The 72089-nt window shown below is 31.9% G+C and overlaps 3 protein-coding genes, 1 long non-coding RNA gene and 1 other non-coding gene across 5 annotated transcripts; 2 read left to right on the top strand and 3 right to left on the bottom strand.

Moving 5' to 3' along the window:
* The first annotated feature begins 11483 nt into the window (after positions 1 to 11483).
* Positions 11484 to 13370, top strand: LOC108469610 (expansin-A4). Its single transcript, XM_017770540.2, has 3 exons — positions 11484 to 11988; positions 12070 to 12388; positions 12723 to 13370. Exons 1-3 carry the CDS (start codon positions 11835 to 11837, stop codon positions 13030 to 13032), a joined length of 783 nt encoding a protein of 260 aa, XP_017626029.1. The 5' UTR covers positions 11484 to 11834; the 3' UTR covers positions 13033 to 13370.
* Positions 13371 to 16356: 2986 nt separating this feature from the next.
* On the bottom strand, positions 16357 to 16860 carry LOC128295445 (uncharacterized). Its single transcript, XM_053031024.1, has one exon. It carries the CDS (start codon positions 16858 to 16860, stop codon positions 16357 to 16359), a length of 504 nt encoding a protein of 167 aa, XP_052886984.1.
* Positions 16861 to 29929: 13069 nt separating this feature from the next.
* Positions 29930 to 30036, bottom strand: LOC128296126 (small nucleolar RNA R71). Its single transcript, XR_008286675.1, has one exon. It is a non-coding gene; the product is annotated as a small nucleolar RNA R71 (small nucleolar RNA).
* A 14831-nt stretch (positions 30037 to 44867) lies between these two features.
* On the top strand, positions 44868 to 45248 carry LOC108468424 (flowering-promoting factor 1-like). Its single transcript, XM_017769308.1, has one exon. The coding sequence runs from the start codon at positions 44868 to 44870 to the stop codon at positions 45246 to 45248; it is 381 nt and encodes a 126-aa protein (XP_017624797.1).
* An 8747-nt stretch (positions 45249 to 53995) lies between these two features.
* LOC128295076 (uncharacterized) lies at positions 53996 to 55408 on the bottom strand. The gene is made up of 2 exons (XR_008285378.1): positions 55122 to 55408; positions 53996 to 54669 (listed from the first exon to the last, which is right to left on the bottom strand). It is a non-coding gene; the product is annotated as an uncharacterized LOC128295076 (long non-coding RNA).
* Between the last annotated feature and the right edge of the window lie 16681 nt (positions 55409 to 72089).

Below are 72089 nucleotides of genomic sequence, written 5' to 3' on the forward strand. Positions count from 1 at the left end.
AGGTGAACTCTGCCAAGGGTAAATAATGTTTCCAACTTCCTATGAACTCCAAAACACAACTTCGCAACATGTCTTCTAACACTTGTATCACTATTTCAGATTGGCCGTCTGTTTGAGGATGATAAATAATTCTGATATAACACCTTATACCCGGCCTAGATGTTAAGACCAAGTCTAGAGGCTACATCAAAACGTTTAAGAAAAAAACCAACTTTAAAGTAATTTAAAGTTTGTTATTTACAAACACCAAACCAGTCAAACCAACATGAAACTTACAAACCGAAATCCAAAATAAAACATATGTTAATTCAAATATAAAAAAATAGTAGAATATCTAATAAAGAGAGAATATCTAATAAAAAAAGATGACTGAGCTCCCGACACACCGAGCCTCCTAAATCTGTATGTTATCTGCAATGCAGTTAACAAATACAATGAGCTTATAACTCGACGTGTGTAACCAATATGTAGATAAGACAACACTGGTTTTCGGTACACACCTAGTACAACAAATATGTAGGCATGACAACAAGTAAAATGAGTTTATAATGGTCGGTGGTGTCAACAACCATGGTTTTCGACGTTTAAAAATCATAGAATATCGGGTTTTCGGTACACACTTAGTACAGTTTTGGCATAAAAACAACAGAGATGACCCCGTAACCTAAAAGCAACCAATAATTTTCTAGTTACACAATTTAATTGAACTTACAAGACTAATTAAATAATCAACCGAAACATGTCGAAAACTTTGACTCAAACTCCCAACTCAAAAACAACTGTTACCTTCGCACGATACGATAATTCACAAGATTAAGGCATTTAGGGAACATTTTTCTTTGAGACCTTTTCCTAGTGAACACCAATTAAACATTTAGACGACGAAATCAAGCAATTTGCTTAGAAAACTAAGTTTGACAAAAAATAAACAACAACGAACGTTAGTAGAAATTTAACACCAGAACTTACAGAATTGACTTCTAATAAAAGAACAACAGAAAATGAAACTTTCTCGAACACAACAGCAAAATTTAACAAGTAGAATTTGAGGAACTAAGTGGGGAAAATTGAAAAGAAGAAAAAGAAAAGGAAAGGGAATGAGGGAGGGAGGAGGAAGAAGAAATGTACGTTAACATAAAAAAATAAAAATAAAAGATTTATTTCAAAAGCAAAACTAACTGATTCCACAAAGTAACAAAAACATATCTCCGCTTCACTTACGCAAAGACTCGAACCCCTGACCACCAACATATAACCAGAGTGCAACGCCATCGATGCAAAGACTTATTAATAACAAAAGTTAACAAATAAATAGACAAAATTTTAGGGCGTTACAACTGAATTGAAGCTTTGAACCTAAAGCATCTTGCAACTTTTCCAAAATCTCAAAGTAAATTGAGGATCCCAGTCGAAAGTAATAGAAACTGGCACGCCATGCAATCAAACTATCTCATTGATATAAATTTCTGCAAGCCTCTGCAAAGTAGTTTGTGCGAACTCATTTAGTCACGAAGTTATTCCACTATAGTATCGTGACTAAGCTCTTCCCAATGGCATACCATTACAAAAGCAACTTAATTAATGCTCGTCCAATGACCTTGTCATAAGGTTGTTACCCTCATAAGGTATCCTTAATCTCTTTGAGATAATATTTTTTTTCTCCAATATGATTCTATTTTATCTCATAGTAACCATTACATCTTCCTTCATGAAAAGTCAGTTACTATCAAATAGTAATCAATTCAATCATTACAAAAACAAACGACCCTTGGCTATGTTTACTTTTCATCAACCATGTAATTCCAATGAAAGGATATCATTTACCCATGTCTCGAGTTATGAATTCCACTATTGTAAATGACGCTACATACTGTAGAAGTTGTACACCCAATGCACCAGCTTTCAGTTCCTTATCTATTCGAACTTAGACTTTTACTTACATCAAAGTGTATGAGTCATGTATCCATAGTTTGTCATCCATTCAGGATTTAGGTATGCCACACTATGAATATCACAAGTGAATAAATCCATAAAAGGATTCATAATCTATTCTTCTTTTATCCAATTCGATGTACTGCCAGTCCATTCAGTCATATTTATGTCTTTATCTTCTGGGAGTCATCCGCTTCGATGCCCAAGACAAAGTATCTCCCCAATTGGACTTGATAGACGACATATTAGTCTTTCAATCAGTTTGTTCATTTCTGATTAGTCTAAGAACATGTTTAAGGTTCGTTTACTAATACAAGTTATCTTTTCGTATCATGACTCGACCATGTGATACCACTTAGTATTAGTTTAAATATTAAACAACCAATGAGCAACATTTGCTTCCATTTTGCTTTACGTGCAAAAGCTATTACAAATTATATTAATGTAATTATGAATAATTTTATTGACCAATATGTTCAAAAAATTAGAAGTGTACTTAAACGAAAATACTACGCTTAGGACACTAGATCTAACATCGAGCTCTTAAAATTTAATTTTGAGGCTTCTGCATCAAGTAGATTGAATTGCCATCATTTGTTGTGTTGTGAAATTGTATAATGAATATCACTTGTTGTACTTTGAAATTTTATGGTGAATTCATCTTTTAGGTAAGACTCTATAAACGTAGATTGTTGAACTGAATTATATAACTAATTTTGGAACTTCTTTATGGTTTATTCTTTACTTATCTTAACTAAAACTAACGAGAGGGAATTGAATTCCTATCAAGATAAAAAATAAAAATAAAAGGAGAGAAGAAAAAGGAAAATATAATTATTGAAGAGACATGGGAGGAACAAAGAAATTAAAGATGAAAAATAATATGATACCATATTTGCTTCTTTGAGAAACATTTTTAAAGCTTTTATTATTTATTCCCATGGAGATAGCGTAAAGCTGAAACTATGGCGTCAAGGCATGCAAGGTTCCATCACACATGAATGCATGATTTTGTGTGGGCCAAAAGGAAAATGGTCCCTATATCCAACCAACGCTTTTGAGTGTTTGACAAAGACAAGGCGGGACTCTCGATCATCCCTTGCTTTCATGATAGCTTTAGAGACATTACTTATTGCACAATGCCAATCATCATTATTAATTGGTTTCAATGGTTTAAATATTTATAATCAAACTAGCAATACAATGAATGTTCACTTAAGTTGCCAAGTAGACCCACTAAGATTCTGGCGAATTAGTATATATTATGCTATTTTTCTATCTTCCTTGGTACAATTGGTTTGAATTTCAGCTCAATTAATTATGGGCCAAATATTCATTCAAATGAATTATTTGAAACTATGGGGTTGTGAGCATATGAATATGAAAGAAGATTGACATTGAAGGTAGGTAAGGTGGTGAATTTCCAAAAAGAAGAAAGATTCCATGCAACTATATATATATTGCATGTGAGGTTGCAGTGACTAGTTTTTGTGGCAATAGCCAAAAATTTTAACAGGAATGGAAATCAGATCTTGTCCCCTTCAATCATTTGATAACCGTCGTGGATACAAAGATAGCACCATTTTTTATCATTGCCCATCTCCACATCCTTTGGTTCCCCCAAAGTCTTCTTCTCCATGCTAAAAGAAATGGCATTTTATTAGTTTCCCTTATTTTTACAACTAAATCAATTTTAAATCTCCGACATGTTTGGCGCATGAATCTATGTTACAACACATCAAAATGGTTCATAATTAGACAACAAACAAATCCATTTTTTTAAGCTATATGAGTTATCCACTAAGCTGACAAAGCTGTCGGACACTCACGCCTGACCTCTACTCAAATTGGCTTTAAAAAGAAAGCCAAAAAGTGCACAACTTTGGTCCAGAAAATCAGTCTCTGAGGTCGGCTTTTGAAACCCAACCCTCAACATTTGTGTAATGCGGTCTTTAGCCTCATCGATGACCCTATTCGTATTAGTTTAGTTGGTTGTAATATTCAATAAATTTATAATTTAAATAGTAAAGGGGGTTACATCAGGTGCTGTCATGGTCGTTAAAATTAGACAAAAGAGATGATGCTCAAGGGTTTAATTTTACATGGGAAGATCACATGCCATGAAGGGACCAGATAAAGATAGGTATGGTGTGGAAGCAACATTGCTAACGGTTATGTTATCCTTCTTCTCATCCACATGCAAGCTAAGCTGCTAAATTTTATATTTAAAAAAAAAAGAAAATCGAATGTAAAATTTTCGAAATTAAAACAAGTTTTTTTATGGTGCATGGTAAAACCATGCACGTAAATTAATAGTGTTATGAAGAGTGAAAGGAGACCTACCAACTCATCCCCCTTGATTGTAGCACCTAACTTTCCATGTAACTTAACGGCCTTTCCCATCTTCCTCCACATCATCATCTTTCTCACAAAGCATGTGGAATAATTATCCTCTTCAAATGCCCTTTTCAGTAAGGAATTTCAAACTGCATTCCATGTGACCGTACATTATATATATAATATTATATTGGCTAAGATAAACACCAATCTTCTTTCTAATCCAAACCCTACATCCAACACCACACATCTTGAACGAGGCTTGAAAAAAGTACCCATTAATTCGTATCCATGTAGTATTCCTAAGGACAAAAATTCAAGACATTGAAGAGTATAAATGGTTGGAAGTTTTTTTACATTTTCAAGTGGAAAACAATGGGATTTTTTTTATGTACTTTATGCTTTATATATATATAAACAATTGCAAATATTTGCTAAGCCCAAGAAATTAACAAATTATAACTACAAATATATTCCAAGTATATATTTCTTCCAAATTTCCCAATTGAAATGTTTTTCTTTTTGCAAATAGGTTTAATTATGATACTAGTCCCTCTATTATGTTGAAGTTTGATATTTAACCTCTCTACTTTAATTTTGTATAATTTGTTCCTTTTAATTTTATAATATTATTAGATGGTGCAATTGATAAAACCAGTACTTATTATCGCTAATGGGATGATGTGAATTTTTTTTTTTGTTATTCAGTTACACGATTAGGGCCAAGTGGAAAGTAAATAATAAATTTATATGAATTTTGGTACAATGATAATTCAAACTCAGACTATTCTTGAGGTAGATAAACACCCTGCCAATAGACCACAATTTAGGGTTGAATAAATTTATATGTTAATTGAATGTTTATGAGTGTGATTGAGTATATATTGAATCGAGAGAGAATTCATGCTGTAGACATCCAACTTTAATGGAGAAACACAAGGAAGAATGCAACATAACAAATTATAGATTTAATCAATATATGCATGCATGAAACTAATGCAAATGCATCCCAATTGATGACTACCCCTAGACCATGGTTATTATATATCTAAGGTCCTTTTTTTTATAATTAAGATAAGATTTAACACTAAGATATTTAAATTTATAACTATAGTATACATTAATTGATAAAGCTGGTAGAATGAAGAAAATTCAAAGTGAAAAAGGGAAATAAAAATCATTCCCACCTAAAAACTTTATTATTTTCCCGCTAAATAAAAAATGGTAACTGGAGTGACCACTTATTCTTCTTCTCACTCTCAACTTATGGTTCGACACTTTAATGCTATTTCCACTTAAAATAATAAATACATGTATATAATTACAAAAGCTAAACAACAACATTTAACAAGTTAAGCCTATCTTACAATGGAGATAAGAAGATTAAGAAAATGGATTGCTTTAAAATATTGGTAATTGCCAATTAAGACAAATGAAATAAGTTGTCCAGCAATGACAGTGTAGAAAATATTTTTTTTACATACGTGGACAAATATGATTGACCCACGTTGGGAGTGCAGATTAAAATAACTGTAGAATAAATTTTTTATGTTTTTGTGGCAAGCACGTGACATGGTTAGAGATTAAAATAGGAAGATTGATGGGGAATTTCAGAAATGAGAAATGGAAACCTCACGGCCCCCCCTAAAGGGTGCATATCACGCGTCACCCACTTTTCTCCCAATTCCCTCTCCGCTTCAATTTTACACACCACCTTTCATTCTTAAAGGTATAAATCTTAAAAATCATAGACGAATCTTAATTCGATAGGTAATTTAATATATAAATATGAAAATTTAATTGTAATTTAAATATATATATAAAATTTTAATTTTGATTCAATTATGTATATTTAAAGAAATAAATATATTAATTTATTTTTATATTGAATAAATATAATTATACATATATGTTATATATAAATATAAAATTATGTTATATTAATAATTGTGTTAATAATTTATGAAAATTAGATCAAATTAAATTTTATATATAAAATTACAGAAAATCAAACTTTATATATAAAATTACACATTAGACTAAAGTTTATATATAATTTGAGATTCATGTCATTTTAAGTTTTAATGATAAATTATGTGATGATCTAATTTTTTTTATTGAACAAAAGAATTTCAGCATTAGTGTATTGAAAATGAAAATGATTATTGAATTTTTTTATTTTAAAAATATCACATTTCAGTTTAGTTTATTGGAATATTTATTATTAAATAAATATTTTGCATATTTTATAGTTTTTATTTTCTAATAAAATTAAATAAATTTCATATATTTAGCTAATTATTATTAAGTGGTTGTTTGACCTAAATAGAAAAAATGAAAATTATGATCTCTTAAAACATATATAAGAAACCAAGTTTCAATTAATGTTATTTCTAAAACACTATTTGATATGGTGAAAGGTTGGAAATTAAGTTTAAGATATTTACATGTTTTGTTTGTCCAGCTAAAGTTAGAGTTTATAACCCACAAGAAAATGAACTAGATCCTATAATCATATTTTCATATTTTACTGAATATACGCAAAGACACTCCAGTAAGATTGTTGAATAAATAAATGCTAACTTCTTTTATAATGATGTGGTTAATGGGAATGATTCCCTCAAAGATCAAAGTGGGAGAAAGCATAAGGAATTGGTCTCTAAGATAAATTAAGTAAACAATTGGTTGTTCTTCCAAGGAGGATGACCATTGGGAAACTAATTGTAGACGTGTCTCATGTTGAGATTGCTTCAGTGGATCATAATGAACAACAATTAGTTGAATTTTCGTAAGAGGAACAATCGTTGTGCAACAATCTCTACAAGAGGTTATTGATGTTGGTTTCAAAAGATCTTCCAGAGTGAAATGGTAAGTAATTCCTATTGATTATGTAGTGTAGTTAATGAGTCTAACTACAATATAAGTGTTGAAGATGACCACGATATGTTTTCAAAAGTAATGAAAGGTAATAAATCTAAATTTTGCTCTGATACTATGAATTATGAGATGAAATTCGTATCAAGTAATTAAGTTTGAGACATTGTCGAGTTGCTTAAAAGAAAGAAATCTATTGATTGTTGTGATTTTTTTAATACCAAAAGATATTCATCAAACTTGTAACTAAAGGGTTCACTTAGAAAGAAAATGGTTGATTATGTTTCTAAAAAGGACTCCCTTCGTATCATTGTGGCATCAATTGTTCATTCTAAATTAGATTTACATCGAATGGATGTTAAAATGATCTTTCTCAATTGGGATTTGGAAAAGGAAGTTTAACAACTTAATGAATTAATATCAAAGTATCAGCCTATAAGAATTTGGTTTGCATTGTTAAAAGGATTAAATGTGTTTAGATAAATATCAACTTAAGCTAATAGCTCTCCTCAATCTCATTATTCTTTCAAAAGAAACTATAGGCAAACTTTCATGAAAAGAAAAATACAAAACATAATGGTTCATTCAATGAAAGTTGGGACAATTATATATTGAAATTATGCATGAATCTTTTTCATCGAAGTTCTTAAACATTTTTCTAGAATGAGTGATAATTAAAGATGTGTTTGGTTGGATAAATTTTACATTACGACTCATAATGTTATGTTTTGGAGTAAGATTTTGTTGTTTGGATTCTCAACATTCCGCTCACGCATTAATCTTAGATTCTTAAATAGTGTCAAGATGTTGTAATATAAAACATAAGTATGGCCAATTTTTTAGGTTATCTTAGATGACGAAAATAATATTAAATTTTGGACCGATTGATCCTTTCTATTTATTATTTTAATCAATTTAGGTTTTTCCTAAAATAAAATCTAAGACTAACTGAAAACAAATATATCTTTTTTTCTTAATAGTGAAATAATATATACTTTAAAATTATAATTATTATATTTATTCTAATAAATTATTTATTAGTAAATTGATTATGGTTATAATTATAATTATGATGGTTGATACAATCACTTTTCATGAATGATTATAATTATAATTTATAAATTTACTTCAACATTATATACTTATTAATATGTATAAATTATAATAAAAAGTAAGGAATGTAATAATTTATCATAATTTTATAGAAATTGAGACTAAAAAATAATAAACGAATTAAGCTTATTAAAAAAAACTTCTATAACAAGGATAAGTTAGTGAAATGTGTTTCTAAGTAATCTTGCAATTTGGTTAGTTGAATTTTGCAGTACAACCTGTAATGCTATATATATTCCGGAATAAGATTATATTATTTGAATTCTCAACATGTAACATCCCTCACTCGATCCGAGTAAGAGATGTTATATTTAAGCACATAATCATCTTTTAAAATCACATTCATACATTTGCTTTATAACCTTTCTATTATACATTTATAGTTCATATTTATACTACCAAACCTAAGTACAAGCCATCTCTAAAATCCAAAATCTATATGAATACCAAAAAGAACTTGGTCTTGTAGCTTGAATTAGTGATGTGATCCAAGTTGAAGTAACAATCCTCGTAAAGAAGTAGTCCATAGACCCTCAATTTATTTTCTTTCACCTACACATTTAAACAAACACGTTAAACTATTTGAATAGCTTAGTAAGTTGTAATAGCCCAATTTTCAGTGGTGTTAGAAACAATGATCTCGGATCACTAAGTTTGACACCACTAAAAATTGGGCTGTTACAGTAAGTATTTTACTGAATTCAATCTTACCATTATATATATTTAATAACATTTATTCACACAGTTTCTTTCACTAATATACTTAATCTTTTAATTCAATTCCAAAACATAAAATCATTTAAATTAACTTTATAACTTATAGTTTTTACTTTAACACATATAGTCATTAATCAACTTTCACATTCACATATTAAAATCTTTTCTCATATCACAAACATAATATAAACACTTAATTCACATATTTTATTTAACACTTAATTCACATGTATTCTTGAAACACGTATATCAATAACACTTTTACTTTCAAATATCACTTTTGGAGTTCTTAGTGAGTGTCAGAGGAGTTCAATAATTTTGATACGTTGCAGAGATCCCGGCCAAACACAAACTCTCGGCCTATAATATAACTTTGATAACAGGAACTCTAGAAAAAGTATATGCGAGCTCTAGTAAACACATCACATAATCCAATACTTTTCTCCTAATTCCCTCCAAAGCCCCACATCACCAACTCGATTCTCATCAGAACCCTCAACCCTTCTCATCTCCAAAATCATTTCATTATGTTCACATATCAATTTCATATAACTTACTTGAAATATCACACGTATATCACTTTGTATTATATGACTTATTCATTTTGAATCACATTAACACATTCACTACATTTTTGTTTCACATATCCACTTTATTCGTAATTCATAAAAATACAAACATAACATATATTCACAACACTTTTTTAGATTTCAATTCACTATCATTAAAAACTTTACTTTCTTATAACACTTCACTTAAATGTTTTATTTTACTACTTTAACACACTTAGTATTTTTGAACATTTTACAATTTAATCTCTAAATTCATGAAAATTCAATATTTACTTTTATAACACTTAATATCACTTTTTAGTTCATTTAAACATTTAATCACAATATTTATTTCACATATCAAATTTTAAAATCTTTACAATTTAGTCCTCTCTATAGCAATTTCACTATTCTACATCTATTCACTTATCAATCAATGACAAATAAATAACTTTTCACTCTTTATAATTTAATCCTTAGTTACATAAAATTTACTAATCACTAAATTATCACTTTATCATTTCTTACATTACTAACATACCATTAATTAAATATTCACTACTAAATTCAATATACATATTCAATAATCTTAATCATATCTAACTTAATTATTTCATATTCAAATTTAAATACTCAAACATTCAAATTAAAATAAACTAACTTGAATTCACTTAAGTACTTAACTATTTCTTCACTCGAACTCAACCTTTCTCTTCACTTTTCTATGATTTCCTTTACTCTCTCCTTCAACTAATTGATTTCCGTAGTAGAAAATGATCTCATAACACTTTAGGATATGAAATTCAATTTAATCCCTATCCTAATTTTCCAACTCCACATATCAATACATATCCTTATCACATTCATAAAAAAAATATTTATTCAATTTCACATCCTTTTCAAAAATGACCAATTTGCCCTTTTAGTCTTTCATCTTTAAAAAATTTACAATTTAGCACTTACTAAATTTCATTATTCATACTTTCACTCTAGATACTTAATTCACTTTTAAAATACTTATCCTTTCTCAAAGACTAAAATTTTGGGGTATTACGCAACACTTCAACTATCTCATAATCTTACATTACCAAATAGTGTCAGGATACCGTAATAAATGGTGTAATCTATTTATAATATGTTCCTTCGGTTAACTTAGATTATGGACATAATCTTAAATTTTGGACTATTTTTAATTTAAAATTTTATATAATTATAATGTTTGGTATCAATTCTTGAAGGGTTGAAGGGTTTTTCTTAACGAATATAATAATTTTGCAAATAGTGATTATAGAATTATAGTTTTAGATACCTAATTCAATAAAAAAATTAAGTACCTACCTTAAAAAAAAGTATAATTTATGGGATTATTATATATATAAACAAAATTGACCCCAACAAGCATGATTTTTAAATAAAACGGAATTACTTTTTCAAAACAAAGTTTATATTGTAAATTTACAAATCTTAAAGATATGACATGATAACTTAGATTTGTTACTCTCTCCTATAACCTCAACTATTTCTTTATCCTATTTTTAATTGTAAAATCAAATCAAAGAATGATGCTTTCAGATGTAGAGACATCGGAGATACATGGTGAGCTTTAATTTTATGAAAATTAAGATTAAAAAAACAAATAAATTTTATAATCGAATATCTCAAATAAAATAAGATTACGTGTTACCCATAATCTCACAAATTTATTCAACTAAATGGTGTTTGTAAGGGGAGGAATGCATGAAAGAAGATGGAGTAAACATGCAGGTTGATTAGATTAGAAGGAAAAAGAAACAAAAGACATTGGCGTGGGGGAGTAGGGCGCGAGTGGCTCGAGATTTGGGTATTTGTGGGCTCCACTTACAGTTAAACTCGAGCGGTTTATATGGCCCGATGATTACGGGATTTAATGGGCGTTGGATGCCTTTGCTTTGGTTAGTGTGTTATAGTTGGCTTACATCATTTAACCTTCTTTTCTATGATAGCTTATTCTCATTCTCATACACACACCCCTCTTTCCTCCAGTCTTCTCTACACCTCATCATTTATATTATAAATTGAAAACACTTATTCTATTGCATATATTTAGTGATATTAAATCCCGATATTTCTCTTTATCCTTGAAAAAAAAAATTAAAAAAAAAAAAAACCAAATCCAAATTCCCCCCCTTTAAGTACCCCTCTGCCGTCTCCCTCACTCTCACCACAACCCCCACTCTTGCTCTCTCTTCTCTTCCCTTCTTTTCTACAGATTTTCAGTAACTTTATAAGAGTTTTAATTATAGTGTTGAAGTTATTGGAGGAAGGGCAAAAATGGCAGTGGCGAGTGCAGTAGCATGCATTTTTCTGTTTATCTCCTCCACAATGTGGATGGGTGAAGCTAGAATTCCAGGAGTTTATTCTGGTGGCGCATGGCAAAACGCCCATGCTACCTTCTATGGTGGTTCTGATGCTTCGGGCACCATGGGTTTGTACTTTCCCCTCATTCTCTTAATTTCACATTTCAGACTCAACAAAACACTCAAACCCACCAACACTGACTTTGCAGGAGGAGCTTGTGGGTATGGAAACTTGTACAGCCAAGGATATGGAGTTAACACGGCGGCATTGAGCACTGCGTTGTTCAACAATGGGTTCAGCTGCGGTGCTTGCTTTGAGATCAAGTGTGCTAGTGATCCACAGTGGTGCCATTCAGGGAGCCCATCCATATTCATCACTGCAACCAACTTTTGCCCACCAAACTACGCTCTTCCAAGCGACAATGGGGGCTGGTGTAACCCTCCTCGTCCTCACTTTGACCTCGCCATGCCCATGTTCCTTAAGATTGCTGAGTACCGTGCCGGTATTGTTCCCGTTTCCTACCGCCGGTATGCCACTATGTTTCCTTACCACTTTTTTTTTTCTTTTTTTTCTAATATTAGTTTGGTAATGATGTTTCCTGTTTAATTTATTTAATTGTCAGTAACATAAAATGCTACCAAATTTAATTTAGAAAGTGTGTTTTCTTTCTTTACATATTGGAGAAACAGGGATTCAAAGACAAAAAAAGTATGGATTTTGTTTTCAAAATCTTTTTAAGAGTTAAAACTATTATTATATGTATTTTTAGAAGAAATTTTTTTTTTAATCAATGTTATAATGAGATCCGCTCAAGATTAAAAAGAGTTAAAAAGGGGGGTGGCTTTGATTTAAATTACACAGGGTGCCATGCCGGAAAAGAGGAGGGATAAGGTTCACAATCAATGGATTTCGATATTTCAACTTAGTGTTGATTTCTAACGTGGCGGGTTCAGGGAATATCGTGAAGGCTAGTGTGAAAGGATCAAGGACAGGGTGGATGAGCATGAGTCGAAATTGGGGTCAGAATTGGCAGTCAAACGTTGTGCTGGTTGGTCAGTCACTCTCATTTAGGGTCACAGGCAGTGACAGACGCACTTCCACCTCTTGGAACATTGTCCCTGCCCATTGGCAATTTGGTCAAACATTCACGGGCAAAAATTTCAGAGTTTGATTTCTCAAATAAAAAGAAAAAAGAAAATTATTAGCCCCATAAGTTAGGAAAAGCCATTTCCAGTTTTACCCTTGATGGTCCAACTTTTGTTTTGTTAGGGTGATGTCTCTTTTTGACAAATTGGGTACTTGGGGTGTTTTCTTTATTTTACATTTTGGTTCTGATTTTGGGGTTAATCGGTTTGCATAGTGGGGTGGGGGAAGGACTGAGGCGGCTGCCACAAAATTGTAGCCCGCAGCCTAAATATTAAACTTTTAAATGTTATTAGCTATACTTGGGGAAAGTGTATTGTTTTTAACTTCCAACTCAAATATATACTTTTATATTTGGTTTATTAATTTCATATTCTTACGAATATGATCTTTTCATTTAAGTAATTAAGGGATTTAATTTAAGCATGACTTTTTGGTTGTTTAATTTTATAAAAGAAATTATTTTAATTCTTCATTTCAGCTTATATTGTTTGTTAAATTATTTAAAATAAATAAAAATTTTAATTTTGTTAATTTTGTTGACGTAGTATACACATGGATGGCTATATGTATATCACGTTAGTACTTGATTATTTTCTTAAAATTTAAAAGTATTTTTTATAATTTTAATTTTCAAAAACAATTTGTATATTTTAAATTTTTAAATTTTAAAAATTAATTAATTACTCATCTAGTATCCATATGGCAATTCATGCATACTTTACATCAGTAAAGTTATCAAATATTATTTTTTTTCTATTCATTTTACATCAAGTATCCTATGCTATCCCAGATTTTTATTTTCTTTTTGAACATTTGCATTTGTATGTGTCTATATATATATATAAAGAAGGGGTAGGTAAGGTACTGATGTTGTTCTCTCTTTCCAAATCTTGCCATTTTATAGGGGAAATTTCCGTTATCCTGTATGTTTCAAAACGCCTTATACCATTACCATACTTTTTGCATCAACATCTACAAAAAGTTGATAGTTTGAAATTTACATATAGTTGAGAAGGATTTCAATGAAAACAAACATGTAAATCATGAAAGAAGAAGAAGAAGTAGGGTCCAATGCATTTTACCAAATTAACTTTGAGCACATGGGAGGTGGGTCAATTTAGCCTTAATGCTCTAAACACATATGGGTAGGGTTGTTTCTCTCTTCGTTAGCTGGTTTTGACTCTGGGGGAGAATCCAAAGATTTAACCGGGGGCTTTGGATACCTTTGTGCTCAACTTTTTTCTACTGTTTCTAGACTTGCTTCCACTATGTGGGCTTCCTATAATCATGATGGTAACATGGGAATTCACTACCCTTCTAGAGGTGAGCAAAATCCGTTTAAAATATTTGATAAAATTTTTAAAATTTAAATTAAATAGTTTGAGTTATTCAAGTTAATTGAGTTATTCGAATTAACTCGAATAAAAAAATTAATTTTTTCGGTTTAACTCGAATACGAATTACACAATTTGAGTTATTTGAAAATTAGAATAAGAAAAGACAAAACTACGTCGTTTTAATAAATGTTTACCCATCAACCTTACTTACGTAGTTAAATAATCTTGTACTTTGCCTGTTATTTAAATAATCAGTCAATGTAAATGCAATATTAAGTATAAATAATATGATTAGTGAACTTGACTCGAAATTTTTTGACTCGATTCGAAAAAATTTCAATTTGAGTTGAGTTGCTAAAATATGATTTATCAACTCGACTAACTCAAAATTTTTTTACTCGATTTGACTCGACTAGATCAAATGCTCACCCCTACTCCCTCAATACAAAACCTACTATCTATCCTATTGGTTTATGTTGTAATTTTAACAAGAGAAATGTTGGTTAGAGCAAACTACATTCAATTTCATCAAGTTTTTAAAAAATATTTCAAATTATTTATGATTTTCAATTTGATTTGATTTTTTATTTTAACAATTTTAAAATTTGAATTTTTAGATTTATTTTCACAAAATAAACATTATTATATGGATTTTGAACATTATTTAATAAAGTTTCAAATAAATTTTCATAAATATTCTTTTAGAAAATCAAGTAAAAGATAGAAAAAAAAATTATATAAATTTTATAAGTGATTTTATAAATTTAAATATAATATATATATTTTTACATAATAAAAAATTTAAAACTAATTGTACTTTAAATAAAAAGTAGAGTCTATTTCAATTTAAATAAATTGCGATTTTGAACTTATATTTCAAAAACCTTTAACATCGATATTTGAATCATTCCTCAATCGAGTCTTATTCAAAATTTGCGCTCAAAGAACAATTTAAAGGTGAAATCATGACCCTTTTACTATGCTTAAATTTAAGATTTAATTATGTACTCTAATTTGATAAAAATTATGTTAATGTGATTAGTTAATACTATTAATTATTTCTAATTAAAATTTTGACATGACCCCCTCTCTCTTTTTTAAAGCAAAATCTTTAACTCATCATGTTGATATGAGTATTTGGTAATAAATATTTCCACAGAAAGAGTTGATGGTGTCAATTATTTAAACTGAGATTATAAAAATTGCGAAAGGAGAATTTCATTTCCATTTGATAAGAAATGTGGGCATGCTGTCGGAGATTTTGGAAGACCAACGCACCCCGATCCTAAACCAGTAATGGGTATGCCAGATTTGGGTAGGATAGCAGTAGCCCCCAAGGCCTGAAAAAAATTCATAAACAGCCCATACATGACAGAATGTTAGAGACCTTAAAAGCCCATCAACTATCACAAATTTACTTTTTTTCCCACTAAACTTATTATGCTTTTTCAATAACTATCACTATATACACATTTAATTAATATTAGTTTTAATATTACATGCGTTCTATATGATTTTACATGTTTAATTTTGAATCAAATTTAAATAAATTTTTTAATTACTGTTATCTATAACTAATAATAATAAGTTTTTTAAATTTTTAAATAATATGCAAATTCGGAAAGGTATACTATAATATTAATTTGAAAAAAAACTAACATGAAAAAGTTTTTTTCTTTTTTGAATAAATCGACTGAATATTATATTAAAAGAACTTAGCCAAACAATAAAATATCCACAAAGTCGGCTTAATACCCACTAAAGCAGACCTAAAAACCTAAATGGGAATCAGGCCACACACATGCTAGCCCAAAGTCTAAAACAAAAGCAAATAGATAAAATAAACCTATTCAAATAAAAAAAATAAAAAAAAAACCTATTCAAAATTTAATCGACAAATAGCTGGCCTCCATAAAGTCATTTCATTTCCCATCACAGACTCAACCTTAATGGTAGTAGATCTCCACAGATCTTTTAGTCTTCTGCTACATATTCAAATCACTCCTTTACTTTCAGTCTGGATGCCTTGGACGCTTCCTCTCCATAGCGCAACGGACGGATCTGGGAATATCTCCGACCAAGTAATGACCGTCCCTTTTCTTCAAAGCCTCTACTGCAACAAAATGAGCAAGTATGTTTTCTGATCTAGGAACAAAATGAAATCTGACATTTTGAAAATGGTTTTTTATATTCTGAATGTCTTGAATGATAGATCTGATCACCAATCTGTCACGTTCTGAACTTTGGCATTTTGAAATAACCGTTCTTGAGTCTCCTATTACTTGCAAAACATTAAACCCCATAGAAATTCCTAATAATAAAGCTTGTAACCCTGCATGTGCTTCGGCCGCAAATGGAGTTGCAATATTGGAATGGATGACTGATTTGGATGCCAATATTTCCCCCTCTTCGTTTCGAACAACTAGCCCCGACACAGATCTTGAAAGTTGTTGGTCAAAAGCAGCATCGAAATAAATTGCCACAGACAGTCTTCTTTCGATAGACTTAGGAACCATGCTAGCATCTAAGATAAGTTTTTTCTCCTATCGATGTTGTTTTGCAGTATCCAAGAAAGCTTTAAGAATCTCTATACTTCTATCGTTGTAGGGTAGCTACGGAATACATGGTTACAGTCATCCTCCTCCTGTTTACACCGTGGACAACGAGCATCAGAAACAACTCTTCTTTGCTTCAGATTAAAAAAAGTTGGGATGTAATTCCAGGCTATTCTTCATATTGTAATTTTAACTTTTGAGGGCATCTGTAAATTCCATAGCTTTTTGAAAAAACTTTTAGTTTCGGTCTATATAATAATAGGATTTATAGTAGCCTACTGTAATAGTTTATAGGCGCTTCGAATAGAAAAATTACCAGAAGGCTCTCCTTTCCAGACTTGGAAATCTTCATGCGCTACACTCGCCAAAGGAATCTGCTTGATCTTTCTAGCTAAATCCTCTCTGAAGGTATTGTCAATTAAGCCTACTTTCCATGTTTTATTAACTTCATTGATCAAATCTGATACTAATACAAAATTATCATTTCTGTGTTGGTACTGCAATCTATCTTCTTCATTGCCTGAAATCCAGAGGTCCGCCTAAACAGAAATTTAATCCCCCTTGCCTACCTTCCAATATAACCCTACTTCTAGCACTCATTTTGTCGATCAGATGCTCCTTCAGGTAAGTGAAGGTAAGTTTCCTAGTGGGGCAGTTAAAAAACACACATTCGGATAGTATTTAGCTTTCAAAACACAGGTTAACAAAGAATTTGGATAGTTAATAAGACACCAACCCTGTTTAGTTAATAATGCTATATTAAATTTATCGAGTTGTAGAAACCAAGTCCACTTGCATCTTTTGATACAGAAATATCCTTCCAAGCACACCAGTGAATACCTTTTTTCACCCGGTCTTTTTGCAACCAAAATTTAGCTATTATACCCTCCAACTCGTTGCATAAAGACTTAGGAAGCAAAAAACAAGCCATAGAATAGGTTGGAATGGATTGTAAAACGACTTTGATAAAGACCTCCTTACCTTATTGAGAAAGATACTTAATGCTCCAATTATCAATTCTTTGCTTTAATCTATCCTTCAAATTCTGGAAAGCTACTTTCTTCCTTCTACCCACCAAATTTGGTAAACTTAAATATCTTTCTGGATCATTAGAGCTACGAATTCTAAGCACCCTAGTTATTACCCTTTCCTCTTCTTCCTGCGTATTGGAACTGAAAAAAATTGTAGATTTTGTAAAATTAAAGCATTAACCAGAGCCGAGTTCATATTTATTTAATATCCTTTTCAATGAATTTGCTCCTCTTTCAGTGGCCTCCCCAAACAAAATACAATCATCTGTAAAAAGCAAATGTGAGATCTATGGTCCGCTTTTACTAGCCTTTACTCATCGAATTAAATTTCCTTCTGTAACTAACCTCATAAGACTAGATAACCCTTCTCTACAGAATAGGAATAGGAACGGACTCAAAGGGTCGCATTGTCTAAGACCTCTAGAGGGGACAAAATTTTCTCCAATAACACCATTAAAAACCACTGGATATGACACTATGGTTACACATTTCATTAACACATTAACCCATTCTGCATCAAAACCCAGTTTCTTCATAATTTTTTCAACAAAACTCCATTCAATCCTGTCATACGCTTTACTCATATCTAGTTTCACCGCCATAAACCCTTTCTTCCCCCCTCTTTTATTCTTCAGAGTATGGAGAATTTCATATGCCAATAGAACATTATCACAAATAAGTCTCCCCGGTACAAAGGCACTTTGAGCTAGATCAATAAATTTATTCATCACATGACGAAGACAATTAGCAATAACTTTAGCCAATAGTTTATAAAGCACGTTACATAAATTGATTGGCCTAAAGTGGGTAATATTTAAAGGATTGGGGATTTTTGGAATTAACACAATATTTGTTTTGTTTATTAAACTAATATCCAAACCTCCATTCAGTTTAGCAAGACAAAATGAGGTAACTTCTTCCCCAATAATTGGCCAGCATTTTTGATAAACAGCGCCGGAAATCCATCCTCACCTGGAGCTTTTGTTGGGCCCAACTCTGCTAGTGCCTCGCGAATCTCTGCTAGTGCCTCGCGAATCTCTTCTATTGTATACCTTGCTTTCAACCTTAAGTTATCCTCATCCAAGATGCAACGATTAATTCCTGCCAGAATATGATCAAAATTACCCCTCTTTCCAGCAGAAAACAATTGTTGAAAATACAATCTGGCAATTCCTTCCATTTCCACGATGTCTTCTGTGTCCCTGCCATCATCAGATTGCATTCTACTGATAAAATTCCTCTGCTTTTTTGAGTAGCCTGTTTGTGAAAAAAAGCTGTGTTCTTATCTCCATTCTTTAGCTAATTAACTCGTGCCCTCTGTTCCCAATAGCGCTTATCTTTTTCAATCTCAAAATTAAGTTGGATTTTAGTATCTATAAGTTCAGACAATTTTTCATCATTTCTTTCATTCTCTTCTAGCCTTTCCAATTTTAAAGTTAACACGTCTTTCTTAGCTTTCCTTCTACATTGGATCTTCTCAGCCCATTTCTTTAGACCTTTCTTAAGCCTTTCAAGCTTGCTCAATAGATCTCCTATGTTACTTTCCTAAATATTCCTAACATCTATAAAAAAGGTTTCCTCCAACACCCACCATGCTTCAAATTTAAAACTTCTACTTTTCTCATATTCCTCCCGTTTTGTGTTAATAAACAAAGGGCAATGATCTGAAAAAAAATGAGATAAATGTCGAATATGAAACTTTGGTAATAGAGATAACCAATCATTAGTAGCAACTCCCCTATCCAGTCGTTCCTGAAAATTAGTTTCAGGTAGATTTCCCCTTTCCCAAGTAAACTATATTCCAGAAAAACCCATGTCCTTTAATTCGCAATCCTTCAAAACCTTACGAAACGCTTCCATTTTGCCCTCCTCACGAGGTAAACCTCCTTTGTTTTCAAAACCATACAAAATTTCATTGAAATCACCACAAACCATCCAAGGAAGCTCCCCAACAGTACGTAATTGTCGCAATAAATTCCACGATTCTTCTTTATCATTTGAATAGTGGGACCCATAAAAGCCAGTAAACTTCCAATTATTACATTCATCTGTATCATCAATTACCACATTTATATGGCTTTTTGAATAACTTTGAAGCCTGATGTTAATATATCCACGCCAAGCCAAACATAAACCACCTCGAGATCCTGTTGCATCAACATCAATGCCATTTTAAAAAACCACATCTTCGAACTTCTTCTATCCTTCTCCTGTTAAGTTTTGTCTCCAAAAAGAAGACCAAAAGGGGATTGTATAACCTCAGCCAATGCCGAAGCCTGTGAACAGTCTGTGGATTCCTCAAACCATGGACATTCCAACTTAATATTTTCATTGTGATCGGTCGACTTGCCTTTTAGCAGCCGTCGATAATAAATGATTAGCTTCAACTACTATTTTATTTCTTATCGCCAAAGCGCTAATCTCTTCCTTGGCTGATCCATCTTCAATATCTCCCCTGGCTCTTTTTTCCCCTCCTCTCCAATCAACGCTCTATCTTCAGAATCATGATCCATTGTGGTGTGCGATGGACTCATAGTCGAATTCTCAACCCCATTAAAGGCGTGTAATTTTCTCTCCAGATTAAACCCCAATATTGGATCTATATTACTTATTTGACCCATACTTACCCTTAAAAACCTACCATTATGTCCTAATACCTGAGTTTCCCCATAATTTCCCCCCAATCTTCTTCTTCTCCACGCAACCAAACACTACTCATGGCTATGGCTCTTTTCGATTGCACTCGTAGGGACAAATCCCAACCCATATTAGCAACTTCCACCCCTAATTCCATCTTTGATTCACAAAAAGAGTCACTATGCCCCAGCCGTCCGCAATAAAAACTAAAGAGAGATAATCGTTCATACTTAAATTTGACATATGAACACTTACCGAAAAACATAATCTGCTTCTTCTTTTTCAAATGACGTCTTATATCAACTTGAACTCTTACTCTCATAAAATTTTGATTTTCTTTTCCCAACTCAGATCCATCATACTCCATAAAAGCACCTATGAAATTACCCAGCTGTATTGCCAAGCTTTCAGAGAAAAAACCAATAGGAATATCGTGAACCTGTACCCAAAAAGGTGAAGAGATCAAAGGGACTGATAAAGGGTCCTCCCCTAATTGTAGCTTGTAAAGCAATAATAAGTGGTTGTTGAAAGTCCACGGTGACCCCTTTAATACCCTCTCCATATCCATGACATGAAAAAATCGGAATAAGTACCTTTTTCCTTCTAGATCTCGGATTTGTACACCCCTAACGGCATGCCAGAGACATTGCTGGAAAATGAATAGTACTAGCAGTTAAGAAACATCCCACTAATTGAAAAACCCCACTTTCTTTTCCTGTTTGCGGGTCTAATTAGATCTGTAAAACTTCTTCTTCCTCCTCATTAGATCATAAAAACCAAATTACCAAGGAAAGATTTTAAAATCAAATCGTCGTCACAAAACAATGAACGAAAAACCCTAAAACCTGCCAAGTAGAGCAGACAGAGACGTGCCAGAGGGGGCAGACGTATTTTCTTTCTACTAACATGAAAAAGTTATAATAATTCATGATAAATATAAAATATATTTATACTAAAATAATAAACATATTTAATAATAATGATTAAAAAATAATTGTTGAAATTTGGCTTTCTTTTCAAAGCAAACTTACAAAACATTTTTCACCCGTACTAAATAAATAGTGGATATATATATAATAAAAACAATTTTAAGAGTGCTTGTTTCACACAGTTAAACAACTTACATAAAAATTAAATATATATATATAATAATATTATATTACCTCATCATCAATTAAAATAACTTTCTATCACTCTCTAGTTTCATTGTTCTTAAAATATTATTTGATATTGTCTCTTTGTAGAACCCTAGCTTTTAATGCTTTATTCCTTTTTTTTATAATTCTAACTTATTAATACTAACAATCTCTATTTTTTATCTATATTTTTGCTTTGAAGCTACTTGGTTGAATATGCCTAACTATCAAATGCTATTTATAAAGCTAAATTTAAATTTAGATTAGTGTATAACTCGATATTAATTAAGTGATAATTAATATGTTTAGAGTTCTATCCAAGTAATAATTCTATTTTAAATAAATAAAATTAACACTTTAAAAATAACACAACTTTTTTATGTCAAAATTTTTAACTAATAATTGTAAATTATAATTATAATTATCACATTTTTTTATATATTTTATGCTTAGAGTTTTATTCAATTAATAACTCTATTTTAAAATTAGCACAAATTTTAATTAATAATTCTAAATTAAATTATAATTATTTTTAAAGTTAATTGAAGTTGGCCTCTTATGCCTCGTATGGGAGACTCTCATTGTTTCTTAGGGTACGTTTGGTTCACTGTAATGGAATAGGGCTAGAGCTATAATGGAATAGAGTTGTAATGGAATAGAGCTGTAATCAATAATTCAATTATTTGGTTGAATGGAATGAAATAGAGTAATAGAATTCTTGTGTTTGGTTAAATGGAATAGATGTTGTAATAGTATAAGGAAAAATGTTTAAATGACCAAAGTACCCTTAATGTAATTTTTGTAGGTAGATGATTATTATTATTAAATTTTAATAAGATTATTGTTAAATATATTTTACTAAAAATAAAAATAAATAATTTAATCATATTTTAACATAATTATTATTAAATATAATTTAATAAAATAATATATAATTTAATAACATTCTTAATATAATTATTAATAATATTTAATAATAATTTTAATATAAAATTATTATTAAGAATATTTCAATGCCTAATATATTTACTTTAATCTAGCCTCTCACCGTTCTCTTAGGCCACAATCACCAATATGAAAATGAGTTTAACATACGATATGATAATCCTCTAATAACATTTTATTTTAATAGTCAATTTTAATAGAAAACATATATTTTATATTTTATTTTATCCTTTATAATAATATGATAACAACAATTAATTATAAGGTATACTCCTTAATAAATTAATTTTTATAGCAATATTTTGGTGAAATAAAACCTTCAAATTTTACATAAAATTACTAAATTTTAGTAACATTAGTTCTTTTCATATGTGAAATAAAAATCAAAACTCAGTCCTTGAAATAAAAAATTTTCAATTCAGTCCCTTTAGAAAGAATAAAATTACAAATTGATCTATGGTAAAATTACACTTTAGCGCCCAAAAATATTAAAAAATTATGTTTAGTACCTTCAAAAAGGATGGAATTGTAAATTAATATATAAAATTACATTTTGATCTCAAAAATTAATATATGGTAAAATTACATCTATTACACTGGTTGAGAGGAAGCCAAAGATACTTCTCCATTAGAGTAGAGATAAAGATATGATGTCATACTGGTCGGAACAACTATAGTCATCCATGTAGCGCAATGAAATTACAACAATCGTAGAGAGAGTTATTTTATTTGAGGAAAATTACCAAGCTCTATTAGCAACGATTGTACCAGTAGACCATCAAGCTTTATGTAGATATTTTAAGATAGAAAGGAAAACTAAGAAAACAAAAGAAGAAAATGGAACAATTCCTTCAAAAATTCAATGTTATATCCCTGATACACATTTACAAAGCTTGAAGCTAATGATAACATTATAAATGGATCCCTCAAAATAATACATCAGCTACACAAACTTCAAACATATTGAAATCACTAAAGAAACTATAGGTTCCAGACCAGGATGAAATTCAATCGAGTATTAGAAATAAATTGCAGCCATTGCCGGCCATATAGTATATCATTAGCTGAAGAACAAGACAAGAAACAAGGCAACCAACTATAGTTTATCCATATAGTATATCATAATGAGCCACCAGTACATATTAGGCAACCTGATTAAAAGATCTGACTGGGTAATTCAATTACCTTCCATATTTCACTATGGGTGAAATAATTCTGATCAAGATAAAAAAATTTTGCATAATTAATATTAGACCGAGAAAAGACCAATAAATTGATTCCCCAAAGCTATACCATTGTAGTCTGTGATATCAAAACAAGAAGAATAACCTCTTACAAGTCTTTAAACACATAACATAAAATTACACTCATATTGAAAAAATTAGTATAACATAAATTTTTTTATATATCATAAAAATTTAACTAACCACCAGAAGAAGAGGATTATAATACAAAAATGCCTGATATAGAAATAGGTTCCGTAAGTCTACACTCATTCTCATTGCAGATTGTCATCCAGTCTGCAATATTTTGGCATACATAATGAGAACGTAAGCAACATAACTGAATCTTGTAGCCCTTTGTTAACCATTATTAACATCAAATACGAATTGTATAGCTTGAAACAACTAAAATATAAAATAAGACTAACCTTCCCACAGATGAAACCCCAGAGTAAGAACAATAGTACCTTGATATCTAAATAGATTAGGATTCCATAAGGTTGAGAAATAACTAAAAGATGCAAGTTACAACTGAGGGATTCGTTTTTCTTTGAGTTTATCCACTTTATATTTGTTAAAAGAAAGTAAATGGATAATAAACACACCAACAATATCATTGAAAACAAACATTGAATCTCCATAATAATGTAGGCGAAGGCACAATTGCAACAGTAACCAATGGTATACTTGCATTCTTCGATCCATTTATCTCCAAGGGATGCACGTAACTATTCTCCACACCATTTCCCAATTCGACACATAACAATTATTCTACAATATATTAGATATAAGCAGCAAAACTAAATCAACAAATAACCTTTAATTTCCAATGATAATGTTTATATAGAGTTCTTGTACCTAGATCAGTTATTGCATAAAAATTGCATCCAAAGGGCAGGATTTTGGTTACTAAGATAAAAAGTTATATCATTTGACAGTGTTTCCTTAGTTGAAAAGGCAAGTAAAACCATAGCCTAAGACAACAAGTTAAGAACAGTATTGGGTTTATAACCTCTGCCTTCCATCAGTCTTAGAAACCTAATAGCTCTATTAGTATTATCGGTCTTACACAACCCCTTAAGTACTGTATTGTAAACAATCAAACCATATTGTGTAACAGTTCAGTTTTAGCGAAATCAGAACAGTAGTTTTAAAACCACAAATATGACGTCAAAAAATTATTTTAATATTATTTTCGATATTTACGGCATATTATTTGATATGTGTGAAAATTTCGTAAGTTAATTTTATCGTTTGAATAGTCAATTTGAGAAAAAAGACTAAATTGCGTAAAATGCAAAAGTATTGTTCTATTAGCTAAGGGTGTCTAATAGCTATAGAACCTTAAAGTTAAGGTCCTTATATGGTAATTAGACCATTAATATGATGGTGGATGACAATGGCATGGCATAATTGAAATATTAAACTAGTAATAAGGTTAATTAAGTCATTTAGTAAATAATTGATAAATAAATAAAATAAAAACAAAATTTTGGTGTTATCATCTTGTTGTAGCCGAAAATAAGAGAGGAAAAACACCATTAAAGGATTTCAAAGCTTTGGCCAACTCCTAGCTTGATTAAGGTACGGTTTTAGCTCGGTTTTTGATGATTTCTATGTTTTTGTAATCGTTGTAGCTCAATCTAGCTAGCCTGTACCTTAAATTTTGAAACTGTTAAAGATTTTAAGAGTTTCCATTGTTGAATCTATGTGTTCTTTGATGTTTAATGATGAAATATGAAAGCTTGATGATAGTTTTACTAGTTTTGTAAAGTAATTTTTGACAAAAATGTAAATTAGGGATTAAATTATGAATTGTGCAAATTGTGTGGTTGAAATGTGAAATAAATGAAAGTTTTGGGCTGCTAGGGACCTATGAATAATTCATCCAAGCTTGGGTTTAGTGAAATCATGTGAATTTTGTGTATTTGTGAATTAGGGACTAAATTGATTAAATGTGAAAGTTTAGGAGCTAATGTGCAAATAGGCCTAAATGCATGTCTTGGAGTAAATTGAATGAATGGTTTATTTAATAAGTTAATTTTGAATATATTTAGATCAAGAAAAGATGAATCCAGAATTAGATCAAGGGAAAAGTAAGGTTATCGAGTAATCGATCTGATCTGTCAATTCCGAATACGAGGTAATATCGTATGTGGTAATCTCATTATAAAAGTATGTTAAAAGCTTTGATATTGCATAAATGTGAATATGAGATTATGGATAACACTCGAATTGTGAAAACGACTCTACGAATGCATTCGATGATAGAAACAGAAAATGAGAAATCTTGGTTGAATTTTAGGAATAGATTTGGATACTAATGTCATGTTATTAGATGATAAGTTGACTTGGCTTCTGGCCATGATATAGCATTTCGGGTGCGAGTTATACTGATTTGGCTTCGGGCTATGCATATCGGATGATTTGGTTTCGGGCCATGATAATTGTTCTTCGGATAAGTTACCTTGATTTGGCTACGGGCCACAGTATAGGTACTTATTGTATGAGACTATTGAGTATCCAATTTCTATTCTGAATGGTTCAATGGGTAAACGAATGGTGTGGTTGAGAAAGAGGTTAGTACGAGGTGATACAGGTACGTATAGAACCTATTCGAGTATTAAATATAGAAAGTTTAATGAGATAACATTTAATCATGTTTTAAAACATGAGAAAGGTTTGTAGTTGTGAGATGACATTTAATCATGTTTTAAAACATGAGAAAGGTTTGTAGTTGATGTGAAATTGGTTGATTTACATTTATTCGTTGAATAAGTTATTTACATACGAGCTTACTAAGCTATAAAGCTTACTTCGTGTTATTTCCCCATGTTTTATAATGAATCAAGGCTAGCTCAGATACGGGAGTCATCGGGAACATCATCGCACTATCAAACGTCTATTTTGGTACTTTTGAAACGTCTATTTTGGTACTTTTGAAGTTATGTATATATAGTATATGGCATGCATAGGGATTTTGAGTTAATTTTGGTGAATGATATAGCCATTTGAGTTGGCTTATGAATATTTATGTTTGGTTTGTATATAGCCAAGGAAGTTGGCATATTTTGGTTGATTAGGCTGTGTTATATTTGTGCAAATGGCTTATATTATGAGTTGATGAATGAAATTGTGTTGCTTGTTAATGATAGGTATTATGGATATCAAGTAGTAAAATTTTGAGTATCGATTGCTAGTGAATTAAGGTAAATAATGCATATTTGATGGTGATCACATTGATAAATTATGATATGAGTTTTCAGTATGAATTTGAATAGCCTAATTTGGTATTTGGGTACTTGCATTGTTGATATTGGGAAATCATGTTTTAATCTTAATTTGGTTGCTTGGAATGCCTAATTGTGGTATTATTATGTGTCATGTGAGTTATGTAAGTGGATGGTAAATTGGGGTGGTAAAATGGCTTGGAAAATAACCTATCTTTATCCACACGGGCAGAGACACGGGCGTGTGTCTCAGCCATGTGTGACACACGGTCATGTTACATAGTCATGTATCCCGTTATGTTGATTTTAAAATGAAGTTAGTATGCTCCACATGGTCTCACACACGGGCGTGTAACTGGCCGTGTGGTACAAATCAATATACCCCCTAATTGGCACACGGCTTAACACAAGGGCGTGTGACTTGGACGTGTTGCATAAGTCAGTATACCTTACAGTTTTGGCACGGCCTAGCACACAGACTAGTACATGAGCATGTGTGGCCACTTCGAAGGGCACACGAGCTAGGCACACGGGCGTGAATTGGCCGTGTGACCCAAGTCTGAATACTCTCCAGTTTTCATACGACCTAGTACACGGGCGTGTCTTTGGCCGTGTGATGCAAGTTAGTATGTATGCCCTGTTTCTACACGGCCTGTGACACAGTCGTGTCTAAAGCCGTGTGAGGCACACAGCCTATTCACATGGGCGTGTGACCCCTGTGTTGATGAAAAATTTTTACGTTTTCCAAAAATTTCGTATGTTATCGGTTTAGTCCCGAACCATGATAAACCGCAATTTATACATATTTTTACCCCATGCTTGGCATATTTATGAATGATTTTTTCCTTGATTTTAGTGAATTTGATGCTCCTAATCCTTTAATTTCATGTTTTATACTCAGGAAAGCTTCGGATAGCAAAAGGAGCGAGAAACAGGCCAAAACGGATAAATTTGGCTTAAAACAGTGTTTCACACGGGTAAACCACACGCCCGTGTGAAGCACACGGGTAGACCACACTCCCGTGTGTCATGGCCGTGTCGACTAGAAACCAACTTAGAATTACACACGGTTTGAGCACTTGCACACGGGCGTGGCACACGGTCGTGTCCCTGTTGAGCCCAAGTCTAGTTCTACTCAGAAAAGGCTACTTTTAAGGGTTCTGATGCATTCTAAAGCCTATATGAACACCCTAGAAGAGGATTAGGAGGACACATAGAGTTGGAGGCAGAAAATACTCGCGAATAGCCATCAGAATCACCTCGGAGCTAGGATCTACATCAAGGCTGAAGATTTCCATCCAATTTCCTAAAAGTTCTTGGGGTTTTTATGTTTTGTTGTTTTCCAAACTTTAAGATGTTTTCCATTATTATTATTATAAACTAAACCCTCTAAATACCTAAGGAAGATGAAACCTAAGACAATCTTATTACTCTTTGATTTATATGATAAATATTTGTTCTTATTCTTAATTGTGAGTTTTAACCCTTGCTTTAATATTCTAGGATATTAATTCAGGTTCTTGATGTGCTTATTCAGTGGAGCAAAAGTCCCTGTTTAAGAGTAGATCATTCACAATTAAGCGGAGTTGCATGCAATCCTAGAGATAGGACGACTTAAATCTGCCAGATTAGAGTCAAATCTAATAAGGGAATCCATAGATCGAGTTAATGCGACAATAGTGATTTTAATTAGAAAGAGATTTCAATTAATCAACCTAGAGTCAGTTGTTTTTAGTCTCGAAAGAGATAATAACATAAATCAGGGATTTCTACAGAATAAGTCAAGTGAATAAATTGCCTAAGTCAAAGGTAATAAGTGAAGTCTAGGAGGATTCTTTATTGGGTATTGTCTTTTCCATTGGTTTATTTCTAAAGTATTTTCCAACTTTCATCTCTGTCGTAATCTTAGTTAAATTAGAAAATTAGTTTAGTTTAAAAATATCCTTTAATTCTTAGGCTAGATAATAAAAAGATAGTAATTACTAGTACTTTTAGTCCTCGTGGACACGATATTTCTGATCTCACTATAACTATACTAATGTTCGATAGGTGCGCTTGCCTTAAGTAGAATTTTTAGTTAGTTTCACGTCCATCAAGTTTTTGGCGCTGTTGCCGGGGACTAAGATATTAGGAACACTTAATTTTTATTACTTTAGCCATTTTTTTATTTTTATTGCAATTTAATTTAATTTTTGCTTAAATTACTAAATTTTCTTTTATTTACTTCTGGCAGGTTTTTATAATTTATGACTAGAAGAAACCCGTCAGGACCCCTACTTTTTTATAGCGAGATAGAAAGCACAGTTCGCAAAAATCGAAGAGAAATAAGGCGAAGCTTACGATACATAGAGGAAGGGCAAGAGGACGATATTCAAACCACAACCGAGGAGATGGCTGATAATCAAAATAATCAGTTACCTCCTGTGGCTGTTGCAAACCCAGTAAATCAGGATCCTCCTCCTCGTTCTATGTATGATTATGCTAAACCTACTTCAACAGGAGTTGAATTGAGTATAGTTAGACCTGCTATTGCTGTAAATAATTTTGAACTGAAACTTAACACGATTCAAATGATACAACAGTTTGTTCAGTTTGATGGTTTGCAGGACGAGGATCCAAACACTCATTTAGCTAATTTTCTGGAATTCTGCGACATTTTTAAGATCAATGGCGTTTCTGGCGATGTCATTCGCCTTTGGTTGTTCCCATTCTCATTAAGGAACAAATCTAAAAAGTGGTTAAACTCGTTACCATGAGGGTCAATCACAACTTAGGAACAAATGACCGAAAAATTTTTATTAAAATATTTTTCACCGGCTAAAACGGATAAACTAAGGAATGCTATTTCTTCTTTTGTGTAGATGGATTTAAAAACACTTTGTGATGCATGGCAGAGATACAAGGACCTATTGATAAGGTTCCCTCACCATGGGTTACCTCTATGGTTGTAGGTTCAGACTTTCTACAACGGTGTGAATCCCTCAACAAGGCAACTTATCAATGCAGCCGCCGGTGGAACATTGAACAACAAAACACCTGAAGAGGCTTATGAATTTATTGAAGAAATGTCACTGAATAACTATTAGTGGCAAGTCATGAGAATGAAGCCAACGAAAGCTGCTGGTGTTTTCAACCTCGACGCGGTTACTATACTATCTAACCAGGTAGAATTTTTAAATAAAAAGATTGACAGTTTGTGTGGTTCTATGCAGGTACATCCAGTGATGAGGTGTGATTCAAGTGGAGGAGAAGTACACTCAGATTATCCAATCTTCAACCCTAGCACCGAGGAAGAATAACTTCAATATATGGGTAATAATAATTCTAGACCTCAAAATAACCCATACAGTAACACTTATAATGCAGGGTGGAGGAACCATCCCAAATTCTCATGGGGTGGTCAAGGAAATCAAATGCCACAATATCCCTAAAGTTTTCAACAACCGCCTTACCAACTAGAAAAGAAGCTGAACCTCGAGGAGATGCTAATGAAATTCATCGCGGTATCTGAAACATGTTTCTAAAACACCGTCACAGCTCTTAAAAAACAGCAAGCATCAATTCAAGGGCTTGAGAATCAAATAGGCCAGTTGCAAAGATGATTTCCGAATGACCACAAGGTAGTTTGCCGAGTAATACTGAAACTAACCCAAGGGAGCAACTTAATGCAATTACTATTCGAGATGAAGAAGGGTTAGTTGAACCTAAACCGGAACCGAGGCAATGAATTGCGGTAAGTAAAGGTAAGGGCGAGATGGACCACAGTGAGCAAAAATCGATGCCAAACATAGTTAAATTCTTAAAGGAGTTTTTAGAAATTAAGCAGAAGTTGGATGAGGTGTCACATGTGGAGTTGAACACAGTTTGCTCAGCCATTCTACAAAATAAGCTACCCAACAAGTTGAAAGATCCAGAGAGTTTTACGATTCCCTACTTAATTGGTAGTTTAAATGTTAACAATGCTTTGGCTGATTTAGGGGCAAGTAGTAATGTCATGCCCTATAAAATGTTTAAACAGCTATGTCTTGGGAAATCCAAACAAACTAATATGAGCATTCAATTGGCAGATAAAACAATCAGATTTCTTAGGGGTATTATTGAAGACGTGCTTGTTAAAATTGATAAATTTATATTCCCAATTGATTTTGTTGCTTTAGACATGGAAGAGGATATTTACGTGCCTTTAATCTTAGGAAGGCCCTTTTTAGCAACTGCTAGAACTATCATAGATGTTGGCACAGGTGAATTGGTACTTCGTGTAGGTGATGACACGATTACTCTTCAAGCTCGTGATTCTGCTAAAATATCTAGTAATTGAGATGAATGTTTAAGTTCAGTTAACTTAAATAATGTTACAACTCAAACTTCTTTGCAAAAGTCCCCTAGAAAGAATGTGGTGGAGCCTCATTTTAATGTATGCCACAAAAATGGAGCGACTCACGAAGAACGACGGCTTCAGATTGAAGAACTAGATGAATGGCGAACACATGTCAAGGAGAAGCCAAAAGCACACGAAAAATCAAAGTAACACCACGATGAGCGTAATGATGAAACAGAGTAAATTAAAGTTGGGGATAGGGTATTGTTAGATGAATAGGACCCCCGAATTGCTACTTCAGAACTTAATACAAGCGGAGCGACTACCTTCATGGTACTGAATATTTTTCCAAACGAAACAGTCGAGGTAAATTATTCTCAATTCGATACTTTTAAAGTAAATGTTACTCGACTTAAACTTTATGAGGATAATAGAATTGATATTGAGAAAGAGGAGTCTCGACTCCATGATCCACCGTAATCATGCGAATGAGAGGTAAGTCGAGCTTATATTCTAAATAAGCACTTCTCGGGAGGCAACCCGAGCACTAACACCACTAATTAATTTATTTTAACTATTTTTAGTATTTTTAAGTAGGTACAGTGGCCCACACGGCCTGGACACACGGGCGTGTCCTAGTCTATGTGGAAACTGGGCTAAAAATTTCCCAAGTATCGAGCCACACGGCCGTGCGACACGACCGTGTGAAACACACGGCCTGTACACACGGGCGTGTCCTAGGCCGTGTGAAAACTGGAGCTAAAAATTTCAAATTATAATTAAGTCAGGTATCCACACGGGTAAGGCACACGGCCGTGTGTTCGGACACACGGGCGTGGGAGAACTGAAGAACCTGGTACACGAGCGTGCGATGTGACCGTGTGCACCACACAACTTGACCACACGAGCGTGGCCTCAGGCGATGTGAGAATAGTCATAAAAAATTCGTGATAAACACGGGCTGAACGCGAGCCACACGCCCGTGTAACACGGTCGTGTTGCCCAACACGGGTCTCACACTGCCGTGCCCCTTTAAAACCCCTCAAACCCTAATTTCTATTTTCTTCTTCTTTTTCCCTAAACTCTCCCAACCCTAGCCGCCACAACTCCCCTCATCCCCCTACTCCGGCCATTCCTACCTTTCCCTTTTTCTTTTCTTTTCTTTTCTTCCCTCCCCCATCTCTTCCTTCCATTTTCTTTTCCTTTAAAACTCCTCATCACACCCACAAACCCCCCCACAGCGCACCACACAGCCTCACTGCCCATGCCCGTGGCCTCCTCTCACAACCACCATCAGCCCGAACTAGCCCTCACCAGCACCGTCTACAGTCGTTCGCACCTTCGACCACTGCTCGTGGTTTCTCCTTTAACCCTCACATTTCTTTTATTTTAGTATTTATTTCATTATTTCCTTGTTATTTATTAATTATTAGTTTTCTTTTAATTTTAGGAAATTTTTATATATTTAGTGGTTTTCATTTTCATTACTGTTATCATTAATTATTATTACTTCTTTACGATGTTTGTTTTGACTCTTCCATTTTTATTTCTTGTTTTGATTAATTTTATTTTTATTTTATTTATTTATTATTCCACTATTTTTGCATCCATCTATTTAGTGAGATGTAGTCATGCTTTGTTAATGCTACTGCCATGTCTCTATTATTCTAGTCTTTACTTTAATTAGTATTAGGATATATATTTTTAGGATTATAGTTTTATTTTTCCTTCGATTCTAAATCTTTTGTCTTGTGATTAAATATCAGGTGCTATTTGATTTCTGTTACTTTTAGGAAAACAATGACAAACACACGCGGCAAGAAGATTGTTGTTCTTGCTTCAAAAAAGCGAAAGGTTCTTGGCGCACCCTCCTCGAGCGCCTCGACTGAAGCTTGCCACCCTCTACTCTGGTTCTCGTCAAGTCCAGTGGACGACCTGTTTCAGCTTCTTCGCGTGCGACCGCTAGGAGTGGGCCGATGTATTGATTGGGCCACTTTGGAGCAGGTCCAACTTGCTCACCTTGTTCGCTTTCATCTCGATACTACGCCATGGGATTGGTTTCTTGCAATCATCGAGCCCACCTATTCAGATCTGACATTGGAGTTTTGCACTACCTTCTACCTACAGTACGTGATGAACACACATGACGAGGCTGGTCTATCATTTTCAGACTTGGTGGACTTGTCAGGCATATAAGTGTACCCGAATTTAGAGCTGTTTTGGGCCTCTACACGGAGGAGTTCATGACTTCAGAGAATTTTCTACAGCTTCACCGTCACATACACTATTCGTCATCTTGCTGTTGGACTGACCTTATGGCGAGCACGATTCCCTATGACGCAAGTCACTCAAAGGTGACTTCTCTCCCTCTAGCACTACGCTACATTCATGCCATTTTGGCTCACACTTTGACTGGGAGGAAAGAGAGCACAGGAGTAGTTAGCACCACCAACGCGTACTTCCTATAGAGCATGGCGACTGGCCATGTATTTGACTTAGCATATTTTATCGCCCTCGCCTTTCGCACCGACGGATTGCCATAGAAGGGGCCTCATCTGCCTTGGCCCTTACGTGAATTGCCTCACTCGACACTTCGGCCTCTTTAGCACTCCAGAGATGTCATCGACACTCACATTAGTCGGCCAGATGTCTCCGAAGGGAATTTCCAGCATGATCCACATGCGGATGATAGAGCGACGCCATGGAGTCGACCCTCCTCAGTACAGACTCGTCCACTCTGCTGACCAGGATGAGCCAGAGGATATTACTGACGATGTCCCTCCCCCTCGCGAGGACCTACCCTCACCACCACCGCGTCACCACCTGTCTGCTGCCACTTTGACAGACTTATCCGAGTGATTCACTCGCTTTGAGCAGCAATGTTTTAAACTGTTAGACAGCATCGATGCCACTCTCCGACAGATTTGCCATCAACTCCAGATCTCTTATCCAGTGCCACCGGCTCACGACTCTGATAACGAGGACTTTTGACTCCCTTTATTTTACTATTATTTTTATTTTTACTTTTATTTTTATTTTTATTTAAATTTTATTGTCTTTTTTTTATTTTCGAAGACTAATGTTTTATATTTTAAACTCTGCTTATCTTTATGATTATTATCACATTATCCCCTAATTCTGTTTCATAATGGTGTTTATTTTTTTTATTAATACATCAGAATCATGCCTTTTATTTAGCTTTCTCTACAATTCTTGCTCTCGTTACTCCAATTATCTCATCCAAATTTTCAGGGCAGTTTCGCTTCTCTCTCTCTCTTCTGATATTATGCTTATATTGTTATTAACTATCTTTGTACATTGATGACAATGTAAATCTTATGTGTGGGGAGGTTATCTATGTGATTATCAGAAAATCCCTGAATTTTTAATCTTGTTCTGAAATAATTTTCTCATATCATTATTAGAGTAAATTTTGATTGATCTATGATTTTTATTGATATGTTTTAAATTAAATCATAAGTAACTGTGCATTGATTGTTTAAACTTTAAGACATTAGAGAATCAAGTACGATAAGTTGAAATTTTTGAGAATTAAAATTGTTAGGTTGTTTCCCTGAATTGAGGTATTATCTTGAAGTTTTGAATTTATAAGATTGACATCAAATACCCATAATTTATATGAGATTTTAAGCCTTTTAGAGCATATATCCTTCTTGCTCACCGATTTTATTGATTATGAATGTGTCAACATTGATTTGATTATTCTAGAACTTGCATTGATTATACATGTCGAGACCACACCATTGATTTGATATACTAAAATGATAAAGGCACCTAGGTTTAAACCCATTTTTCCCCCATAAAAAGCCTACCTACATAATTGACCCTTAGTGAACCCCTTTGAGCTTAACAAACTATTTTTTTTTAATTTACCATAAATTTTAACCCTTTTATCATACTTTTTGATTCGTTGAGAATTTTTCCCATTTTATTGACTCCCTTTTTGTCGATATTTGAATTGGTTAATTGTCTAACTATGTTCTTTCATTCGAATCATGTCTTATTATTAAAAAAAAAAGAAAACATACATACATACATACATACATACATACATATTGGTGGTAATTAGTTGTTTTTGAGCTTAAGTATTTAATTCCATATTCTGAGATAAAGCTCATGTTTATTCAAGTGATGTTAGTTATTTTCCTCGTTAGGTAATTTATCAAGTTAATCTCGATTCTAACCGTTTCTTTTTCAGCCTTTATCCACACCTTAACCCAAAGCCCCGTTACAACCCTTCAAAGACATTTTGATTTGTGTATCATCTCATTTATAGTGGTAGAGATTTGATTTTCATGCAAGCCTATGGTAATAACTTCTTATGTTTGACTAATGAGTGCTTAATCATTGAACCTTAAACACATTGAGTGATTGGAGTGAACCTTTAGTGAGGATGTTAATCAATGTTAATTTGGAATTAAAGAAAATTACTTAGATAAAGGGGGATGCCTACAATTTTATGATTAAAATGCTCAACTTTGACTATTTGAAACCTTAATGTTCTTTTAGTTAAATTTTCAATATGTGACTGCTTGTGGATTATTTTGAAACATTATTGATGAGAATTATAAGTTGAGAAGAATTTATTTTGATTATGAGTTGAGAATTTTTTTTTAGGACAAGCAAATGCAGTGTGGGGATATTTGATAAACCGTAATTTATACATATTTTTACCCCATGCTTGGCATATTTATGAATGATTTTTTCCTTGATTTTAGTGAATCTGAGGCTCCTAATCCTTTAATTTCATATTTTATACTCAGGAGAGCTTCGGATAGCAAAAAGAGTAAGAAACGGGCCAAAACGGACAAATTGGGCTTAAAACAGTGTTTCATAAGACTCAGGCACTTCCACACGGCTAAACCACACGCCCGTGTGTCATAGCCATGTCGACCAGAAACCAACTCAGAATTACACACGGTTTGAGCACTTGCACACGGGCGTGGCACACGGTTGTGTCCCTGTCGAGCCCAAGTCTATTTCTCCTTGAAAAAAGGCCATTTTTTAGGGTTCTGAATAATTCTAAAGCCCATATAAACACCCTAGAAGAGGATTAGGGGGACACACAGAGTTAGAGGCAGAAAATACTCGCGAATAGCCATTGGAATCACCTCGGAGCCAGGATCTATATCAAGACTGAAGATTTTCATCCAATTTCCTAGAAGTTCTTAGGGTTCTTTATGTTTTATTGTTTTCCAAACTTTGAGATGTTTTCCATTATTATTATGAACTAAACCTCCTAAACACCTAAGGAAGATGAAACCTAAGACGAATCTTATTACTCTTTAATTTATATGATAAATATTTGTTCTTATTCTTAATTGTGAGTTTTAACCCTTGCTTTAATATTCCAGGATATTAATTCAAGTTCTTGATGTGCTTATTCAGTGGAGCAAAAGTCCCTGTTTAAGAGTAAATCATTCATAATTAAGTGGAGTTGCATGTAATCCTAGAGATAGGACGACTTAAATCTGTCGGATTAGAGTCAAATCTAATAAGGAAATCCATAGATTGAGTTAATGCGACAATATTGGAAACAGATTTCAATTAATCAACCTAGAGTCAGTTGTTTTTAGTCTCGAAAGGGATAATAACATAAATCAGGGATTTCCATGGAATAAGTCAAGTGAATAAATCGTCTAAATCAAAGGTAATGAGTGAAATCTAGGTGGATTCTTTATTGGGTATTGTCTTCTCCATTGGTTTTTTTCTAATGTATTTTCCAACTTTCATCTCTGTCGTAATCTTAGTTAAATTAGAAAATTAGTTTAGTTTAAAAACATCCTTTAATTCTTAGGCTAGATAATAAAAATATAGTAATTACTAGTACTTTTAGTCCTCGTGGATACGATATTTCCGATCTCACCATAACTATACTACTATTCGATAGGTGCGCTTATCTTAAGTCAAAATTTTAGTTAGTTTCACGACCATCAAACCACTTCTAAAGCATGTTTAAGGCCTCGTAGGCCCTTACAAGGGACAATGTGGTTGTGTTGAATGATTTCTGAGAATGAATGCTTTATGTTGATAAATGTATATTATATGTTGTGTATTGATCGGTACTACTTTCGGTGATGGATATGGGTTAGGGGTGTTACAGGTTGATACCCACTCTCAGTCATTTCATTGGACATACAAACGACCTCAGAAATAATACTTTGATTACAAACCCATTTATCAAAGTTGAAAAAGTTACAGCACTAAATTCGACACCTAACTTTAGCATTTTCTCCAAAACAGACAACTCAAAATCAATTCGACCTAATTAACAAAAGTAATTAATCAAGATGCTCATAGAATAAACATTATGGGAAGATTCCAATAATTTGATTCGTCTATACTTAGAAACAACAATGGCATAATGTTTCATCTTAACAATGGCTCATAATAATTTATTGAATTCCACAATTGAAGGCTTTGAGTACTTTTCAATCATCTTACTGAACAAAATCAAGGTATCGTCAACATTATAGAAGCGGTGGTCTCTTTTTCCCTTTCCTCTAATAAGCATGGACTTAGGTTTGTTACTTAAGGCTTCGATGTTAGTAGCAATGGTGTTAGAAGAAGAACAAAAAAAGTGGAAATTAGAAAGATGGATTCCACCATTAACAAGTGAACGAAGAATAAAAGAAGGAAGCATACCCATATCTTGAAAGTAAGCAAAGAGAGGTGAGGTTGAAAATGAAAGCAGAAATGTTGGTGGCAGTAACAAAAGAAGTGTAAATTTTGGGTTGCGAAGTGGTGTTTAAGGGAGCGTAATTGGAGTTTCAGTTGAGAAAATGGAAGAGGGCAAAGTGGGGATCGTTTTTTGTGGTGATTGTCTCCTTAAACACCAAATCAGTAATCGGTGGTGAGGAAACAAAATAGAAGTCAAGCAATTTCATTGCATAGGCCCGTAATAGAATAAGCCCGTAATAAAACATTCCATTGAACCAAACAGGTGTTTAGGGTGGGCTCACGGAATAGGGTTGTAATAGCTATGCCATTACATTGAACCAAACATGGCCTTATTACTTCGAGGTATCAACAAGGCTTAATTGACAAAACATTCTTTATCAAGAAGTATTGAAGTGCCTTAAATCTATGTTAATGATATAATATTTAATTCTAAATTAGCCGATTCTAGGGATAATTTTGTTTAGATGATTAAGAATGAATTCAAAATGAGTATGGTAGGAGAATTGTCTTATTCCTGGATTTTTAAATAAAGTAGCTCAAGAGTGAGATCTTCTTATCTCAAGAAAAGTATGCCAAAACTTGATTAAGAAGTATAGGATGGAAGGAATAAAGTTAGTAAGAACACCAATGTCCCCAAGTGAGAAGATTAATACAAATGATAGAGTGCCCACTACTCTTAATATTTATAGGAGTATGATAGAAACTTGTTGTATCTAACTACAAGTCGACTTAATTTAAGCTTTAGTGTGGGGTGTTGGGATCTAGTGCCCTTAGTGATGTGATTACGTTTATGTACTTGTAATTTTTCAAACAAATTAGTTTAATAAAACTCATCATTATAATTAATATCTTTCTTATATTGTCTTCAAATAATTTTTACGCGCCATGCAAAAGGAAAGAAAATATTAGCTTATTGATTATCTAATATTTAAGTAATTAGTGGATAATCTAATATGATAAGAAAACTTGTATTAATAGATAATTTAAGCAAGTCATTAGTGAGCAAATTGATTGAAAGACTAATATGTCGTCTATCAAGTCCAATCGAAGAGATACTTTATCTTGGGTATCAAAATAGATGAATCCCAAAAGATAGAGACATATGTGTGATTGTCTAAATTGATAGTACATCGGACACGACTTAAGTAGAATAAAATTCTAGATCCGTTTATGAATTTATTCACTTATGACATTCATAGTGCTTATTACCTCAATCTTGAGTAAGTGACACACTATATGTGCACGACTTGCATACTTTAATGTATTGATAACCTGAGTTCAATTGGGAATCGAGCCAAAAACTAGTATATTGGGTATACGACTTTTTTATGACATAGCTTTTCTTGCAAATGTGGAATTCATATCCCAATAAATCCCAGTAATGGGTAAATGATATTCTCTTATTGGCATTATATGATAGATAAAAATAATCTGATCACAAGTTATTTGTCCAAAAGACAAATGATTTAATTACTATTTATTAGTAGTTGACTTTTTATGAAGGAATATGTAATAATTACCATGAGATAAAATAGGATCATATTGGAAGAACAAATTTATCCCAAAGAGATTAAGGATATCTTAAGAGGGTCACAAAGTCATTGGATGAACACTTGATAAAGTAGCTTTCGTAATTGTATATAATGGCGAGAGCTCGCCATGATACTTTAGTGAAATGACTTTATCACTAAATAATATTGTAATTAATAAATGAATTAACAGATGAAGAGTTAGAACTTAATTACAATTTATTTGAGCCCTAATTATATATTTCTAATCAGTCCCTCCACTAGCTCGGTATAACCTTGATAGTTTGCATTAATTAATGAAATGGAAAATGTGAAATGATGAACTAGATAAATATATCACATGTATCACTATCCGCAATGAATGTGTTTTCTTGCTATAAATAAGAGATGACTCAAGAATTAAATTAATTTCTTTGAATTATTATTTAGTTAAATAATTAAAGTTAAAAGTGAAAATTAAATTAATGTCATTGTAGTTTCATGAGAAAAATTAATTAAATTGATTTACTCATAAATTTTAGTACTATAAAGTCGTCGTGACTTTAACTGAATTAGAATTGGGCTAAGGAAATAATGCATTAATTAATTAAATGAATAAATTATATTTTTTGGGCATTGGAAAAATATTTATTAAGCTAAAAAATTACGAGTTGGTTTGAAGACTAGATAACATATAATTGATCTGACAAATGACAAGCCTAAACTAGGCCTGGTTTAATTGGGAAGGACGACTAACCCTAATCCTAGAGAGGGCGTGTCACTAAGAGGGTTTACCACCCCTCACACATATACTCTTAGTAGGAGACATGTTTCCTATTAAAATTTTATTATTTGATTAAATCTTTAACTACTAAGACTATTGTTATTCTCTCTATAAATAAATACTAAGGGTTAGGTGAAAGCCACACCTCGCGTACGTCTATATTCTGTTCTGTCGAAATATAGTAAATTTATTTTTCAAATAAAATTCTATCTTCTAACAAAGTTCGTCATCAGTTTCTAACTCTTGAAAGTTTCACTACAGTTTCATATATTTGCGAATAGAGCCCACTCTCTAGAAAATCAAGGTTGAGAATAAAGGAGAAGATCGTGATGTTAAAAGTTGGGAACAAAAAAGTCTGCCATAACCAAAAGCATAGGTATAGTTCATGCAATTAGTTTATTGCTATAAACATCATGACTGGTTGAATTTAATGAAAATTTTTAAAATTTCATTGTTTTCAAATTGATTTTTCCAACATGGGGGTATGTGCTCGATATCAATCCAATCCCAAAGTGTCCCATGTTAAAGCTTTCAAACGCATGATCAAATATGTTCTTAGTACACCTAGTTATGGAATATGGATGTTAAAAGATAGTGCTATAAGCTTGGTTGGGTATAATTCAAAAACTGTTGCATAGAGAACTAAAAAATATACTATTTAGGCACAAAATATGCTCCAACAGGTGGTTAGAAGGTTTCAAAAATCTAGTTGAAGTTACCCCTATGAAACCTAACAATTAATCTTAAACTTCTCATAGGGAACTGCATTGCTTTACAAAAATGATTATATCTCGAGCCACAAGCCATGAAATTAGGTAGTTCAAAAATTGTTTCAAAGATAACTCAAAGCTCTACGATATAGGCACTATAATCACCCCAAAATCTAGTTGGAGCATCTCAAAAAATTCAGTTGAATTTTTCCCTACATAATTTCAGATACTCTTAATCAATTTTCGCTTTTGACCTATTGAATCTTTTCAACTATTCTCTAAATCATGGATCGCACGTCATGTAGGCATCGTTCCAAACATAAGCACAAGCATTAAACCAAAACTCTATAAAAAATGATTATGAGCAAACTCTTTCTTTTAACCAAATAGGCAAATTGACAACTAAGGATTTATACTTTTCACTAATTTGTAGATTAGCATTAATCTTTTCTCTTCAACTATTATGATCTTAGGCTAAAAATACCACATGAGTGGCAAATTGAGTCCCAAAAGTACTCATATTGTTGAAATTTGTTTTCTTGGGTAGTCAGGTTTCTTTCAACACGTGTTAGCCTCCTTAAACCCTTATTGGATGACTTTAAGTTGATTGGGAAAATTAAAACTGTTGACTCTAGCAAAAATGATGATTAGGAAGCTTTTTTTTCTTTTATTTTTACAATTTAATCCTTGTACCTTTAACTCATAAGTTCGGTAACGATAAATATGCCTATCCAAAGTTACATATTTTATATCAAATATTAAATATATGGAAATTTACGTATAATTTTCATTAGAATTTAACAAAGACAAATATAAGTTGCAATAGAAATATAAAAAAATAATCTTTTCTTTATTGATGTCATATATATTTACATCACAATAAGTAAATAAAAAAACATCATCGACATTGTCAGGTCGAATGTGTGCCGCAGGGCGGTGGCTGATGAGTGCGCGTAGGATTTCTACACACAACTAATGGTGTCGACTCCTCCATTAGATTGTGACCATCGTACTCATATTCCTCCTCTTCACCTCCACCATCGTGCTCATCTTCATCTTCATCTCCATCTGCACCCTTGGATTCGTCTTCATCTCCATCTCTTTCCTTCATGCTCGAGTGCAGTGTCGTCCTAGTCTCCCATCGTGTGTCCTCCATTCCATGAGAAGGTGGTTGCGCCAATGGCCCACCTCGGTAAAATAATGATGCGGTGGGTATTTGTGACACTATCAGTGAATAACCATATGATGTCGCAAAACCTAAATACGTCGACATTGACCCGAACATTAATACTAGCATCGATGACGACATTAGTGTTGCAATCGGTGACAGTACTAGCATCGACATTTAACTTGATGTTTGCATCAGCATCGATGTCAGCATGAGGGAGTTGAATGTTGGAGACAGAGGTGCCCCGAAATATGTACTTGCGGGAGGGGTAGTAGTAGGGTGTTGCGGTGGTACATAGCATGGTGCTTGTAAAAAAATATATGGTTAGTGAAATGAACAAAAATAAGTAGAGTGAACTAACCGGGATGCGACGTAGACATCGGTGGTGCTTGTTAGGTCAGAGCTGGTGATAAACCTGTCACAGAACCTCTTCTAAACTTGTGCTGTTGGGCGACTTATGATTGCCTCTTTTATTGAAATTGCCTACTCCTCGCCTCAACCAATAGAAGATATGGCTTGTCGACAACTTTGAACCAAGGCATTGACTCCAAACAAGTCATCATGTCCGATAAGAAAAAGAGTTCGCGGATAGGTAAGAATTACATCCCATGATCCCAAATGTCGATGTACTTCTTGTGGTAATCTTACAAGTTATCGACGTTCTTCCCTCACAGATCCAGCTTATGTAGTGCTTCCATGTTTCGCGGTGGAGGCGAAATCTATTGGCCCCACTTGAACTACCGGATCACCTAATCTGATTTATGCATTTCACCATCTCGTACGTACACTATCAACAACACTTTTGCATCTCATAAACTCCAATTGGCCAAAAATTTCGGCGGGAGGCATTCTATGATATCTGGGTTGGCGTATGACATCCATTCAAATTGCAGTGCACAATTGCAAATTATGTTATGTACGAAATTTTATTTTACAAATCATTGTATAATTATTATAGGTTTGAAAAAAAATAAGTAACTAACCTCAACTTCCGAGCGTTGATCTAACAATTGCTTGATATCTTTAAACTGCTCAAGTAGTCCCACTTAAATCGACCTATAGTTTCACTTATACAAGCAATATGTTAATTCCAATGTACTATACAAACTACATATTTATTAAGAAATGATTTTTTACCTTGTCACCAATAGGAACATAAATAAGTCATTCAGTCGGGGATGTAGAAATGGTAGTCGCCACAAAGCCCACAATTGTAGTAGGAGCAAACAACCACCGATTGACATCTTATCCGGTTATGCCGTTCGACACAACTCCCAGTATAATATGGCCAACACGGTCGATCCCCAACTCATTCGTATGCTTTCTTTGAAGTTGACTAGGTATAGTAGCCACCTTATGTGTACTAAATTTCAACATTTATCAGGCATTAGAATGCCCCTGATTAACCTCAAAATGAATGCTCGAGCGTATTGTTCTTTAACGACGTCGGATGCGTTCAGAAGAAGATCTTTGAGATTAGTTTTCAACCACTTCATATCTATCCAACCACCGTAAAACTTATTCGACACCTTCTCCAAAAATGCCTCGCAAAGATCCTCTTTATCAAGAATAACTAATGACCCCATGACAACTGGTTTGTCCACCAGTAAACCGAGTTGTAGAGCTACGTCCTTGAGTGTGTTGTACACTCACCGCATGGGAGATGAAAAGTGTGTATCTTGGGCCTCCATTTTTCCACCAAGGCATTGATGAGTGTAGGATTCGAGTTTACAGTACCTGAGCATATGAGACGCGTACAAGAATCCCGCGTCTTGCAAGTAACCACGAATTTCAATATCTGGGTTCTTTGATAGGTTATGTATGACCTCTTCCAAAACACAATCATCCGCCTATTTATATCGACAAAAAATTTAATTTAAAATAATTTAAAAAATAAAATACTTTAAATTTAACTTAGTTGAAAATAACAAAATTTAAAATTTCGTCTTGCCATTATCGTTTGAGCGGCGAAAATTGCTTGTTGTCGAAACAAATTAGAGAGGTTGTCATTTGTGAAAATTTAATTGAAACAAATGATATACGAAATAGTTAAATGAAACTATGATATTTTTAAACAAGCGTATCAGGAAATTTAGAACAAAACTTGAGAAAATTGATAGAGTTGAGGTTTTTCGCCATTAATGGAAAAAGTGAGTTTACCATCCGCGACATGAAGAACGAAGTGGATAACTCATATAGCTTACAAGCAAGTGATTCACCCTCTTGGGTCCTTCACCATCAAATGTTCCAGTTTGGACAACTTGCTTATACTCTTACTAGAAACCAGATTCATCCAATTCATTGTTTCAATATCTCATAGATTCAAGAATACGGTGAACTATTATTTTGTACGATAAAGCCCAAATATATATATATATATATTCCTGAAGTTACAATTAACTATTGAGTAGGCATTTATCTAAAGAATGTAAGGTGCCGGTAATACATTACTATATATAATAAAGTAGTCTTTACACTGGTAGTCCCTTTTCCTATAAAGGTGGCAGAGGCACAGGCTTTCAAGTTTCAACCTAGCAACAATTAGCTAGCCATCATCTCTTGTGTCTAGGCATACAATGTCGGGTGTATGGATATTTGACAAAAATGGTGTGGCTCGATTGATATCCAATCCAACCAGAGAATCCTTCGAGGAAAAAGATCCTATTTATCCAGGAACGTCGACCGCACCAGGGGCTCGACCACGGGACCTAGTCTACCGCCCCACGAACCAAGTGATCCGCTCCTACTCCGAACTGGAGCAGCGTCTGGGTGAGCTTGGCTGGACTCGCTACTACAACTTGGACCAACCTGAGCTTCTTCAATTCCACAAATCAGCAAACTCATGTCACCTCATTTCCCTCCCAAGAAACTTCGCCAACTTCAGGTCCATACATATGTACGACATTGTCGTCAAGAACTGGTCTTTCTTCGAAGTACGTGATCCTTCACAGACGTGACATTGCGCCTCATCCACCACAACTACACTGAAGCATAACACCATTTATATATGTATATATATATAGCCCTGGAACAAAGTGGTTTTTCTTGCGAAATGGTGTAAGTATAGTCCATTGGAACAACAGTTGCTTCATGTTAACTACTGTGTTTAACGAGAGTGATGCTGGGCTCTTTCGTTTTATTTTTTTTTCTTTTTGTTAAAAGTTCAAACTTTTTTTGATCATCTGATTCCTTCTGCTTCACCATTTCCAGTTGGCTTCTGTCTCTCCCATTCGTTCTGCGATAAAAACTCCCAACTTTTTCCCAATACGAGAATATTGTTTTTTTTTTTTTTTGCTATTGCATGCATGTGAATGTGATGAGACCATTACTGCCTATCATTATCAGCTGGTTCTATCCCAGTGACCCTTTTCTTTTCGGTTCATCAATGGGGTCTTTTAAAAAAAATTGCAGCTTGCAATTTTTTGGATATATTATTTTAAAAACACTAAATGTAAAATATAATACTATAAAAATAGTATTTGACATGAATATATAACATATTAACAATTTATGTTTTTATTTATTAGTGTTATATTACTAAATTTTATGCCACATGCAAAAATGCATGTGAAATTTATTTTGAAATTAAAAAATGTTAATTAATATGAAAAAAATCAAAGTGCCTTAAAAAGCACATTTAAAATTGTGATATAAGATAAGGGCTGTGGTTAACTGTAATGGACAAAGGTGGATAAATTTATATATATACATACCTATTGGTGCAGTATAACTTGTGAATTAATTTAGTGAAAATATATTATATATATTTATTATATATAATTTATTAATTGAGTTGATGTTATGAATCAATCAAATAATTTAAATTTTTTAATACAATAGAATCTCAAGCTCACACATATTTAAATTACCATACAGGTATAGTCTGCTAATCGATCCCACAATTTTGAGATATAATGAACACCTTAACCAATAAACTAAATGTTGGGTCCCAAACAACAACTTAATTAAGAAATTATTAAATGATTTAATTTTCATAATAAATAGCAATATAATTATAAGGATAATTTCCCCCTTTTTCATGAAGTAATTTGCTTTTTCTACCTTGTTTTGCTTAACATTAGTGTTAGTCTTCAGGTTGGTTACTATTCACCTTTTTTTCTCTCATTAAGTCTTTTTTTTCTGTTCTCCTCATCCACTTCATGTGTCTTCTCCTTTTTTCAGAGTGCAGATGTGTTGTGGATATCTTTATTGTATTCATAAGTTGTGATGGACAAATGACTATGTTTATCGTTGCTAAACCTCCACCGACCACCAATATTTTTTCTTGAAAAGTTGGTTGGTTGTAGATACTCGAATAATGGCCTTCTTTGACTTCTTAATCTATTTTGTTTTGAGAGTATTTCAGAATAATAAATGATTTTACGAGTTAGTTTGGACTCATGTTGTCTTAAGTATTATAAATATTTTTCATTGTTTAATAATTCTTCATTTTTGGAACTTTTTGTCTTACCTTTTATAACTTTTTTAGTCTTGCTTATGCATGTAGTCTTGCTTTTGTAAGTGAATTTAGGGATGGTTTTGTTGTTGTCCTCTCTAGTTTAGTGAATGCTTGATTCTTTTGCTGATTTTTGCTTGACACTTTGGAGAATTCGAGGTTGTTTTCCTTATTGTGTTAAATGCTTGCAATCACTCTGGATATACTGTGCTTGAGTTATGACAGAGCTAATTGTTAACATGCCATAATATTTTATTGATATTGAGGTTGAAATTTCTATTGTGTTAATGGAACTTATCTTTGATCGCTTACGTGAATATTTATTATTTTTCCTCAAATGATATAATATCATGAAATGAATTATAAATTTTTTTAAAAAAAACCAATTCAGAAGAAAATAATTATAATGTTGCCCAACATGTTAATATAGCTATATTTTTAATTAAATTCTTGCAAAGTGATATGTGTATTAGTAATAAAATCATTATTCCGTACCAACATATAATGCTATAAAATATAATTTATGATATCATAAAATTTGAAATATTAATACCATAGAAAGCAAAGGTATACTTATTTCGATGGCCCAAAATAAATATAATTGTGATTTGATATATATGATAAAATAGTGAGTAAAATAATGATTGAAGAATATAAAATTTATTAGAGATTGTATATATGAAAGTAAATAAAATCTGAAAATGGTTGGAGAGAGAGAAGGGGTTTTGCGGTGCTCGGAATTAATTGCAAATTGCAAAAAGGATAGCGATGAAGAGCGTAAAAGCTGATGTTTCATTTGCACACTTGCATAACTATATATTAAAGAGGAAGGAGGGAAGGGATTGTACCCAAGCACACCCAAAGATCAGATCAGGCCATTATTTTAACTCTGTAATTAAAGGCTACTTTAATAATATTTTTGAAAAGTGTTTTTAAAAATGTTGTAAAAAATATTTTGAAAAATGATTTTGAAAAATTTAGTTTAAACTTTAAATATTTAACATTGCTGTTAAAAATACTTTTGAGAAATAAAATGTTTATTTTAGACATGTTATTATCAAGTAATAAATATATATTTAAATAATATTTAAATTAGTTAATATTATTATATTTTAGTAAGAATATAAAAATTATCATAAGTTGTTAATATTTTAATATATGAAATATAAAATTTAAATATTTTTAAGCAATAAATATTAATTAATTAATTATAAAATTTAATTAAAATATATAAACTATATTTTAAATATTTAAATATAATTACTAAATATTTGTAATTAGTATTTTAAAAATATATTTTAATTAATAATTTTAACATATTTGTAATTAAGCACAAAAAAAAGTGAAAGTAATATATTATTAGAGGGGTGAAAAAGTAATTAAGCACCAAAAGTGCTTTTGAGATAGAAAAAGTTGAAAGTTTTAACTTTTCCTTTTTAGAAGTACTTTTCAAAATGCTTTTCAAAAACATTTCGAAAAGCTAAAAATTTCAATAAAAACAGTTTATTTAGTACAGTTTTTTATCAAAAGTATTTTTGGAGCCAGAAATATTTTTTTTAATCACTACTAAACAAGCCCTTAACACACCACCCTAGCTTCCGGCTTCAGCCCGCTAATGCCATGTAAAAATAAAAATAGATATTTAACTTTCTCATTTGGACTAGAATTTTATTTGGTTTTAATAATTTTTAATATATACTAAATTACGACACACCTTAAAAAATAAAATTTATAACAAATATATTTATAAAATTGATATAAATAATAATGAAACTTTAGTTTAATAGTAAACTAAAAATGTGGAATATTAAGAAAATATGAGTTTAAATCTTATCATGTGCATATATATTTTTTTATTTTTATATAAAATAGATAAAATGATAAAACATTCTCCAAATAATAAAATTTATTTTGTAAAGTAAAAGTATTTTTGTCTTTTTCCAACTGAGTTTTGTACTCAATTAACACCTCAACCCATTCAAAATTTTATAATAAGTGTAGATATTTAAATTTAGGGTTAGTATTTAGTATACTATCAATGTATTTTTTATTTCACAAGTAATCTTAAAATTATCATGTATTTATTTTTTAAAAATATTTTACTATATCCTATAAAACACTTGTCGATTTCTAACCTTATTTGTGGAGTCTAAAACTCCACGAGCAACATACCAAATATTTTCTCTTAAATTTAATATATTTAAAGATTTTCACTTTAACCCAAAAGATTAATTTTGGAATGAAAAATTTACCACTATATTTAAACAACTAGTATTTGGTACACTTGGTAGCATATTTTTTATTTCATAAGTAATTTTAAAAATATCATGTATTTTTTTATATTTTACTATACTCCTATGTGACATTTGTCAACTTTTTAATTCTACTTGTAGAATCTAAAACATCATTAGCAATATATAAAATATTTTTTCATATTTAAATAGAGAAATTCAAAAGGCTAAGCACTCTTTTGTTTTAATACATTTTAAAATTATTTATAAATTCATTAAACCCTTTAATTAATTAAATTAGTAGAATATTATACTAGTCAAACTTGTAATTTCCATGAAATATCTAAAGTGTGTTTAGTATTATTTTTAAAAACACTTTTGGATAAAAACATTCTTGAATAAACTCGTTTTGAGAGAAAAGTAATTCTCCCAAGCTAAAAATTAACCCAAAAGTATTTTTTTTTGATAAACTAAAATTTTAACTTCTTTTCAAAAATGTTTTTTCTTCAAAAGTATTTTGAGAATCAATCCTAAATTAAGCACTCAGTCTTAAATTAATTAAACATTGCAAGCGATCAGTCTTAAATTAATTAAACATTGCGATTATCTTTAGGTTTTTAAAAATAAAAATATTGGATCAAGTACAAATATATATATATTTAAATAATTAACACAAAAATTAATCATTTAAAAGTATAATCAAATTAATAATCAAAATACATCTAAAATTAAATTTTAAAATGTTAATTTTACGTGAATAAATTTAATAAATCACAGATGATAAAACTTAAAAGCAAAATAAAATTTAAACTAAAATTTTACATATAATTTACACATAACATAAACATTTTCACTTGAATTTAATAAACAAAAGTTCTTAGTCTACAAATTTTAATTTTGCTTGAATAAGGAAGAGCCTTAAAAGGCGTTGTAGCGCCGGCGGCAGAAAAAAGTAGGATGAAAGTGAACCATAATTCACAACAACTTTGGATTTGACATAACAATGGGATAGACAGGGTGATGGAGTTTTTCATACAAGTGCTGTTGCATCTGCAACACCGGTGGCTCCTCCATGTTCCTCTTTTTATTTCTCAGTAGTTCGGACAGGACAATGTATTGTTAATTCTGATGAAATCCCTTATCTTTTTTCGGCTCATCAGCTACACACCTAGGCTTTTGTTCCAACTCAACTCATTCATCCATAGCCATACCAACTCCAAAAACTTGGTTAAAATCAAATTCATTGTAATTTGGTTTGTTAACTTGCTCCACCTCTCCTTAACTGTCCACCTAACTAAGGTTCATTCTCTCATCAATGATAAAACTCCCCCCACATCTCATTCTTCAGTTAATTTCTCCCATTTAATTTCTATATTTTTATTTGATCAACTTTAGTTATTGTATAATTTTAATCTCTTTATTTTTTAAATTTTAAAATTTTAGCCCTGATCCAAACACTAGCAACTAAATCTGTTTAATTAAATTCAATTACTAGTCATGTACTATTCATACAATTGCAGATTTAGTCCATTTTCTCTATTTGTATTATTCTAAGTCTCTATGCTTTTTGAATTTTAAAATTTCAATTTTAACTCAAATGACAATCATTAATCCCAACTGGATTTTGGTAAGTAATATGTGGAAATAATAAACTAATATGACATTACATATATGATAATATGTTTGTCACATCAAATTTTGAAAATAGCAAAATATTATTTAATTAATTTAACAATTATTGTTTAGTGAAGACTGAAATTTTAAAATTTAGAAAGCATGAGAACTAAAAGGATCAAATAAAAGTATATGGATTAAATCTACAACTTTTACTAAATACATAGACTAATAGTAGAATTTAACCTAAAATTCACTGACTTTATCACCTTAAACTATAATGGTTTGTGTAAAAATTATGGTAATATAGTATATCGCAAATGAGTCACTCATTATGTGCGTCTAATTTCAATATCTTCACACATAACAAGTACAATATTCTCGTGATTAAACTTCAAAAGATTATTTTGTGTTCTTTCTATTCTCTTCACGATTCATGTAAGGAAATAAATCCTAAGACTAACATATTTTATTTTTAAGAGTAGGCTACTATACAACTGTTAGATATATATTAATTCATAAATATGAGTAGAGTTAGTATGCAACACCCGAATTCATTTAAGCACATTTTAAGTTTCTTATGATCTTTTCACTTATTAGTGAAATGATAAATTTTTGTATTCACAATTATCTTCACAACATTAAACATAATTAATTGCCTGTGAATACAATTGAATCAAACACTATAATGATTTTTCCTTTTTCTTAAACCTCTACTTCAATTTAACTACACTTTAGTTACATTCCATTACATTGAATCATACATGATCATTGAAACTTAAAGAAATAGTCAAAGGTCATAAAGGTACTTAATAAAGAGATTTATTGTTAATCTCATAGGTCTCACCCAACTTAGAAGCAAATATCAAATCTTGGATGGTGCATTCTCTTTGAAAAAAACAACTTTGGGCATAAATGCTTATAGCCGAATACACTCAAACACGCATTGGTAATCCTTGGTCGAGCAATATTTTCGCAACTTGGAGTGGACTTAGAAGGATTAGTTTGCTCTTTTAGCAAGGCATTAGATGGGTGGTATCGGATGGGAATATTACTAGACAGGTTTTGGTGCACCTAGATTTTTCCTAACAAGGCTACTACGACTAGAAGAGGAGGAAAAATCTTTTCTACAAGTTAAAATCGAATGGGATGAAAGACAGGCTTTAAAATCGAATGGGATGAAAGACAAGCTTCTACCCTTTCTTTTAACCTCCCGTCGAATATTCTCATTGTGCTCCTGAGTACCCTTACAGTGTCCCACTTGCAAGATCAAGACATGATTTTTTGGTCGGGATTGAATATTGAGATCTTCTCCCTTTCCAGAGCCTATGATATGGCCGATAATAGGCCTCCATTTGTTGATAATTGGGATAAACTTATTTGGGATTTTGTTTGGAAAACAAATCTCCTTCCAAAGGTGAGTTTTTTCCTATAGAAATGCAGCATTTGCATTCTGCCTACTAAGATATGCTTGTTTGAAAGGGATATGACCATTGACTTGTCATGTCCCCTATGTGAGAATCACCAAGAAGACATTGAAACATCTACTTCGCAAATGCCTAGCCAATGATCTCTGGTGGAACAAATTGTGCAATCTAGAGAACATTAATCAGGTACATAACAAAGGTTGGATACTCTGGCTATTTGAGAATCTTCACTCAGAAGCTTGGTATTCTAGGCCATCCCTGCCTTGGAATGTTGTTTTTGCTTACTTTCTTTGGGAACTTTGGATCTCACAAACCAACATTGTTTTTCACTCCACCCTAATTAACAATGATATCATCCAGCATACCTTGAACGTGCTTGTGTTTTCTATGCACTTACTGATAAGGAAAGGAAATAGGCTCCTCCGTTGTCGATGAGATTCTATTGGGATGCGCCAGGGAGAGGATAAGCAAAGCTAAACTTTGATGGCTTAACTTTGGAAAATCCTGGGAAGGCGGGAGGTAGGGCCCTTATCTGAGATGAGAATAATAGATGGCTTATAGTATCCTATCGCCACACCGCTTATGCTAAGTAACTTAGAGGCAAAAGTATGGGGCCTTAGAGATGGTCTTGAGTTAGCCTAGAGGACTAACCTAAGAAACCTTGATGCTGAAATTGATGCAACCATTGTTATATGTGTGATCCATATATAATTATTCAAATCATAACATGTTATCCACTCTTTTTTTTGATTGCATGATGCTCCTATCAAAATTGGAAGGAAAGATACTTAAGCATATCTTCTGCGAGAAGAATAGATGCTCTTACCCGTCCAGGAAGTAGTTTTCAAAGCTTTGTATTGGACATAAATACCCAACATGATCTTTTGTTTGTTTGTAACATGCCCCCTCTCGACCTTTCCCCTAATTTGATGGCTGATGTTTGAGTGGGGATCTTTTGTACCGAAATGTCGGTTTGTTTTTGCTCAGTGGAGTAAAAAAATGAAGATAAAATTTAAATGAGCAGAAAAAAAAAAAGGAGAGATTGATTTATTTTTCATTTCTTTCAATATGTTTAGCTGTGTAAAATTGAATGTCGATAATGATAATATATTGCAAAAAAAAGAGAAAAATAGAACACTCAGAATTTTATGTAAGAATCCTTTTGAGAAAATATCACGGGCTATGTTGAATTTGAATAATATAAGAGGAACATCGAATAAATGAAATATACTTCTATACGATTTCACTTGAGCAACAACTTGTATTTTATTTTAATAGGAATATGGGTCATACAACTTCTAACAAGCTGAATGATAATAAAAAAAAAAATTCTTTCCCTTTGTCACTTTGTAAAATTAAAAATAAAAGAAAAACAAATGAAAAGTTTGAAAGATACATAATTTCAAATTAACTTATAGCTCTTGCTTATTTGGATAAAAAATAGTTATCACTTCAATGCTCTTTCATCTCATTCTTTTCTAAAAATTTATTTTATTTATTTTTTTACTCAACCAATTACACAGGTGAATTATCAAATTAATTAAAGGCTGCAAAATGGGATTGTTGGCCGATAACGAAGTCTCTTAACATTCCTTGTCCGATAAACCAAATGTGCTTAACGGAAATCTAAACCCAAGTACTAAAGGTGGGTGATTCATTCTCGTCACTTCATGGGGTAAGAATACGTTGAATGGTGCTCCATTTTTAATTTTCTAGGATGGCATTATTTAATATAGCCGAAGGATGAGACAGCTTTGAGAGATGTTTTCACCATTTCTGGAATGAGAGTCCTAGGATTTCAGAGCATGGTTCAGTACTTGAGTTGCTGGTTTGTCGGCTTCGCCACGACTTTTGTACATGTTTCCCTTTGCCTTTCGAACAATCTTGGAAAAGAAGTAAAAAAAAAAAAAAGGTTCAATAGGTCGGCTCAGGAGAACCAGTTGTAGTAGCGGACGTTTAGTCATTATGGGGAGAAATTCATCGCAAGGCCAAAGTAGGCTTTTTACTCTCAATTCATTGACGGGCTCGTCCCAAATTAGGCCTAAAATGAAACGAAAACCATCTCTTTGTTCTGAAACAAAGCCATTTAAAAAGGAAATCCTAGCTAAAGGTTACATATTAACAATGGAAAGAGAACAAAAGAATGAATAAACGAATACAAAAGAAACCTATAACCTCTACCTAGAAACAGGGAATGTTTGCAAACCATTGCTTAATCAGTTTGGCAGGCTGTTAGGGATGTAAATGTAGCAGACCAATCTTGTGTAGTAGATACAGCCACTTGGACTTGGTCATCCCCAAGGAAGGGAGTCCAGGAGTCTGCTGAGGCATTGCTGCTGAACAACCAATCCACTTTCTCTGGTACATTAACGAAAATAAAGTTGGAAGGCTTCATTTTCTATCAGATTTCCTCTTTTTGTTGCCTGGAGAGGCCCCTGTCAACTGCAAAACAAAATTCAAGCATAAACCAAAACCCAGGATCTGGACAAATATTCAACTAACAAGGTTTTTATTTCGGACTTCCAACGTACACACCAACAGGAGTCTCTGTTCCTTTCTTCCTTTTAGATTGAGGGGTGCCAGTTTCTAGATAGTAAAGCACTTTTTTCTTCGATCTGAATTTTCGGCCCGATGATGGATCAACATAATACTGCACAACCGTTGTTTTTAGTTTTTTCACTGCATTTCCAATTATCTACTTGGATGAATACAACAAGAGGGTCTCAATCAACTTCTAATTATACACCCTACATGCATAAACAAATCAATGATGCAACAAAATGAACTGGAATCAACTCAAATGTACTTTCACATAGTTTCCTATGACTCCCTTAAATCAGATATTTTAAAACGCAACAGTCACCCAAGTCAAATCCCACATTTAATCGTTACATTCACTCCAGATTCCACAATGCACCTTGTTTCTCTGAGGGGACAGTTAAAAGCTTTTATATGTGTCATGTGTGTCACTAATGAAAATGGCAATCATGCACAACTTGATACTCGATAATCATGAATACCCATAGAATAAAAAATTGAATAAATACGCTGACATTAAACTTAACAGAGAAAAAAATTTATGGTAGATAGTATGGAATTAACCTTATCAACCAGACCAGGTCTGGCATCGGAGCTTCGAACCCTATCTTTGATCAACCATCCAGTTGGCAACTAAGTATCGGATGCCACCCCACGTCGTTTCACCTTGGACTCTGTCGAGAACGACGAGTTGTTTGAGCCTTGTGGCGGTGTGTCGAGTAAGGTGCGACCTCAAATCGAATCGTTGGGAGGCTTTGGTGACTCAGCTAATTGGTTTCTGTTGAAAGCCAATACAACTTCTACGTAAAAACCAAACTTATCATTTAAGAGATATTTTTTTTAAATTTTTCTAGAATATAAAATAAAGAAAATAAGATACTATCTTAAAGACTAGATATTCTAGATTAACATTCCAACTATTAGATATTTGTAAAATTAATGACAAGAATGTTGACATGTGTCAACAAACCAACAGTCATTAAACTCTATAAATAGGGTAGGTGCTTTCATTTTTGTAATGATGCAAGAGAGAAGTGTGTTGACATGCGTCAACTTTCTTGTATTATGTATTAATAAAAGTGTTCTCTTTTCTTATAATTTGTAAGTCTTGGTTAAGCCTTACGTTTCTAAACATTTAGTGTGCTTGGGTTAGCTTTTATATGATAAGGATTGAAGCAGAAGAAAGATTAAATTCAAGTTGACTGACTCAAGAAGCGGAAACCAAATAAATTTAGAAAATAACAAAAGAAAGAAGAAAAACAAGAAAACTTTAAGAAATAAAGGATAAATATTCAAAATAATAACTAAACAGTGAAAATATAGATTATTTCTTGGAGGGTTGATTATAGTTATTTATCGAGTTTTTTTTAGATTTATATCTTAAACGATTCAATTGGACATTTATCTTTCTATCTATCGGTTTATCGTTTCATCTTTCACTTTTCTTTAATCTATCTTTTCTCTGTTTAGTTATTATTTTGAGTATTTATCCTTTATAATTTTTTAGTTTTTCTAATTTTTGTTATTTTCTTTGTTATTTTCTAAATTTAGTTAAATTCTTCATTTCAGGTCATATCCAAATTTTTTTTTTAAGTCAAACAACTTGAATTCAATTATTCTTCCGCTTCCTCCGTTCAATTCCTTATCATCTAAGCACTTAGTGCACTTAAGTTAGATTTTATATATGGCCGGCTCTGCTGCCTGAATGATATATGGTCTCCTCTGTCACTTGAGTATTATAGTGCACTAATAAATTAGAAAATAAAAAGTTAACGGACTCCATAGACTTGGTGTAACATTAGTTGTAGGTCCTAGATCCTGGAGTAAAGTTCTCAACAATTTCTTTCGTTGGCATTGGATTTGTGGAGCAGTTTGGAAGGGGCAAAGGTAGTGGAAGGTTGAATTAGATTTGACATTGGCAACACAAAGATGAAAGAGCTACACTTGAAATTTTTTTTGACGTTTTAGAATAAAACACGAACAGAAAAGCTACTCCCATGCCATGGATTGGAGTAGACTGGATTAGATATTATGATGTACTTTTTAAAATGTTTTTTATAAAAAAATCTTAAAGACATCATTTGAGAGATAAATCTCAAATTTTATTAGTTATGACTACATATGTTAATCAATTGTTAAATTTGGTAAAATTGATATTATTTAAATATAAAAAATTATAACTAAGATAAAAATAAAAATAATATAAAACGTATATAGCACAAAAAATTAAATAATAAAATAATATCAAAATAAATAATAAAATAAAACTTTGCTCTGAAAATTTACAAAATTGGAAATATAACATCTCAAATGTTTCAAATAAATAATTATTAAGAAGATATACTAAAGTATTAATTTATAATGTTAAAAATATAGCATTATCTAATCAAATAAAACATATAAAATATAAAAATCAACGTGACACACTATATTTGGAAAAACCTACAAATCAAAATAAAAGTAGTCATCTATTTAAAATACCAAATAAAAATAGTTAAGATTTTAAATATAAAAATCTAATATTTTATTATAGAATAAATATATTGTACATAACAATTTTTTAAAAAATAACTGAATGTTTTTATACCATTTATTATTGAAATGATTATTCGAATTATATTTTATTAATATTTTATATTAATTTAAAACTAAATGGACGTCCTCACGTCCCTTTTATCACTTCTTTGAATTTTCTTTGTTCAAATTTTGTTATTAAACCCTATATTTTATGTAAATTATCAATTTAGTATATATATTTTAATTTGAGTAATTTTAGTTCTTATATTTTCAAAATTTGAAATTTTAGTCTTGACCCAATGATAGCGAGTTAAATATGTTTAGTTAAATTATGTTATTAATCTTGTATTATGTGTAAAGTTATAGATTTAATCCACGTTCACCAATTGAATAATTTTTAGTGGTTATATTTTTGAATTTTAAAATTTTAATATTAATGCAGATTTACAAATCGCTAAATCTATTAGCTGATTTTTGTGAGTAATATGTGAAAATAACAAATGCATATAGCATTACACATGTAATAATATATTTGACACATCAAATTTTAAAAATAACATAACTTAACCAAATGAATTTAATACTAATCATTAGTTAGGACTCAAATTTTCAAATTCCAAAAATATAAAAACTAAAATGACCAAATTAAAATATAGATATTAAACCCATAACTTACGTAAAATATAGGATCTAATAGCAAAATTTGAGCTTTTCTTTCTAGTCTTGTTTTTAATTGCTTTCACTATGATTTTCGTAATGATTTAGTTACATCGAGCACCTCTATATGGAAGCTTGTACATAAACAATACTCCATTATATTTTCTCTAAATGTAATTATGGTTTTAGTTTTATGTTTTTTTAAAGAACTGACATTTGTATAATAGGTTGTAGTGTTTTATAGATCATTTGTAATATTTGTGATATTTATGTATTATTATATTTTATGGTGTAAAGCTCGATAAATATCAAGAGGGAGTGACTTGGTGTTTTAAAATTTTAGAAGAAAGATGGCAATAAAAAATTAACATAAGAATTTGTAGTGGTTCGACCTCAATTACTTATCTTCACCACCTTAGTTTATCACAACTAAGGATTTCTCAAATTCACTAATTTGAAACCTTTTGAAGATAAGGTTTAACCTTTACAAACACTATATTTTCAATAAACATTATAGAGCTACTTCCCCTTGAGGTTTTCTACCAAAATCTTAAGTAAACCCTTACAAAGATGAGAAATAAAATGACTAATAAGAAATACCTCTCAAAGGTTAATTTCACTCAAAAGACTTTACAACATTTAAAAGATTGAAAGAAATAACTACCCAAGTGTGTATATGAGAAATACAATGAAAATATTAGAATTATGCACAATAAACTTTGTAAGCTTGATTATTGTCTACTTCTTAGTGTTCTTGATCTCTATTTATACCATCTTATTGATTTCTAGTAGTTTGTAGTGGTTAGAAGGAAAATTGAGTTGTTGGAGACATTAATTCGAGCATTAAATGTAATTGTAAGGGCATAGGTATTGGTACCTTGGTAATTAGGGTTTATTTAAAAATGTAATTGTTGAGCCTATGAGTATCGCACCAAAGATGGAAGAGGTTTAGACCCTACAGGGCATTGGGTTTGGTATCCATGTGGCAAAAAGCTTTGCCAACTTGGGTATCAGTTCCTTTGCCAAAAGGGTTCGATACCCTTGTGGCAAAAAGCTTATTGTCGACTTCGATATTACACTCTTTTAGGTTGGGTATCGCACCCTACATGAAAAATACTTGGAAATTTTCTTTAAAACGACATTTCAAACTATTGATTTACTTTTAAGTACTTAGAATAACTTGAAAAATAATTTCTTAAAATATACCTTATCAAATTTGATTAAGAGATTTTTGGTATATCAAAACATTAGAAAATCAAAGCTAAGAATCTCTCATTTTTTATATAGCAAAATTTTAAGAAACTTTGCTTTTAAGAACTCCCTTTAAAATACTTTTTAAAGACAAGCACTTAAAAAATGATTGAATTTCAATTTAAATAGATTTTTGTTTTTGATATTCTAATTGAAATTCAATTAATTTTTACTTAGTTGTTAATGGTAATTCCTCATATTTCCATCTATAGTTTGGGTAATTTTACCTTTTCAGTAAGGGATTAATTCAAAATATAGATTTCCCCTAAAGAATCAATGTATAGATGAATTTTAATTTTGAGAAATTTTATATTTTACTTTTGAAATCCGCTTCACTCATATTTATCTTCTTAGAAAAGACTGGTTACTTTTGTTTTATGCCCGTATAGCTTTTCATGAATATAAATCTTAAATGGATATGTTTCTAACAAGCACATTGTATTCAATTGTGTAAAATAATGCTGGACTGATTGTCGAAGAAGGATACAAAGCCTAATCATATGTTGTGAAATATGATGCTTTCAACTAGGTTGTTAATCACATCTTACTTTGGTTTCCATACTATTAGTTGTTTCCTGATTAAGAATAGAACAGGTATAACTTGTTTGCGTTGATGGTCATTCGAAGCAGGATTATTGAGGATGGTAATTTGGGATCGTTTTGGTTGATGGTAATTTGTCAAGATGAAGTGAATTGTCAGAGATCTATAATTTGTCTACTCACACATCTAAAAGTTATGTAATGAGGTATGCCTCTGCCTCTGGTTCTTGGTGATTTACTAGTAGCATCTGTTTGTCTGAGACTCCTTATTACAGCTCCAAAGGTTGTGTAACAAAGATCTAGTAATGTGGTTGGTAAGTGGGCTCTGATTGAGCATTTTATGTACAACGACTAGTACATGCAATAAGCTGGTCAATAAATAGAAATCATACAAGCTTTTTATGTTCTTTCCTTCATCCTAATTTGCATGTCAAGCTCCTTCTAGATACATATATGTTGACCTATTGCATTTTATTTTTATGAATATGTGTGTATATCCAGATGCTAAGTATAAAGCTCACATGAAAGCATATTTCTCAATTGGATTTGGATCGTTGCAGTAATGTTTATTTTTAGCCTTCGTTTTACGTTAGTTGTGTTGAGGAGGGAATTGTTTCTCATATTTTAAAGACAAATAATTTCTTAAGGCTCTACTTCATATGAAGGATGTAAAATTTGTTAAATATTTTGTGATATTGGTGTTTTGTAGGGTTGTTAAGTGAGATAATGTATGTATGCAGTACAAGAATATTTAAATTCTTATTAATGCACTATGAATTAGTGTTTTTAAGGTGTGCATCAAAGCGTACCTAGGCTTTATGCTTAGCACTAGACAACAAAAGCACCTTAAGCCATTTTGGGCAAGGCGCGTGTGATTAGGTGGTGTATTTTGTAAAACGGTAGATGTAACAAAAAAAATGGCAATCTAATTGAATTTATTTCATTTATATATATTTTTTCATTAAATGTATTTTTTTTTCATTAAATGTATCTTTATTAGCCGTGTGAAAACAGGGCATACATTCTGACTTGCACCACACGGTTGGAGACACGCCCATGTGCCATGCCCGTGAGAAAACTAGATGGGTTACTGACTTGGGTCACACGGTCGGCCACATGACCATGTGCTAGCCCGTGTGTCACACATGGCCAGTAGGCACGCCTGTGTGTCTAGGCCGTGTCAAACCTGTAGGGTATACTGACTTAATTCGAAATGGTACTTCAGAGGACACACGACCGTGCAGCATGACCGTGTGTCTGGTACCCCAGGTGACACACTGACTGTGCAGCATGACTGTGTGTTGCACACAGCTGAGACACACGCTCATGTGTTTACCCGTGTGGACAAAAATAAGCCATTTGACAAGCCAATTTGCCGCCCTTTTTCTCATGCACACCTAGCAACCAATATGGTACCATTTAAATACATATATATAAACAACCAAAACATGTTATTTCATACACATATCATGCCATCTATCCTCAACCATTTCAACTACTAAATTCCATATTCAAAACATAGCAAATCATTATGCCAAAATCATCAAAACTTACATAAATTCCAAATGCATTTCCTAATCAACTTACCATCTATTTCATGTCACAAAACACACAATATCATCATCTCCAAATCAAACCACAATATACAAACTTCCAAGTAATAATACTCCAACTTACAACTATCCAAAAGAGCAACCATATAACCATACCAAACAAGCCAACACATAGGCATATATACACCACATTTACAAGCCATATCTCATAGCTAAGATCATAACTCAAAACATACCAAGATAACACTAGCCTATACATGCCATATACCATATGTACAAAACTCCAAAAATACCAACGAGATGATCGATAGTGTGATGACGTTTCCTAACGATCCCCGAGTCCGAGTTAGCTTTGATAATCTATAAAATAGTGAAAAATAAACAAGTAAGCATTAAAAGCTTAGTAAGTCATATACAAATAAAGTCATTATATAAATATTTGCATATAAATTCAAATATACTAAGCATAGCTAAACATATACAAATTCACAAACCTTTCTCATTGTGCACATATTCAATATCTTAAACGAATTCTTCAAATACTTCCTTTTTTTCAATACTCGTATGAATCTCGTACATACCTGAGTCATGTATCTCATTCACACATTCTTTCTCAACTTGACTTTGCCCGATGAACCATTCGGAATTGTTAAGGATACTCGAAAATTACATAAGCTCACACAATGCCATATCCCAAATATTGTCTTACATGTTATCACATATCGATGCCACTGTCCCAGACAAGGTCTTACACGAAATCATAATACGATGCCAATGTCCTAGACATGGTCTTACACGAAATCATAATACGATGCCAATGTCCCAGACATGGTCTTACACTAACCATAATACAATGCCAATGTCCCAGACATGGTCTTACATGTAATTACATCTCGAAAACCTAATGTCATGACATTAGTATCCTATACTATTCCTAAGGTTCGTACGGGACTTTCGGATGTTGTAACTCTGTCAATTCTTGCTCGTAATTGCTCGTTCAACATTCATAACATTTCAAAGAAAAATAAACACAGATAATTCAATTTAAAGACATTTATTTGCATATGAACTTACCTCGTTCATAGAAACAAAGAAACTAGCCGATTAATCGAGTATTTTATTCTTGCCTCGATCTAAGTTTGATTTCTTTCATTTTTGATCTATATATATTCAAAATTAATCCATTTAATCACCAAATCAATAAATTTCATCTAAAAACACATATTTAAGCCAATTTTCACTTTGGCCCTAAACTTTCACATTTATTACAATTTAGTCATTATTTCATAAAATTACAAATTCATGAAATTTAAAGACAACTCATGCTAGTCGAATTATGTATAGCTTTATTACAGCCCATATTTTCATCTATTTCACACTTTTAACCACAAATTTTCACATTTTCTCAATTTAATCCCTAATTGATTTTTCATCAAAAATCACTTTACAAAACTTAGATATCTATCACTAAGCTTTCATAATTCATCATCAAACATCCAAAAACACATGAATTCATTAATGGAAACTTTAGAAATCATCAAAACTTTCAAAAATTAAAGCATGGGCTAGCTAGAACACAAAGCAACGATCACAAAAACATAGAAATCATCAAAAACCGAGCAAAATACATACCTTAATCAATTATCAAAAAGGCCGAACCCTAAAACCAAATTTAAGCTTCTTTCTCTTTGATTTTTGGCTATGAATGATGATAATATGGCTTATTTTAACTTTGTTTTTATTAATAATAACCTTATTAACTAATTTACCAATTTGACCTTAATTTATAACATTAAAAATCACTTAATGGATGACTATATTTGTCCATCCCATTAACCAAAGGTCAAATAACCACATAAGGACTTACACATTTAAATTTCATAGCAATTAAAGCACTTTAACAAGTAGAATGCAACTTTTTCATTTTACGCGATTTAGTCTTTTAGTCAAATTAACCACTTAAACGATAAAATTATTTCACGAAACTTTCACACATATATAATCACATGCTATAAGCACAAAAAATAATATTAAAATAATTTTATGACCTCGAATTTGTGGTCTCAAAATTACTATTTCGATTTAGCTAAAGCCGAGCTATTACATATGGTTTATTATGTTTGAATGCCCGATAGTAGAAAGCCTACCTTTGATCTTAGTGTCCAACTGTGGAGCCAGTCATCTGTATCTTATATTTTTTCCCTTCTATTCCATGAACGAGTAAGTTAGTGATAGAGACTTTTTAGGTCTACAACCAAAGTGCATGTTATATTTAAATAATAAAATCTTGAGAGTCTGAGGTCAATCCACAGGGAAGTGGATTAAAACTTACAAGATTACAAGTATTATGCTAGAATAAATATTTAACACTTAAATTTGGAATAAGTGTCTAAAATGAAAGTAGGAGCAAGAAAAACTAGAAATAAAAATCAACGAAAGAAATTAACTAAAAATAATAAAAACAAATACTTGAAAGAAAATATGTTGAGGTTAGAGGATCAACTCTTGGTGTCATATTATTATTAAATTTTGGTGCTCAATATTATTACTCAATTAGAATCCACACAAAATGGAGATCCCAATCGGATAATCTGGCAATGTACGTCCAATAATTAGGCAAATGAATCCATGAGAAAAGATATGTCCATCAAAGGAGTGCCCAATATGATTGTGCAATAAGTCCAAGAGTTTAGCAAATGAATCCATAAGCAAAGGATGGTGAAATATGAAAGTTCTATTATTTAAGTTCAGCCCAAAAATATAACATACGGTATTATAATCACTTGATAACTTCAAAACTTATAAAAAAAGATTTCAAATATTTATTATGTCAATTTTTTTATATCTACAACAAATTAAGGTTAATTTATCCAAGCATTCTTTATGTCATCGATTGCCTATAACAAATAAATGATTTTAATTTACAAGTATGATTATAACAAGTGATTGATAATTAATTTTAGCTCAAATTATGACTTAATAGTTGCCAAGAGTTTCTCCCTTTCACCTCAGCATTAAAAACTTAGAATAACATTAAACAACTCAAACTTATATGAAAAAGACATATTAGATTTAAGAAACATGAGATTTTACAAGGATAAAGAAACAAAAAAATACTAACAAGAAAATGAATTTGATCTCAACTTCAAGATGCCTCTTATTCTAAAACAAAACGCTATTTATAGAGGTTTTTGAAGACGAAAATAACAATGCAAAGGACTTGCTAATTATAAATTTCTAGGCCACCTTCTTTGAAGTCATTTTTCACATGTTAATTGATGACTTCTTTTTTCTATGTTAACACCTTCCAATGGGAAAAGTCCAAGAAAGTTGATTGATGTTCTGCATCTTGTACATTCACTGTAAAAATTTCAACTTCAAACTCCATGTATGTTAGGAGATAGGATTCAAACACAAAAATTCATAAAAATTGTTCATCAATGTGAAGTTTGTGAAGTTCTCTTTACTTTTGGATTTCTTCCTAATGCATTTTAGTATTGGTTTCCAATATTTTATAGATCTTCAAATTCCCTTTCTGACGGTATAAGGTACACCTAAAATAGAGTCCTAGAGCTCAAGAAATGATCGAAACGCTAAGAAGTGTTTGGTTGGAAATTTTGAATGTGTTCAAATTACAAATTTTGAATCTTTGAGAATTGGACATCCACTTGTCATCTTGGATCAACTTTAGGCTTAGTGCATTTAATCTCATGATTCCATGTGTTGACATCTTCTTCCCAAATCCATTTTACCTGTAAATTCCACAAGAAATATTTTATTGAAATTAAATGCATGAAAGACCCTAAAAACACAATATTTACAATGCAAACATAAAAAAATCAAATAAAATAAAATGAATCTAAAATAAGCATATGATGATGACTTATCAGTTAGCTCTTGATAAGTCCATTGTTGATTTGTCATTCCATTACCACTTTTAAACTTTTTGGCTTGAAAAAATACTAATATCATCATGATAATGTTTTTTTCTAGACAAATATGGAATTCTGTTTAGCTTTCCTAATTTCAAGCCTGAATTGTGAATAGAACACAAATTTTCTGAAGACTGCTGTGCTTTACTGTAAGAAATCTACATTAACTTACACACAACACTTTCCCTAACACCCTAGTTATACATAGTTCCTGGTTACTGCAATTGGGGTTTTAGTGCATTCCTAATTATGGCATCTTTGAGTATATGCATATCCAATGGTGCTTAGTAGTAGATATTGTTTGTTTCCATAAGATATCCTAACTATGATTAGACTCAAGTAATGTGGTTCTAATCAATAGATGATGTTTTTGGTTGTGTTTCCGTGAAGTTATTTTGTATCTTAACAGCAGTTATTTCTCTGCACTTGTTTCAGGTCAGGGTGCAACAAACATTTTTTTTATATGAAACACAAATTGGTTAATGCTTGAGTAGGAATTTTGTTTGGGTGCCAAATACTAATTAGATAGTATTGCCCTTTTGTTGGTCATGCATTTCGATAGAAATTAGAAAGTGGCATTACTGAGCCTTTTTGAAATCATGCTCTTATGTAGGATTGATATAAAAAAACGACAACAACATTCAAACCTAACAAATTTGTTCAATGTGTCAGTCCCCCCTCCTTTTTTTTTTGAAGTAAGAAACTATTTTATTAAGTATTCATAGCATCTTTTATCAAAAAATCATGAATAACCAATAGATTATCAAAACCAACATAAAAAAAAAATCATCTCAACAATCATAATGAAATTTCAATTAATTATCCCTTTTAACACGACTCGGACTCGAACAGATACACGGATCCAACCAAACACACCAATTTAGCACTCATTACCTCATCAGAAAATTCGAAGTAATTAATTGACACCCGGTGCCTCATCGGCTAAACTGAAGTAAATTGGCACCCAGTGCCTCATCAAATTAATCCGAAGTAGTAAATTGACACCCAGTGTCTCATCGACTCGAAGCCGAAGAAATCCCTGAACTCTTCCAATCCTATGACATGCCATCTATATCAACTTAGCCTAATACAATTAAGAGGGTTTAATTTCACTTTCCAAATACAACTAATATTCAATTCAATTCAAATAATTAATATATATTCAATATATATACCAATTCAATCAATATAAATTTAATAAATTCATCACATACTAAATCAATCCATTTCAATTGCAAAACAAAATAATTTTCACCTCAACACTTACCATATCAATTAAATTGAATTATAACAATTAACAACTAAATTCGGATTATAGAAATACAAACCGGAAATTCCGAGCTATTCCTCGTCGACTTTATCTTTTCCCTTTTTAGTCGAGGGTTTCGGTACGACATTAGCTACAGAATTAAAACAATTAAAATTCATCAATACAACACAATTTAATCTCATATTGAATATTTCAATTTTTACTCAAAAATTGCCTAAATTTTAATTTAGTCTTTAAACCAAGACTAACTTTTATTCTTCACATTTAATTCTTTATTTTCATGCAAATTTCACTTTAGACTAAATTTAACTCCCTATTTTCACATAAATTCCTAAATTTCAAATTTTTCACAATTTAGTCCCTATTACTCAAAATTTACAATTTATTCTACAATTTAATCCTTTTTCATTTGTAACTTAAAAATCTATCAATTTAACCCCTAATACTAAAATTATTCAACATTAAAAACATTTAAAAACTCAATAGTTTCTAAAATTTTGACATGGGTCAGGTAGTATTTAATACCGAGGATTCCAAAAACATAAAAATTACAAGAAAAAGGGGTTAAATTGACTAACCAATTAAGCTTTGAACAGTTGAAACCCCTAGCTTTGTGTCTTTCTCCTTCCTTCTTTCTCCTTTTCTTTTTCTTTCCTTTTCTTTCTATTTCGTTTAACCTTTTGTCTTTCTTTTTGTTTCTTTCATTTATTATATTTACTTATTATAATATATAATATAATATATATACTTAATAATTAAGATATAATATTATAATATTATAATATATATTAACTTTAAGTTTTATAAATATCTATCTTATGTTACCTCATTTATAAGCAATGGCATAATTATTTTTTTAGTCCCTTTAATTTTTCTTTAATCTATAATTCAACTTTCACCCTTTATGCAATTTAATCCTTATACTTAATTACTCTTAATTCATGCAAATTCACCTAACCAAAACCTAATTAACCACACAACTAATTTACGAGTTTGATTTATGAAAACGGAGTCTTGAAAATACACTTTTCGACACCCGTGACTCTCAGGTCGTTACACTTTCCAACTAATTGCACAACTTCCAATTGTAAAGACATAGCCTGTGAGAGATCTTCTTCTATCAAGGTCTCCGGTAAAATCAATATCAACATACCCAATGACTCTATCTCTAGTTCTTCTAAACTGTAAGCAAACATCAGTAGTACCTCGTAAGTCTGAAACTGGCTGCTAAATGAGTATTAACAGGCTTAGCACTCTGGATACTGAACCTGCAGAGAATTTTCTCAATGTACTCCTTCTGAATTAGGTACAATTTACTTGCTTTTCTATCTCTGAGAATCTCCATACCAAGTATCTTCTTTGCTGGTCCCAAATCTTTCATATCAAATTCTTCACTTAATTAGGCTTTGACCTTTCTTATCTCTCATTTATCCTTCATTGCTATGAACATGTCATCAACATAAAAGAGTAAATACACAAAAGAACCATCACTATTTTTCTTAAAGTAAACACAACTGTCAAAGCTACTTCTTTTAAAATCATGAAAAGTCATAAAGGAATCCAACCTCTTTTACCACTGTCTTTGGTGACTGTTTCAAACCATAAAAGGACTTTTTTCAGAAAGCAAACATAGCCCTTTTTTTTCTGAGACTGTAAATCCCTCTGGTTGTTACATGTAAATATCCTCCTCAAGTTCTCCATGCAAAAATCTAGTTTTTACATGTAACTACTCAAGCTCTAAATTATGCATGGCCACAATCTGAGCAATGCTTGAATCGAACTATGCTTCACAACTTGGGAGAACACATCTGTAAAGTCCATACCTGGAATTTGACTGTAACCCTTTGTAACAAGTCTTGCTTTATATCTGGGTTCTTCAACTCTTGGAGTCCTTTTATTTTTTAAACACCCATTTACAACGAACAGCCTTTTTACCTTTAGAAAGTTTCACAATATCCCATGTTCTATTTTTGTGGAGTAATTCCATCTCATCTTTCATAGCAAACATTCACATTTCTAAGTCTGCACAGCTAACCGCCTCAAAATAATTAGATGGCTCTTAGTTTGCATCTATATCTTCAACTACATTTAAAACATAAGCAACTAGATCAGCCTTGGCATACTCCTTTAGAGGTTTAATTTCTCTTCTAGTTCTATTTTTGGCGATAAAGTATTGTGGTAAAGAAACAACTCTATTCTGAATTTTTGTATTAGTTTGAGGAGTCGACTCTGTTGTAGATTCTAGATTAATATGATGCTCCACCTACTTTTGATTTTCTTTATTGGAAGATTTATTAAGAGATGAGTTAGGTAGCATAACAAATTCATCAAAAACATCTCCGCTAATCACAACTTTTCTATTTTCAGGACACTATAACTTATACCCTTTTACACCAGCTTTATAACCAAGAAAAACAGATTTAGTGGATCTCGGTTCTAATTTTCCATTATCAACATTAGCATATGTAGGACACCCAAAGATCTTTAAGTCAGAATAGTCAATAGGATTGCCAGACCATACCTCTTGTGGAGTCTTTTTCTCAATGGTAATGAATAGAGATCGGTTGATCAAAAAAATGTAGTAGAGGCTGCTTCAGCCCAAAACGACTTTGGTAAGTTAGCATTCGACAACATACATCGAACCTTCTCCATAATCGTTCTATTCATTCGTTCTGTAACACCATTTTGCTGTAAAGTATGATGAACTATCAAGTATCTCACGATCCCTTTTGAATTGCATAGCTCATTAAACTCATCAGAACAGAACTTTAAGCCATTGTCTGTGCAGAAGTGTTTTATTTATTTTCCCATCTATTTTTCAATCATAGTTTTCCGAGACTTAAATTCAGAAAACACATCACTTTTCTACTTCAGGAAAAATGCCCAAACGTTTCTGGAAAAATCATAAATAAGTGTTAGCATATAATTAGCTCAACCTCTCGAAGGCACTCTGAATGGCCCCCACAAATTAGAATGAATATACTCTAACGTTCCCTTTATGTTATGGATTCCTCTACTTAATCAAACTCTCTTTTTCTTCCCAAAAATGCAATGCTCACAAAACTTTAGTTTATAAATTCCTTGCCTATCAAGAAGTCCTGTTCTGCTCAATTCTGCCATGCCATTATCACTCATATGCTTTAGGCACATATGCTAAATTCTAGTAACATCATCATCCAACAAGGAAAAGGAAGCGACAACTACATCACTAGTAACAATAGAACCCTACAAAACATATAACTTGGTAGTCTTTCTCTGCCATTTCATCACAACAAGGGAACCTTTGAAAATCTTCAAAACCCTACTTTCAGTTGTGCATTTGTACCCTTTTGAATCAAGAGTACTCAACGAAATCAAATTTCTCTTCAATTCTAGAACATGTCGCACGTCACTGAGTGTTCTGACAACTCTGTCAAACATCTTAACTTTAATTGTTCCAACACCTGCGATTATACACGAAGTATTATTTCCCATCAAAATAACACCTTCAGACACTATTTTATAATTTGTAAACCAATCCCGATTGGGACTCATATAGAAAGTGCAGCTCGAATCAAGGATCCATTCATTGCTCACTTTAAAATTGTTGACAAAAGCGACTAAGAGTTCACTATCGTTGTAGTCTTCTACAACATCAAATTCACCAGATTTTTCTGGTTGTTTTCCCTTTTTAATTTGTAGCCTCCCTTTTGATCTTGTTCTGTAGCTTATAACACTTAAATTTAATGTGTCATTTCTTCTTACAAAAGTTACAAGTTTTACCCCTGTTTGAATACTTCGATCTACCCTTAGATTTATCGTGAGGATTTCATTCCTGTGTCTATCCACGATTAACATCAGCATTCTGATCTTGTCTTTTACAAACAATAAGACCTTCTCTTGAAAGTCGAGTTTAACTACAAGATGTTTCATATTATCATACGAGGTCAAAGAATCATAAACCTCATCACTTTGAGAGACTCACAGCTATATAAAATCATGTCTCTAAAGGTTGAATAAGACAGGGACAACGAACAAAGTAGAATCAACCCTAGATTTTCCTTATCATACTGAACCTCCATGGCCTCCAAGTTTAAGAGAATTTTTTTAAACACTGTTAAGTGTTCTTGCACAGATGCACCTTCCTCCAAACGATGAGCATAAAGACGTTGCTTCATATGCAGCTCGCTGGTCAAAGTTTTTGACATACATATTTGTTCTAGCCTCTTCTATAATGCAGCAGCAGTCTTCTCCTTCATCACATCCTGTAAAATTTTGTTAGAGAAATGCATATGTAACTCTGTTAACGCCTTTCGATCTACGCTTATTCTCTTTCTCTGTCAATGTCAAAGGCATCTTATCTATCCCTAGTAGCGCATCCTCTAAGTTTATTTGCGCAAGAACTGCCTACATCTTTATTTGCCACAACACGAATTTGGTGTTGCTATCCAACAGCGAAATTTCATACTTCAAAAATGTGATTACCTTAATTGAAATGAACAACTCGAAAGCTCTGATACCAATTTGTTAAAAATAGAATATCGATAATGACAATGTATCGCAAAGAAAAGAGAGAAAAATAAAGAACACGCAGATTTTTACGTATAAACCCTTTCGAAAAAAAATCACGGGTAGAGGAGAAAATAATTCACTATGTCAAATTCGAATGAATACAAAAGGAGTAGACTATGTCTGTTTATAGGCATGAAAAACCATATTCTAATAGAATGAATGTAGTAAGGTTGAAACATCTTGCTCTAATCAATATCAAATAAATAAAGTGTAATAAGGTTGAAAAACCTTATTCTAAAATAAAATAAAAGAAATGTAGTTCTATATGGATTTTACTTTTATTTTATTTTACCACTGTCTTTTATTTTAACAAGGATTCGGATCACTTAATTCTAATAGAATGAATTGCCACTGGTTCAAACCCATATAAACATAAAAGCATTTTTTTTTCAAATAATTTTTCAAATATTAAATTTGGCATGTATATTTCTTTTATTTTATTTCTTATGTTTCTATTATAGACAAATAGATACTAAACATGCTTTCATATTTTCATTATGAAAATAAATTTTATTTCTATTTATTGAACATGTTTTTATTCAACAAACAAAAACTATTTCTAAAATTGAAAATAGATTATGGGCATAGAAGATATTTCCAACAACCAAATGCAACCTTAATCTTCTAAATGAAACACTAGAACTCTCTATGAGGACCAACACCCAACTCATTAAAAGCAGTTATTTATACCCAATGTGCGTCGTATTGGCTCCAAGAGCTTGTATGCCCTCAAACTATCAGAAAACAAGTTGTGGACCACCTTCGACTCAGTTAAAATATATGAATAAGTCATTGTGCTCTTCGTAAATTTGGAATTTAATACCTCTAATTTTTTTATTTCAAAAATCAAGTCCAACTATTAACATTGTTAAAATTATTTTTGTTAAAATTGAGGTTCATTAGAACACCATTTATTAGTTACCTTTTTACCAACTATTAACATTGTTAAAATTATTTTGTTAAATTTCAGATTTATTACAATTTCATTTACTAGTTACATTGCTACTAAGCGAGTTTTTTATTTATTTCAAAATGTCATACCAACAAAGTGAACAAAAAAAAAACAGTGTTAACAATTGTACCTAAATTTTTAAATTTGAAAAGTAGAGAGGCTAAATTTCTATAAATAAAAGTACATAGGCTAAATTTTAAATTTGTAAATAGTATAAGGACCTATAACATATTTTAACCCCTCCAAGTCCCAAGATGAAGAGTTATTGACAACCAAATCTTTTGGCCTCATCTCTAACCCAACATGATG

Source organism: Gossypium arboreum, chromosome 7, assembly GCF_025698485.1.
Source record: "Gossypium arboreum isolate Shixiya-1 chromosome 7, ASM2569848v2, whole genome shotgun sequence".
NCBI classification, from domain to species: domain Eukaryota; kingdom Viridiplantae; phylum Streptophyta; class Magnoliopsida; order Malvales; family Malvaceae; genus Gossypium; species Gossypium arboreum.

Excerpts from the sequence above, each read along its gene's own strand:
- LOC108469610 (XM_017770540.2), top strand. The coding sequence starts at position 11,835 with ATGGCAGTGGCGAGTGCAGTAGCATGCATTTTTCTGTTTATCTCCTCC. Across the intron at positions 11,989-12,069 it reads TGATGCTTCGGGCACCATGG|GAGGAGCTTGTGGGTATGGA; the intron begins GTTTGTACTTTC and ends CTGACTTTGCAG. Across the intron at positions 12,389-12,722 it reads GTTCCCGTTTCCTACCGCCG|GGTGCCATGCCGGAAAAGAG; the intron begins GTATGCCACTAT and ends TAAATTACACAG.
- LOC108468424 (XM_017769308.1), top strand. The coding sequence starts at position 44,868 with ATGTCGGGTGTATGGATATTTGACAAAAATGGTGTGGCTCGATTGATA.
- LOC128295445 (XM_053031024.1), bottom strand. The coding sequence starts at position 16,860 with ATGGTTCCTAAGTCTATCGAAAGAAGACTGTCTGTGGCAATTTATTTC.